Source organism: Salvia miltiorrhiza, chromosome 1 (genome assembly GCF_028751815.1).
Source record: "Salvia miltiorrhiza cultivar Shanhuang (shh) chromosome 1, IMPLAD_Smil_shh, whole genome shotgun sequence".
Lineage (NCBI taxonomy): Eukaryota > Viridiplantae > Streptophyta > Magnoliopsida > Lamiales > Lamiaceae > Salvia > Salvia miltiorrhiza.
In genome coordinates, this window is record NC_080387.1 from 3,338,419 (window position 1) to 3,410,507 (window position 72,089).

The 72,089-nt window shown below is 37.8% G+C and overlaps 4 protein-coding genes and 2 long non-coding RNA genes across 6 annotated transcripts; 4 read left to right on the plus strand and 2 right to left on the minus strand.

Annotated features, from left to right (window-relative positions):
- Positions 1-3,636: 3,636 nt before the first annotated feature.
- LOC131007296 (secreted RxLR effector protein 161-like) lies at positions 3,637-6,190 on the plus strand. Its single transcript, XM_057934439.1, has 2 exons — positions 3,637-5,789; positions 5,921-6,190. Exon 1 carries the CDS (start codon positions 3,661-3,663, stop codon positions 4,312-4,314), a length of 654 nt encoding a protein of 217 aa, XP_057790422.1. The 5' UTR covers positions 3,637-3,660; the 3' UTR covers positions 4,315-5,789; positions 5,921-6,190.
- A 6,905-nt stretch (positions 6,191-13,095) lies between these two features.
- LOC131007297 (protein SEED AND ROOT HAIR PROTECTIVE PROTEIN-like) lies at positions 13,096-15,196 on the minus strand. Its single transcript, XM_057934440.1, has 2 exons — positions 14,960-15,196; positions 13,096-13,575 (listed from the first exon to the last, which is right to left on the minus strand). Exons 1-2 carry the CDS (start codon positions 15,159-15,161, stop codon positions 13,235-13,237), a joined length of 543 nt encoding a protein of 180 aa, XP_057790423.1. The 5' UTR covers positions 15,162-15,196; the 3' UTR covers positions 13,096-13,234.
- A 19,109-nt stretch (positions 15,197-34,305) lies between these two features.
- On the plus strand, positions 34,306-35,241 carry LOC131007298 (uncharacterized). Its single transcript, XR_009096018.1, has 2 exons — positions 34,306-34,386; positions 34,975-35,241. It is a non-coding gene; the product is annotated as an uncharacterized LOC131007298 (long non-coding RNA).
- An 8,465-nt stretch (positions 35,242-43,706) lies between these two features.
- Positions 43,707-44,642, plus strand: LOC131007299 (uncharacterized). Its single transcript, XR_009096019.1, has 2 exons — positions 43,707-43,787; positions 44,376-44,642. It is a non-coding gene; the product is annotated as an uncharacterized LOC131007299 (long non-coding RNA).
- Positions 44,643-44,713: 71 nt separating this feature from the next.
- LOC130987201 (uncharacterized) lies at positions 44,714-46,009 on the minus strand. Its single transcript, XM_057911081.1, has one exon. The coding sequence runs from the start codon at positions 46,007-46,009 to the stop codon at positions 44,714-44,716; it is 1,296 nt and encodes a 431-aa protein (XP_057767064.1).
- Positions 46,010-54,376: 8,367 nt separating this feature from the next.
- LOC131007300 (ethylene-responsive transcription factor ERF071-like) lies at positions 54,377-55,738 on the plus strand. Its single transcript, XM_057934441.1, has 2 exons — positions 54,377-54,822; positions 54,923-55,738. Exons 1-2 carry the CDS (start codon positions 54,669-54,671, stop codon positions 55,546-55,548), a joined length of 780 nt encoding a protein of 259 aa, XP_057790424.1. The 5' UTR covers positions 54,377-54,668; the 3' UTR covers positions 55,549-55,738.
- Positions 55,739-72,089: the final 16,351 nt, after the last annotated feature.

Below are 72,089 nucleotides of genomic sequence, written 5' to 3' on the forward strand. Positions count from 1 at the left end.
GTGAAGCTTGCTTAAGTCCATAAATAGACTTCTTAAGCTTCCAAACTAGATGCTCTTCACCTTTCTTGATGAACCCTTCTGGTTGTAGCATATAGATATCTCTATCTTCTTCAAGATACCCATTCAAGAATGCGGTCTTGACATCCATTTGCCATACCTCAAGGTTCATATGGGCTGCCATGGACAAGAGAAATCGGATAGACTTAAGCATGGCTACTGGCGAAAAAGTTTCCTCAAAATCGATACCAGGTCGTTGAGTATAACCTTTCGCCACCAGTCTCGCTTTGAAGGCCGTAACCTTCCCATCCGGTCCTCTCTTGCGTTTGTATACCCATTTGCTACCAATGGCCTTTCGACCCTCAGGTAGCAAACATTTCTCGTATACATCCATGGCAGTTATGGATTCAAATTCTGAAACCATACATGCCTCCCACTCAAGAGCATCCGGATCTGCTAGTGCTTCGGAGTAAGTCCAGGGATCTTCTTCGATAAGCCCATCGTCAATTGAATCTTTAGATTTATTGACAAATGCATATCGACTGGGCAGTTTGCCCTTTGATTCCCTCTCACTTCGACGTGACACTATTTCAGATTCGGTCGTTGGAGACTGCGGCTGCAATTATAAGGAACCTCGAGGAGCTCTTTGGGGAATCAGACCGATCAGTCCGTTTTGAACTCATGAGGAAACTCATGTCTTCAAAGATGACGGAAGGTTCGTCTGTGCGCGAGCACGTGCTTGGAATGATTAATCATTTCAATGAGCTGGACGTGCTCGGTGGAGGAATCGAGGATGCTATTAAGGTAGACATGGTTCTCCACACTCTGCCCAAATCCTACGAAAACTTCCGACTCAATGCCGTAATGGGCAAGAAAAAGTTCACTCTAAATGAACTGCTTAATGAGTTGGTAGCGGCCGAGGGGGTCATGGGAAAGAGTCCACAGGCTTTGGCCACTGCCACAGGACCCAGTTTTCCACCGAAAGGTAGAAAGAAGAAAGGGCCCCATGGCAAGAAAGGCCAAGAAAAAGGTGGGAGCAAGAAGAAGCCAGGCCCTACCGGAGGCATTAAAAAGCCAAAAGGGAAAGGCAAGTGCTTCAAGTGTCAGAAAACTAGACATTGGAAATCCGACTGTCCCATGATGAAGAAAGCTCAAGGTATTTCTACTGCTCTTGTAACGGAAACATACTCAGTTTCGAGATCTTCCCATCAATGGGTTGTTGACTCGGGTGCAACTGACCATGTTTGTTACACCTTGCAGGGGTTCCTGCGGACAAGGGAGCTTAGTGGAGGCGAGCTGTCACTCTCCATGGGAAATGAAGCAAGCTTACCCGTTGTTTCAATTGGAGATGTGAATTTATTAATTGATAAACATGTTTTGTTTTTAAGAGATGTACTCTATGTTCCGGGTTTTCGGAAAAACTTGATTTCTACCATTCAATTACGAAAGTATGGATATTCTGTTCTTTTAGAAGACAGTGCAGTATTCATTAAAGATGGTCAAGTTTTATTTAGAAGTGCGGCTGATTCTCTTTATACTTTTACATGTCCATTTGATTATTCTTCATCTGCTTTTACTTTGACTACAAACCAAAAGAAGAGAAAAACTTCTTCTCTAGAGAACCAAACTCTTCTTTGGCACCTACGATTGGGTCACATCAATCTAAGGAGGATCCAAAGACTGGTTTACGATGGTATCTTGGAGTCTCTTCAAGTAGAACCAATCTCAGTCTGCGAATCCTGTCTAGAAGGAAAGATGACGACTCGGCCTTTCAAGGCCAAGGGGTATAGGGCCAAAGAAGTGTTGGAACTGGTTCATTCTGACTTGTGCGGACCTATGTCCACTCAAGCTCGTGGAGGGTACGAGTATTTTGTCACTTTCATTGACGATTACTCAAGGTACGGGTACATTTACTTGTTGCGCTACAAGTCTGAATGCTTTGACAAGTTTCAAATATTCAAGGCGGAAGTAGAAAAGCGACAAGGTAAAAGTATCAAGTCATTGCGATCTGACCGCGGTGGCGAATACCTCAGTAACGAGTTTAGAGCATACTTGTTAGAATCTGGGATTACATCTCAGTTGACTACACCGGGTACACCCCAACAAAATGGTGTGACAGAGAGAAGAAATAGAACTCTTCTTGAGATGGTTAGATCGATGATGAGTTTTGCTACTTTACCCATTTCATTTTGGGGATATGCCTTAGAAACAGCTGGTTACATTCTAAACTTAGTGTCTTCTAAGTCGGTTGCTAAGACCCCGTCCGAGCTGTGGTCAGGGCGCAAGCCTTCTCTTAACCACATCCGGGTTTGGGGCAGTCCAGCACACGTGCTGAACAAGGATGCCGATAAGTTGAGCTCTAGAACTGAAGTAAAGTTGTTTATAGGATATCCTAGAGGAATGAAAGGGGGTTATTTTTATTGTCCTAAAGATCAAAAAGTCGTTATTAGCACTAACGCAAGATTCTTGGAAGAGGACTACATAAATAACCATAAAAGTAAGAGTAAAATTATATTCGGAGAGGTCAAAGAAATTGGCACGACAAGTCAGCCAATTCAGCCAATTGTGCAAGATGTAGTACCGCAGGTCTCATCAGAAAATGCACAGAATGTCGATACCGAATCTGAAATAGTGCCACGTCGAAGTGAGAGGGAATCAAAGGGCAAACTGCCCAGTCGATATGCATTTGTCAATAAATCTAAAGATTCAATTGACGATGGGCTTATCGAAGAAGATCCCTGGACTTACTCCGAAGCACTAGCAGATCCGGATGCTCTTGAGTGGGAGACATGTATGGTTTCAGAATTTGAATCCATAACTGCCATGGATGTATACGAGAAATGTTTGCTACCTGAGGGTCGAAAGGCCATTGGTAGCAAATGGGTATACAAACGCAAGAGAGGACCGGATGGGAAGGTTACGGCCTTCAAAGCGAGACTGGTGGCGAAAGGTTATACTCAACGACCTGGTATCGATTTTGAGGAAACTTTTTCGCCAGTAGCCATGCTTAAGTCTATCCGATTTCTCTTGTCCATGGCAGCCCATATGAACCTTGAGGTATGGCAAATGGATGTCAAGACCGCATTCTTGAATGGGTATCTTGAAGAAGATAGAGATATCTATATGCTACAACCAGAAGGGTTCATCAAGAAAGGTGAAGAGCATCTAGTTTGGAAGCTTAAGAAGTCTATTTATGGACTTAAGCAAGCTTCACGATCTTGGAATAAACGTTTTGATGACGTGGTCAAAACTTATGGTTTTGAGCAGTGTGTCAACGATAGCTGCGTTTATAGGGTCTGTATCGATGAGAGTTTGGTTTTCCTTATACTCTATGTGGATGACATACTTCTCATTAGTGATAATGTGAATGTATTGTCTGGCATTAAGGATTGGTTATCCCAACAGTTTGAAATGAAGGATCTGGGAGAGGCAGCATATATTCTCGGAATAAAGATTGGTCGTGACCGATCTAAGAGAATGTTGAGTTTGTCTCAAGCATCCTACATTGACACTATTTTGGCACGGTTCAGCATGCAGAATGCTAAGAAAGGTCTTCTACCTTTCAGACATGGTGTTCCGCTATCTAAAGCTTTGTATCCCACAACACCTGAGCAAATAGCGAGCATGAAGACAGTTCCTTATGCTTCGGCTGTAGGAAGTCTCATGTATGCGATGCAGTGTACCAGGCCTGATATCTGTTTTGCCGTTGGCATTGTGGCTAGATATCAAGCGAATCCAGGTCAAGCTCATTGGACTGCTGTAAAGCACATACTCAAGTATCTTAAACGGACTAAGGAGTATGCGCTAGTTTACCAGTCTCATGATCTGACACCAGTAGGGTATGTAGACGCCGATTATCAAGGTGATAAGGACAAGAGGCGGTCTACTACTGGCTATGTGTTTATGTTTGGAGGTGGAGCCATTGTGTGGAGAAGTGTAAAGCAGAAATGCAATTCACTATCCACCATGGAAGCCGAGTATGTAGCTGCTTGTGAAGCTGCTAAAGAGGCTGTATGGCTCAGGAACTTTCTAGCTGAGATTGATGTGATTCCTAGCTTGCCTAAATGTATTACAATTTATTGTGATAATGAGGCTGCTATTATGAATACCAAGGATTCAAGATGTCATCAATCCATGAAACACATTGATGGCAAGTATCATTACATTCGGTCAGTGGTCAAGCATGGTGATGTTGCATTACTACATATTGCGGGAGTTGATAATCTTGCTGATCCTTTCACGAAGAGTCTTCCTGGTGCGGTGTTCAACAAGCATGTTGAAGACCTTGGAGTTCGTGACCTCCCGATACTAAACTAAACTTTAGTATAAGTGGGAGAATTTGTAATAGAGATTTACAAGTGAGTGGAGATTTACAAGTGAGTGGATAGCTAGGATATTATCAGTTTATTAGTCACGTTGTATACTAAAAGTTTGCTTTAGTATAAGTGGGAGAATTGAAGGGTTATATACTTAAAGCAACACTTTTATGCTTGTATATATTGATACCTTATTCACTACTATTTTCCTATCTGAATTATTGTTATTGCATAATCCTATTATAGTCCAATTTATCTCATACTATAGATTATATGGTGTGTTGTAGATCACAGAAGATCATATAATTGGAAAAAGTTGAGATATAAATTGAGTTCACAATCGAGGCAACTATGGACGAGTTGCTGGTTTAGATTGTAGCATAAATGGATAAATAGTTTGTCTTGGCTATTTATTTATGCTAGTACCTTCGTGTATTGAACAGGATCACAGTGAGATGAATTCTTATATTCTGACTAATTAAGAATCAAGATCTCGGTGACTTAAATAATTTAACCTTAATTGAATTAATCGGTGTAAATAATTAATTGATTATTACTTTGATTTATCATGGGTGAGAACTCTGTTGAAGTTCAAGATACTCGATACTTTGAGTGATAACAATTATTATTTGATATGCGATTATATTGCAATAAGGATCCGTGTCCTGCTGATAACAGGATGATAATATCATCTTGAGGAACTTAATAAGTTTATCGTATTAAACCCTGCAGGTGGAATTAGTTCCGATACGATAATAAGTTTAAGTGGTAGCACTCGAGATGTCGTTTATAATTAAACGACTAATTAATTAATTAATTGACCGTCAGAGGAATTAATTAATTAATGGATATTCGATATCTTAAACACGGAGATTAATTAAGTCTAATACTAGCCCCGACTCACCTAAAGAATAAAGAGGTAATTCAGTATTAATTTTCTAGTGGAATAAATTAATACTAGTGTCTCGATTTATATTCTGGGCTGAATAAGAAAATCGAGCACTGGGAGGCCAAACTTTATTCGAGCTAGTAGATCCCCGGTTGGCCCAAATATAGGCTTAAATCTCAAGAGAACAATGTACCAATTCTCTAAAGGATCTTTCTCTTAATTATAATGATGGGCATTATTATTTATTCTAAATAATAATTAAATGACCATGATTGTCCAACTTTCACTTTTGCTATTGTTTAAACTATCACTAGCCGAAAGTGATGGTAAAGGAATGAAAGTTGGTGCTTATTCATGCACATCATTATCTTTTCACTTTTGCTATGCTTTTGCTATATTTTTAGCATGAAAGTGTGCAGAGAACGGTAGGTGAAAGAGTGTGTGAGAAAGAGTTAGAGAGAGATAGGTGATTTGCAATTCTCTAGATTGAGATAAGGATTCGAAGATAGTTGTCATCCAACGTTGAATCTTGCCGTGGGAACAATTCGGAAGATCAACTCTGGAGTCGATCACTTCTCGTTTCGCAGGTATACTTCTTTTACTACCTTGTAGGATTATGGTTTTTGTATGTACTTGTTAGATATCCGAAATGGATCGTGGGCACACGAACCGTATATCAAAATATGATTCCTTCAGGCAGCTACCTCTCCTATGACAGGCATGGAGGAGGGGCAGCAGGTTTAGTGTAGGGTGGCTGAGTTGACAAGTATGGCCTTTTGAATTGAAAAGGAAAATGGGCTGGAGGTGAAGAGTTGCAGCGGGTAGTAGGAGGATTTGGGGTGTATCTATTGTACTTCACATATGCTTGTATATGTATGCATGAATAGATAGTTATGTGTTGCTTCCACTTTAGTGTAGGCTTTTTATGTAATAGATATGAATGTAATTAAATCCTTTGTGTATCTATAAAAGTGATTCTTTTCGGTTTTGCTCGTTTGTTAAGTTCATCGAATTTTTTTTCAAATACACAAAATAATATGCAATGAATTTAAATAAATCATTTTGTTGGAATTTAAAATAAATCTATTTTTTTTTATCCGGCGTGAATCATCCTGAGTTCTAAGTTCAAAATGAATCTAACTTTAATTATAGAAAACGCGGCATTACATCTTTTCTATTATTTCGTTTATCTATAGTTTATAATACGTTATCAGCACGATAGTTCTAGTTCTCCCATCTCCCTTCGATCATAGAAAGGTAATTATATTTTAATTTTTGTACCATCACTATATGTCGATTTTATGTGAATCATATAAAAGTGTAATTAATTAAATAACTTCGTCTCTTGATTTCACGAAATTATCACATTAATCTTCGATTTGATTGTTGTCTGCAAATTTCATCTTTGTTTCCTCTCGTATTAGCATGATTGTTGTCTGCAAGTTTCACTAAAATAGGTGTATTAATCGACCACAAATCTTAAAAAAAAAAAAAAAAAAAAAACTAAAGAAACAATTAAAAAAAACAAAAAAAAAAAAATTGGTTTTTTATTGTGGCCAAGTTCTCATTTGACAATAGTTTACCCATCGAGATCAAACCATTATGATTCATAAATGCTTAAATAGTTATCCCAAAACACCATTATAATTTATAGGTGGATCTCTGAATGGGATTGGTTTATTTCTTTAATATATATTAGTGGATCCATCATTCGTCGCTACTGTATTGATGTGTTATAGTTTGGGATATGTTCTAATTTGATTTAGACTAGTTTAGGATTCATGAATTGTCTGTAAATGGTGTTTTGTTGTGTTATAGTTTGGACCTGTTATAAATATGAATGGTCCTATGGAAAATATTTTTTTTTTTGGTTTTTCTGTATTCGTAACAAATTGTTTCTACCTATTTTTTGTGACTAGGATTTATGCCAATTTATATATTTGATTAGAGTTTAAATTTACCGATTTAGATCTGTGATTTGTGATGAATTATTTTATTCACGGCGGCTGCATATATATATCAAACATTCAATATTTTTTTTGTACAAATAGCGTCAAAATTTACGAACTTTTATCCGATTTTCGTTTTTCCCACGATTTTTAAAAGTTAGACAAAAATACACAACCTTTTGATAGATTCTGATTTTTCCCACGATGAATTTTTTCAGCAAAAATCAAAAAATCAAAGCTGAAGTGGTTTGATAATGCTGATGAGGATACGACGTCGTTACAATTTAAATTAAAATATCGTTCTATCATAAAATTTAAACATGCCCTAATTTTATATTCCAACAATTGTCTCTCTCTCTGATTTATCTTATTCGAAAAAAGCATTCATCATGTTGCTTTTCATCCACCAACCCTCTCCTTCTTAGATGCTCCAAAGCATTGTACCTTCCAAGTTTCAACTTCTGAAAATAGAGCTTGTAATACGATGTAAGCTCCGGATCGACCCATTTGCATAATTTATGAGTTGCAACCGATTTCTACATTTTTTTTAACACAAAACAACAATGTTTTTAACAGCGGGAAACAACGTCGTTTGATTCACCGGACGACGTTGACAAGTTGGCAAATCCGAGTGCCACCTAAGCTTTAAATTGAGCTAAATTAACAATCATGGGAAAAATCATAATAAATCAAAAGGTTGTGCATTTTTATCTAACTTTTAAAAATCGTGGGAAAACGAGAATCGAGTAAAAGTTCGTGAATTTTGACACTATTAAATTGTTTAATTGTTTTATTTATTAAAACTTTTGATTGTCTATTGTTCTACAAAGAAATGCGAATTTTCGAAATGATCTTAAAAATTAATTGATGTTATTTAAATAGCACAAGCAGTATTCTTGAAGAATATTATATTCAAGATCTTAAACTGATGCTATTAAATAGCACAAGTAATATTATTGAAGAATATTACATGTTTTAAGAGCAATTCAATTAAACATTTAGATACTATATCCTTGATTCTTTATCCATTTGATTCATATTGTTGCTCCTGAAGTAGCACAATTAATATTCATGGAGAATATTGCGTGCTCTTGAAGAGCAATTTATATTACATGTTCTCGAAAATTAGACCTTGAAGGTCAAATGGTCGTGAATGCCGAATGGTTGTACTCTTTTTCCCTTACTAAGTTTTTTTCCTACGAGATTTTCTTAGTTAAGGTTTTTAACGAGGCAACTAGTGTAATGTATGAGTAAATATATGTCTCTTTTCCTCTACCAATTTTTTCCCATAAGATTTTTACGAAGATGTTTTTAACAAAGCATGAACATCTAAACACTAACATCAAATGGTATTTTATGATATTTGTCTTGCTGATAGTGCCACTGCACACACTATTCTTCAAAAGAAGAAGTATTTCCTTAAGTTGACATTAGCTGAAGATAATGTTAATATAATATTAGGTGCATCAAACATCATTGAAGGCTTCGGAAGAGCTTGTATCATTTTGCCAAATGATACTAAATTAGATATTGAAAATGTCTTGTACTCTAGTAAGTCTAAAAGGAACTTACTAAGCTTCAAGGATATCTGCAATAATGGATACCACATCGAGACAATTGCGGAAGGTAGCAATGGATATCTTTACATAAATTCTTTTATTTCAGGCTATAAGCTGACAAAAGAAAAATTAGCAACACTACTTTCTGGAATGTATTACACATTCATAAAAGCAGTTGAGACAAACCATGTCATGAACGTGAAGTTAAATTAGGCTTTGGCATGATAGGTTTGGACATCCTGGAGCAACTATGATGCGCCGAATAATCAATAATTCACATGGGTACAACATAAAGAATCAAAAAATTCTTTCTACAAATGAATTCTCATGTAATGCTTGCGCGCAAGGCAAGTTAGTCATTAGACCTTCATATACAAAGGTTAATATTAAATCTCCATCTTTGTGGACCTATACATCCACCTTGTGGACCTTTTCGATATTTTATAGTATTGATAGATGCTTCTTCTAGATGGTCACATGTATGCTTTCTTTCTACTAGAAATGCAACATTTTCTAGACTACTTGCTCAAATCATAAAATTAAGAGCTCAATTCCGAGACAATTCAATTAAAAGAATTCATCTTGATAATGCTAGTGAGTTTACGTCTCAAGCATTTGAAAACTAATGTATGGCTATTGGAATTGAGATTGAACATCTAGTCGCTCATGTCCATACTCAAAATGGTTTAGCGGAATCGTTAATTAAACGCCTTCAAATTATTGCTTGACCATTACTTATGAAATCAAAACTCCCAACTACTGCTTGGGGTTATGCCATATTACATGCTGCAACATTAGATCGACTAAGGCCATCAGCCAATCATGAATACTCCCCAATGCAGATTATTTTGGCTGAGCACATAATGTTTCTCACTTACGAACTGTTGATTGCGCGGTACAAGTCCCAATTGCACCACCACAATGAACAAAAATGGGTCCCCAATGAAGACTTGGGATATATGTTGGATTTGATTCACCATCGATTATAAGGTATCTAGGATCTTTAATAGGTGATTTATTTACTGCACGTTTCACAGATTGTCATTTTGACGAAATGACATTTCCAACATTAGGAGGAACAAAACTTCATCCAGAAAAGCACAAGGAAATCTCTTGGAATGAGAAAAACTTACACATTTTGATTATAGAACAAATCAATATGAACAAGAAATTGAAAAGATCATTCATTTGGAAAAGATTGCAAATCAAATTCCTGATGCTTTTGTAGATACAAGAAAAGTGACACAATTTCATATACATGCTGCAAATAGTCCAGCTAAAATTGATGTCCCTGAAGGACAAATAACTTTAGCAGCTAATGAGTCTAAAATACGTCAAAAACGTGGTTGACCAACTGGTTCCAAAGATTCTATGCCTAGAAAAAGAAAGGGGCAAGATGGAAACCAAACAATAACGAAAATAACTAATCAACCAAATGAAAGTGATGTAATTCCTGAAGAATTACAAGTATCTGAAAATTATGAGATCTCAATAATTTATTTACATTCAAATCAGATACTAGAGAGAGAAAATATCATTGTTGATGATATATTTACCTTTCATATAGCTCTTCAAGTTTTAAATGAAGATCCTGAACCAAAATCTGTTGCATAATGCAAACAGAGACTTGATTGACAAAGTAGAAAGAAGTTATAGAAAGGGAATTAAATTCATGTGATAATCGGAAAGTATTTGGACCTATAGCCTTAACTCCGGTATCTAAAATCCCTGTTGGATATAGATGAAGCTTTGTTAGAAAGAGAAACGAGAAAAATGAAGTTACGAGACATAGAGCAAGACTCGTAGCACAAGGTTTCTCATAAAAATTAGGAATTGATTATGAGGAAACATACTCTCCAGTAATAGACGCTATTACTTTCAGGTTTTTGATTAGTCTAGCTATGTCACAAAGGCTTGATATGCGCCTTATGGATGTAATAACTGCTTATCTATATGGGTCATTAGTAATGACATATATATGAAAATTCCTAAAGAATTTAAAATGCCTGAAGGATTGCAATAAAAACCCAAAAGCATGTATTCAATGAAACTGCAAAAAACGTTGTATCGGTTGAAACAGTCTGGTCGTATATGGTACAATAGACTGAACGAGTATCTTTTGAAAGAACGATACAAGAATAAAGATATTTGCTCTTATGTTTTCATTAAGAAAACCAAAAGTGGATTTGCAATCATAGCAGTTTATGTTGATGATTTAAATTTAATTGGGACTCTTTAAAAGCTAAATAAAACTGCTGAATATTTGAAGAAAGTATTTGAGATGAATGATTTGGGAAAGACAAAGTTTTGTCTTGGTTTGCATGGATAATGCACATTCATTAGCGTCACCAATGGTCGTTAGATCTCTTGATACTAAGAAAGATCCATTTCAACCAATTGAAGAGGGTGAAACGATACTTGGTTCTGAAGTACCATATATAAGTGCAATTGGAGCATTGACTTATCTGACTAATAATACTAAATCGAATATTAGCTTTTTCTGTCAATGTTCTAGCAAGATTTAGCGTTACACCCACTTTGAGACATTGGAATGGTGTTAAACACATTCTATCTACGTTATCTAAATGTTACCATTGAACTTGGATTATATTATCAAGAAAATTCTGATAATACTCTAGTGGGGTATTCAGATGCAGGATTTTTATCCGATCCACATGAAGCTAAGTCACAAACTGGATACGTTTTCACATGTGGTAGAACTGCTATATCATGGAAGTCTGCGAAGTAAACCTTGACTGCAACATCATCTAATCATTCTGAAATCATTGCAATCCACGAAACAAATCGAGAATGTGTATGGTTGAGAAATGTGACGAGTCATATCCAAGACTCGTGCGAGTTAGCTTCATCAAAGGCCAAACCAATTGTTTTATATGAAGACAATGTTTCTTGCATCGCGCAACTCAAGGAAGGATACATCAAAGGCGATAGGACGAAACATATTTCTCTCAAGCTCTTCTACACATATGACCTTCAAAAGGATGGCGATATCAACATTCAACAAATTCGTTCAAGTGATAATCTGGCAGACTTATTCACCAAGGCATTACCAACATCGACATTTGAGAAGTTGGCACACGAGATCGGCATGCGTCGACTCACAGATCTTGAATGATCTCAAGTTCAGGGGAAGCAGTTGTACTCTTTTTCCTTCAACTAGTTTTTGTCCCATTGAGTTTATCTAGCAAGGTTTTAATGAAGTAATATTTTTGTTTTAGGGATTGGTCAATCAAGGGGAAGTGTTGTAAATATATCTTCTAGATATATCTTATGTGTGTTGACCAAGAAATCTCCCTAAAATCCTAGCTTCCTACTTGTATAAATAGAGGCCTTTGGCCCTCATATTGAATACACTGAATTTGTATTCTCTTCTCTATTCTCTCGTTTCTCTCTAGTTTATAACGTACATGTAAATATTTGAAATGGAACACTTATTTTTAATGAGGAAAAAAGGTAAACTTATTAATGTGAAATTTATACTTCGAATACAATTTGTAGATTGTCGAACAAAAATATTAACACTTTATCTCACACCATCAAATAGTGACTACGAGCTTCTCTAGTTGTCCAAAAGAAAAATAGGGTTCGTGTTCATCTCGCAACCGTACTGAGCTAAACTTTGATATCCTAAACGATTAAAACAAAAGACATCTAAATTAAGCTCGGAATATGTCGGGCCAGGCCCAGCAACTTTGGGCTTTACAATATTTGGATTTCTCGCGATGATATACAGAGAAATAAAATGGCCACCAAATAACCAGACACTTTAGATTTTCTTCATGAAAGTTAGCATCTTTTACGTTTATGTACGAGGGGAGTAATTAGTTGATTATAGCTTATAGCCTTGACTTTCAACAAATTTTAATTTATAGTTTTTAATTTTAATATATTTTTAGAGTTATGGCAAAAAATTATGAATTTTAAAAAAAATATAATTTCTACCTGAACTTTCAACTAAATTAAAAATATATATATAAATTTATATTTTAGTTGTAATTTTCACTTGAATTTGACTTCCAGTGAAATTAGAGCTTAGTTAGCAGTCGGAAGATCGCCTAATGGTGGTTTGACTTTTTATGATGATGAGTATTTAGAAGCTCAGAGGTCTAAAAAGACAAGAATGAATGTATTTGACTTAATTTTGACTGCCAACTAAGCTCTAAATTCGCCGAAAGTCAAACTCGGGTGAAAATTGCAACTAAAATATAAATTCATGTATTTTTTTTTTTTGGGCTTAATTGAAAGTTCAGGTGAAAATTATAATTTTTTTTCAAAGTTCATGTATGTTTTGGCCATAACTTCTTTATTTTATAAATAGCCGGATTTTAAGAGCTAAATCAACAAAAAATCTGACATCACATGTATTTTTAAACATCTCGTATTATCAAAATTATGAGCTAAATCAACGATTAAACAGAATGATAGTAAAATTTAAATAACAAGGTCTACGATAAATAAATAAAATTGTAAGGTACAAGACGATGAAACAGGCGTTGTCATTAATTAATAAGGCGAAGGTGTGGTTTGTTGAGGGGTAAAAGTGTAAACAAAAGGACCAACAGAGTACAACCTCATGTTGGCTGAGCCGAGCATCCGATAAGCCGAGAGTGGCGCGCCGCTCACTCCGCTGCTAATGTTGGTGGCGTAGGGGCAAGCCCTCATCTTGGAGCTATGGAGGAAGGTTTTGCACTGCACAATTTTAACGCCGTCGGCTTCTAGCAGCTCAGATGAAAGCTTCGCTAGAAAGTAACCGTTGGCGTCTGTCGGCCGGCTCAAGACGGAGAACGGTGCCGTTTCGTACCCGTATTTGTCGAGTCCTAAGCATGTAATTCTTACAACACTCCCTACATTTTACCAGAAATACAATATATTTTATAAATAGTTTTAGTTTCAATTTACATAAAAGAGAGAATAAAAATCACCAAACCAATTAAAATAGCTTTTAAAATTCAACCTCCAGCAACCTCCAAACCCTTATTTAACATTTCTAAAAGAAACACAAAAGCAAACTATAATTTTAACTTTTAAAATTGTTACATAAAAATAAGAGTTAATTGTCAAGTAAATATTTTTTTTTTGACTCATTATAGTGCAACCGATTGCACTATGCAACTGATTTTCGAGTGACACTACTTCAACATACAAATGACAAAGATCTTAAAATGTTATTTGTATGTTGACAAAGATCTTCAAATATTATTTGTATGTTGAAATAGTGTCATTCAGAAATATTCAAGTGTCATTTTTTGAATGAAATAATGTCATTTGGAAATCAATTACACGATGCAACCGATTGCACAAGAGTATTTGTGTTATAGTAGTTCAAAACCCTCTGTTTTCTTCAACCAAATTTATCTATAAAAAATCATCGCTTTGAATCAATTTAAAATGGGATCGTCTCCACTGACAACTACTTTATTTTAAATAATCTTATTTTCTTTGATTATTCCATCTATTTTTGTTTTCGATATCCGTCCATGATTGTTCGAATGCTAAAAATTTGGGATGTTGAAATTCTTGAAACATTTTCAAAGTGACGATGAAATTGTAGAATTGATCAAAATGTGATTTATTTAGCAACTAATCCTATTTCATCCTTGAAACATTTTTAAAGCGACGATGAAATTGTAGAATTGATAAAAATGTGATTTATTTGGGAACTAATCCTATTTCATTTCAAGGAAGACGTTTGATTTGAGTAATAAGATACGGTTTATAAACTAATTTAATTTAATTAATTATTTTATTTATATAAATCGGTCTGTGATGAATAATTAAGTTCGAACTCAAATAATTCAATTGAATGATTATTTATCAATTTAAAGTTGAGTAAATTATTTAATCACCTTATCACCAATCACACCCAAAGTTAGGTGGATTATTTAGAAGGTGTTTTGACTAATTAAACTTATTTTAAAAAATTTATAAGATCCATAAGATATTTTTAGAGTTTATATGATGTAATATTTCAAGAGTTAATAAATTTTTTGAGAAGCTTATTATAAGCTCTTTAAGTTCTTTTTAGAGCACATAAGTTCAGCCAAATATTTTCTTAACCACCTACCATTGCTATCAACGTTATCAATTTTATCTATTTCACCGCTAAATTACACCCCCATAATTATCTAAATAGGGTGCCAATAATTCAAGTAAATTTAGCGCAACAATAAATTATATAAAATATAAAATTCAAATATATCAACCCAAAAAACGACATAAAATTGTCACCTTTGAGCGGGAAAACTCCGGAGGTAGATTTGCAGTAAACGATTCCTTGCACACTAAAAACTTCAGGAAAATACTTATTCTTCAAATGATATGAATTCGGGTTCGGGCCATACCCGTAACCGCTTGCCGAAGCTCCGACGATCACAGTCAACGGAAACAGATACAACGTTAGCAACAGAGAACATCGTTTTCCCATAGCCATGTTTCTTCGACTGTTGTCTGCTTTTCTTGATTCAAATCCGCTGCTTTTTATAACCCATAAAAAATTATATAGTATATTTATTCTCTATTTCTATATTATTAACATATCTGATGTTTACGCACGATAATTGTAATTGCTTTACTTGCCAGCACGATCTTTCTTTTTAATTAATGTATTTTTTCGGACTATCTTTTTCATTATGAAATGATTTTGATATTGTGTTCTTTAATCAAATAAATATTACGTGGTGGCATTTATCCAAAAGCCCACCTAGAAGAGTAACAAGAAGCTTCACACGTTTTTCTAAAACAATTGAATGTTATTTGACACCAACAACAGAGCAGGTCAATGAATATAAAAATTTGACATAGTTCATATAGATTAGTACTCACACTGTCCCAATAAAAATAGCCACAATTTCATTTTGATTAGTTCATATAGATTAGTACTCACACTATCCCAATAAAAATAGCCACAATTTCATTTTGATTATCCCATTAATGGGACAGTGTGAGATTTTTGATTATCCCATTAAAAGTGAGTATTTTCATTTTGATTATTTCTTCGATGCATAGGGAGATTTGCATATTTGCAATGGGGGAAGTTGAAGAGCAGAGATATGTGTGCCTCTTCAATATTTGGGTTCATTTAGACCAAATCCCACTATAATTTCATAGTTTAATTTAAAATTCCGACTTTAATTTTACATTAATTTAAACTTCAGATTTTAAATATTGAAATAAATTATTAAAAAGTTGGTTGTAATTAACACATTAATTAAGTCTAAAAAAAGTCAAATTGTAGTGAACCGCTTTTCTTAATTCTTTAATCCCACTAAAGCATAACAATTCTTAATCCCACTAAAGCATAACAATTCTTTTATTAATTTCTATGCCCAAAAGAAAGCGACCGCTTTTAATGGGACGGATGAAGTACAAATTAAGGTGATGGCTAATATACACTAATAAAATTAGATGAAGATATAATAGATTTAAGAATGGGTTAAGTATCAAATAAGCCCCTAACGTGGAAGCCCTTATTACATCCAGCACCCTATGGCAAGGGGTGTGTCAACTAAATCCCTGAAGTACCTAATTTTCTCCAATTAAACCCTCTGCCCTAACGGATAGTTAACTCCGTCAATTTTTTTTTCTAATTCTTTCCCCTCTTTTGTTTTGTGTCTCCGCCACCACCAGTCTCCAGATCTTGGCCTCCCTCTCACGATTCCACAACCGACTCCTCTCTGTTCTCTCCTCTCACTCACCTCTCTCTGATCACCGGCACCTAAATAGTGGCCACCACCGCATCTCTCCAATTTTCGGCAACCATAGTGGGCACCATGGCCGCCGCTCGTGGTTCAAGCACCGCCGCCGCCTGTAAGCCCTAACCCCAAAACTAGGCACCGCCATCTGTCTCTCTTCCTCTCTCCTTGGGTCTGACCGACAGCAGCGAGGATCGTCGTCGACCGACTCACTCTCCCCTTGGCTCTGACTGGCAGCAGCACTTAGCCCACCGACGGTCGCTCTTGCTCTACTCCAGTGAGCAACAACAGACGGCCACCACCGCCATCCGCCGACTCCAAAATCTACACTATATATATATATATATATATATATGGTTGGGTTCCTGTAGTATCCAAGCTTATAATAGATCCGTAGGTCCAAATCTAGACCACACATTTATGACATGTGGCGCATCAAGATGGTGACACGTGGCAAGAAGCTTCCAAGCATTTCAAGGCAAAATCTGGAGAGAGGTAAAATTGGAATCTAATTTTCGAAAAAAAAAAATAGATTTTCTCAAAATAGGTATATTTTAGATGCATAAAGTTTCATACGAGAATGCATGAACTTTCATATAAAAATGCATAAAGTTTCATATAAAAATGCATAAGATTTCACCCCACCCCAACCACACCCCCGACACCCCTGAACCCCACCCCACCCCCACCCCACCCACCCCCCACCCCCTACCCCCCCTCCCCCAATTTTTTTTTTCAAAAACTGATTTTCTGATTGCTGACCCACCCCCACCCCCACCCCCCAATTTTTTTTTTCAAAAACTAATCAGAAAATCAGTTTTTGAAAAAAAAAATTGGGGGGTGGGTCAGCAATCAGAAAATCAGTTTTTGAAAAAAAAAATGGGGGGGGGGGTGGGGGTGGGGTGGCGAAACTACCAGATTTATTAAAATGAAATGCATTTTTTGTATAATTTAATGCATTTTTATGTGAAAACTTTATGCATTTTTGTTTGATTTTATATGCATGTGAAACATGCCTATTTTTGGGGGTGGTAATGGGGAGGGTTGGGGGTGGTGTGGGGTGGGTTGGGGGGTGGTATGGGGTGGGGTGGTGAAAATACCAAAACTGTAAAAATCAAATGCATTTTTTGTTCAAAGTCATGCATTTCATGTGAAAACTTAATGCATCATCGTGTGAAACTATATGCATCTAAATTCTAAAATATATCTATTTTGAGAAATTTTTAAAAAAAATATATCTTTTTTTAATTATTAAATCCAAAAATTACATTCCAATTTTACCGCACTCCAGATTTTGCCTTAAAATGCTTGGAAACTCCTTGCCACGTGTCACCATCTTGATGCGCCACATGTCATAAATGTGTGGTCAAGATTTGGACCTACGGATCTATTATAAGCATTGAAGCATTGGATACTACATGATCTCATTCCTATATATATATATATATATATAGGGAGAGGTTCAGGAAAGAACCATAAATAAAAAAAGAACGGAGAACCATTTTCAACCATTCATCATCAAGATCTACGGTGGATGCATCATCTTGTTGGATGAATGCAGATCCTGGGTTCGAATCCTGAAGAGAGCAATTTTTTATATTTTTTTAAGTGTATTAATTTTAACAGCGAATGTATTAATTTTTACAGTGAATGCATTAGTTTTGATGGTTCTCACATTCTCACAAATAATGTAGTTCTCTCTAGAACCACACCCTATATATATTTATAGGGTTGGGTTCCGGTAGTATCCAAGCTTATAATAGATCCGTAGATCCAAATCTAAACCACACATTTATGACATGTGGCGCATCAAGATGATGACACGTGGCAAGGCATTTCAAGGCAAAATCTGGAGAGGGGTAAAATTGGAATGTAATTTTCGAAATTAAAAAAAAAATAGATTTTCTCAATATAGGTATATTTTAGATGCATAAAGTTTTTATACGAGAATGCATGAACTTTCATATAAAAATGAATAAAGTTTCATATAAAAATGCATAAGATTTCACCCCACCCCAACTCCCACACCCCTGAACCCCACCCCACCCCCACCCAGTTCCTACCCCCCCACCCCCCAATTTTTTTTTTAAAAAAAAAAAAACTGATTTTCTAACCATTGACCCACCCCTACCCCCACCCCCCACCCACCCAATTTTTTTTTTTTTTGAAAAACTGATTTTTACATGCATAAAAAAATTACATGTTTTACATGCATATACTTTCGCACAAAAATGCATTACATTTTTTGAAAAAATATACTCCCTCCGTCCGCCAAGATTATGTAAAATTGCTTGGGCACGGGATTTAATAAAATTGGTGATGATTTTGATGTAGTGGAGAAAGGGTCCCACCACTTTATGAGATGTGTGGTTGAGATTGAATTTTGAGTGGGTTTTTTGTAAATAAAGAGTGTTAGTATGGATAAAATATTAAAGAGGATGGTGGGACCATTGCCATAAAAGGAAAGTGACATAATCTTGGCGGACGCCAAATATAGTAATTTTTACATAATCTTGGCGGACGGAGGGAGTAATTTTTTTGGGCTGGAGGGTGGGTGGGGGGTTAGCGGTCAGAAAATCAGTTTTTTTTTTAAAAAAAATTGGGGTGGGTGGCGGGTCAGTGGTCAGAAAATCAATTTAAAAAAAAAAAATTGGGTGGGGGGTGGGGTGGGGGTGGGGCAGAGGTGGGGTGGCGAAAATACCAGATTTATTAAAATGAAATGCATTTTTTGTATAATTTAATGCATTTTTATGTAAAATCTTTATGCACTTTTGTTTGATTTTATATGCATGTGAAACATGACTATTTTGGGGGGTGGTAAAGGGGAGAGTTGGGGGGTGGTGTGGGGTGGGTTGGGGGGTGGTGCAGGGTGGGGTGGTGAAAATACCAAAACTGTAAAAATCAAATGCATTTTTCTGTTCAAAGTCATGCATTTCATGTGAAAACTTTATGCATCTTCGTGTGAAACTATATGCATCTAAAATATATCTATTTTGTGAAAATCTAAAAAAAATTATATTTTTTTTAATTATTAAATCCGAAAATTACATTCCAATTTACCCCTCTCCAGATTTTGCCTTGAAATGCCTTTATGCATCTTGATGCGCCACATGTCATAAATGTGTGGTCTAGATTTGGATCTACAGATCTATTATAAGTATTGGATACTACATGATCTCATTCCTATATATATATATATATATATATGGTGCGGTTATAGTGAGAACCACAATTATCGTGAGAACACAAGAACCAATAAAATTACTGCATCTGCTATACAAATTAATGCATCCACTATTAAATTTAATGCATCCGAAAAAAATAATTTTTTTGCTCCCTTCAGGATTCGAACCCAGCACCTGCATCCATCCACCGTAGATCTTGATGATCGAATGGCTTAAAATGGTTCTCCGTTCTTATTTTATTAGTGGTTCTTATTTGAATCTCTCCCTATATATATATATATATATATATATATATATATATATATATATATATATATATATATATATATATATATATAGGGTGTGGTTCTAGAGAGAACTACATTATTTGTGAGAACGTGAGAACCATCAAATCTAATGCATTCACTGTAAAAATGAATGCATTCGCTGTTAAAATTAATGCACTCAAAAAAATAAAAAAAATTGCTCCCTTCAGGATTCGAACCCAGGATCTGCATTTATCCAACAAGATGATACATCCACCGTAGATCTTGATAATCGAATGGCTGAAAATGGTTCTCCGTTCTTTTTTTATTTATGGTTCTTTCTTGAACCTCTCCCTATATATATATATATATATATATATATATATATATATGTTCTATGAAAAAACACAAATATATTAAGAAGTGAGAAGCAATCCTATCCGCTTAAATAATCAAATATGACGGTTGGATTTTACACACGAAATCTGGCGTGCATATTACAGTACTAGGGGTAATTTAGTCTATTTATTTTATACGTTATATATAACTAGTACGACCATCCGTGCGATGCACGGCGAATATCAAAATTAAACGATATATTTAAATAAATAAATATAAATATTAAATAGAATTAAAATATAAATAAGTACTATAAAATATATTTTTTAAAATAAAATAATCCTTATCAGTTACTCAATGAAATTCTGAATTTAAAAACATAAATTTTCAACTCTGTACAAAGTGTAATAATAATTATAGTTATTAAATATTTTTAAATTATTTGATGAAAATTAACCGTACACATTATTATTATAGAGTATTACACATCATAATACAAAAAATTCATACACAAACATAAATAAAAAGTTGTAGTAAAATATTAACAAAGAGAGAGAAAATGAAATATTTTAAAGTTTTCATAACTTATTCATTCTAAATTCATTTTTGATGATTTTTATACCATATTAAATATTTTTCTCATGAACTTAAATTTAAGATGCATATTAAATATTTATTCATCAATTAAATTTGATGATTTAAAAAAAATAATTAAATTATACTCCCTCCGTCCCATGAAGCAAGACCAAGTTCTTTTCGGCACGAGAATTAAGAAATTGGTATTTTGTGTGTTAAGAGTGGTAGGTGAAAAAGTGAAAAGGTGAATAAAGAGTAAATTTATTGCTACTTTTAGAAATTGGTCTTGCTTCGTGGGACAGACCAAAAAAGAAACTTGGTCTTGCTTCATGGGACGGAGAGAGTATAAAAAATATAAATAAAAATTGATGGAAGAAGAGAGAGAAAAAAAAGAGGGGAAAAAAACTCCTCTTTTATAATATAGATATAGATAATTCTTTATTTTACAATATGCAGATTTTAATGAATTAGATTTTAAATAAGCGTAACAATTTTGGAATTTTGATTTTAATAGTGTAATATTATTTCATTTTTGATGTGCTTTATATTACTTATTTTTGTGTATGTTTTTGATAGATATTAAATATATCAAAATATATATGGCGGTGGGGTATATATCTTTGAAAATTTATATGCTAGTTTGTGTTTTCAAAAACGCAGGTTAGTGATGAAATATGCCAATTTGTAGTGAATCGTGATACATGCAGGATTCTATTTTTTATAATATAAATTGATTGCTTTATTTATTTAGCTGTCAATTTTGGGGTAGTGGAATACGTGTCTAACTAACATTTAGATAGGTGAATACATGTTTAATTTTTATATTTATCTTTTAAGTTGGTAAACATTGTGGGTTAGTGCAATTCATATATTCATATGTGAGTTAAAACTACAATTAAATAATATGAGTAAAATGCGATAAATAAATGAAACTGCCGTTACATAGTTATTGAGATTCTGTTAAAAATTTAACACTAAATATTTTTCCGTTAAACTGCTTGTTTATATAATATATAGATATAACTGTTATATGTTGGTGTAATTTCCACGTTTGCATAAAGGAGTTATGAGCAATTAACTATTGTTTAGGGACTATTCTGCAAAGCTGTGTAAAGAGTTTGTTAAAATCGATTCTAGAAGAACTTATGCAGCTGAAGGTTTTTTCTTCTACTGTTTTTCAGTATATATACATGTATTCTAGACTTGTATAGGCTGCTGAGAGTTTTGATTGGCATATACACTAGAGAGAAGAGTTTCATTGCGAGAGGGAAGATCTGGAGAGGATTTCTTGTAGTGTTTCATTTTCGTGGTGTATTGTTTAGCTTGATAGGATTTATTTCTCGTTTGTTCGTTGATTACTTGAGCCAAGAATCGGCATCTGTTCTCAACAGATTGGCGCCGTCTGCCGGAAACGAAGCCGCGACGATGAGTTCACTGAAGTTCGACGCCGAGAAATTTAATGGCAAAAACGATTTTGCCTTATGGAAGATCAAAATGCGGGCGATGCTAGTTCAACAAGGATTAGCTGGAGCGCTTGAAGGAGAAAATGGTTTTCCAGAGGATATCAAGAAAGCTGAGAGAGACGACAAGATGCAAAAGGCGCATAGCGCTATAATTCTCTGCCTTGCTGACAAAGTGCTTCGTGAAGTGGCGAGGGAAGAAACTGCTGCCGCGGTTTGGAAGAAATTGGACTCGCTGTATATGGTAAAATCTTTGGCCAATCGATTATACATGAAACAAAGATTATACTCGTATAAGTTACTTGAGGAAAAGGGGATCGAAGATCAACTCGATGAATTCAACAAATCAATCGATGATTTGGAGAATATCGATGTGAAGATCGATGATGAAGATAAGGTGATTCTCCTATTGAATGCTTTACCGAAGAATTTTGAGCATCTTAAAGATGCTATGCTATTCGGTAGAGAAAATTCCATCACCTTAGAGGAAGTTCAAAATGCTCTAAAGGCAAAAGAATTGCAGAAAGTCAATGAAGGCAAGCAAGAAACTGGAAATGAAGCACTGAATGTTAAAAAGTTCAAAAAGGGAAAAAGGGAAGAAAGGCTCTGCAGATTGGAAGAAGAATGGAAAGGAAAAGGATAAAGAAGAAGAGAACAATGAGACAAGGAAATGTCATTTCTGCAAGAAGCCGGGGCATCTAAAGAAAGACTGTTATTCATTCAAAAGGAAACAGCAAAATGAAAAGAATCCAACCACAAATGCCACAAATGCTGCTGAAGAATATGATACAGCAGAAGCTCTGAATGTTGTTGACAGCAACATTGATCAACATTGGATTTTGGATTCTGGATGTAGCTTCCACATGTGCCCTAACAAGGAGTGGTTCTCAGAGCTAAAACTTCACGATGCAGGCTCAGTAATGTTGGGAAATAATGAGGTATGTTCTGTTAAAGGAATAGGAATCATTAAGCTTAGGTTGCATGATGGAAATGTAAAAATCCTGTCTAATGTGAGATATATTCCTAAACTCAAAAGGAATTTAATATCTTTGGGAACATTAGAGTCAAAGGGTTTCAGTTGGAAATCTGAAAATGGTACCTTATATGTCATGAATAGGGAAAAGGTAATCATGAAAGGCATAAGAAGATCCAGCCTATACTACCTTGAAGCTGATACACTAATTGGTGAATGTGAAGCTGTTGTAAAGGCAGATTATGCAACGTGGCACAGGAGATTGGGTCATGTTGGTGAGAGGGCCCTAAATGAGCTAGCTAAGCAACATGTGATAGGGTGCACAGGGAAGTTTACAAAGGGGTTTTGTGAGCAGTGCATTTTAGGGAAAAGTAAGAGACAACCTCTTGGAGTTGGGCAACATCTATCAAAGGCTCCACTTGACTATGCCTATGCTGATTTGTGGGGACCAGCAAGGATGGAAAGTTTGGGTGGAGGCAGATACTTTCTATCCATAATGGATGATTACTCAAGGAAAGTATGGGTGTATATCATAAAGAACAAAAGTGATGCTCTGTCAAAGTTCAAGGAATGGTGTAAAATGGTGGAAGTTCAGAAAGGTACTACTCTTAAATGCCTTAGAACAGACAATGGTTTAGAATTTCTTTCAAAAGACTTCAATGACTTTTGCAAAGAAAGAGGGATTGAAAGGCATAAGACAGTACCGGGGACACCACAGCAAAATGGTGTCATTGAACGCATGAACAGAACATTGCTTGAGAGGGTGAGATGTATGCTTCTAAGCTCAGGGGGGCTCCTAAGAAGTTCTGGGGTGAAGCAGTGACCACTGCTGCAAAGCTCATCAATAAAAGTCCCAGCTCAGCTATAGATTTCAAGATTCCAGAACAGATGTGGAGCAATAACATACCAAGTTATTCCAGATTAAAGGTATTTGGATGTCTAGCTTACATGCACCTCAAACAGGATAAACTTGAAGCAAGAGCATTGAGATGCATTCTGTTGGGATATGAGGATGGAACAAAAGGTTATAGGCTGTGGTGTGATGAAGATGGCATGAAAAAGGTCTTGATAAGCAGAAACAAGCATAATTTTAAACACAAAAATGCATTTTTATTGCCCCCACCCCCACCTACCCCCCAAGGCCCAAACCCCATCAACCACCCCCCACCACCCCCATTTTTTTAAAAATTTTTTTATTTAATGTTATCAAAAAATTAAAATTTTTTTTTGCATGCTTCATTAACACCATGGTTCGGTTTTACAAAATGAATTTTTCAATTTTGCAATACGTAGGGTTTACTGATACAATATGCATGGTATTTCTCGCTAGGGATGTCAATCGGGCCAGCCCACCGGGTTTTCGGGCTAGCCCTATCGGGTTCCGGGTTAGTCGGGTGCGGGCTAATCGGGTTGGAGATTTTTTCGGGTTGTAAATCTTCAACCCTAACCCTAAACTTTCGGGTTTCGGGCTAGCCCATCGGGCTAATCAGGTTAAAGGCGTAAAAATAAAATTATCATTTGTATTTTATTATTTCTAATGATCTAATGTATAAAGTATAAAATATACATAGATATTAAAGATATAAATTATATAGCAAAGCATGAAATGCAAAAATATAAGATATTCAAGATTACATAAACAAAATTATATTAAAATGAGATAGTAAAATTTAACATGTATCAATGCACTAGAATCAATTTGGATTATTACTGAATAATTAGTGGATTTGCCATACACGTCTCATTGACAGACAAAAAAAAAATTGGTAATACTTTAAAATGAGATACTAATAATTAATTTCTAACTAATGAGATACTAATAATCAATTTCTACAAAAAATCCAAATTAATTTCACTTTTTTTAATGAGATTGCACACACACACACATATATATATTCTAACTAATTAATTTCACTTTTTTAATGGATGCATCAGTCACAATTCCGTCAGCCCACCGGGCCAGCCCATCGAGTTTTCGGGCTAGCCCTATCGGGTTCCGGGTTAGTCGGGTGCGGGCTAATCGGGCTGGAGGTTTTTTCGGGTTGCGATTTTTCAACCCTAACCCTCTAATTTTGTCGGGTTATTCGGGTCGGCCCACGAGTTTCGGGCTGCATTGACATCCCTATTTCTCGCCCCCAACCCCCCACCACCCCTCCCCACCAATTTGTTTTTTGCTGGCTTCATTAACGCGAGATGCATGGTTCAATTTTATGATTTGCATTTTCCTATTTTGCAATATGCATGGTTCGTTGATAAAATATGCATGGTATTTTTCACCACCCCACCCCCACCACACACCACCCCACACCGCAAACAAAAAAATTGAATCACGCATAGTGTAAATCAGAACAAGGCGTATTATAAAACTCAACCATGCATCTCAACCATGTATCTCGTGTCAATGAATCCTGCAAAAAATGAATTTTCGATAAAAAAAAAAATGATTGGGGGGGGTGACGAGAAATACCATGCATATTGTATTTGTAAACCATGCACATTGCAAAACAGAACACTGCATTATGTAAAACTGAACCATGCATCTCGTGTCAATGTAGCCTAAAAAAAAATGAATTTTTGACAAAAAAAATTAAAAAATTAATTTTTTTTGGGAGGGGGTGGTGGGAAGGGTGGGGGAGGGGGTGTGAAGGAATATTAAATTGAATTAACGTTCCGCTTTGCCCGATGATCGTTTCTTGGTTATTATTAATTTATCATACAACGATTAATCTTAAACATGCTCCTATGAATTTAACAGTTGCACATAGGTGTTAGGAATTACTTACTTGTGAAGCGGATGCAGAGGTCGTTGATGATCGTGTCGAAAGACTCCAGTTCTGATCTTCTCGACTGTATCCCGCTCAGCTTTCACCATTGGATGGACAACGAGCTATGAAAGTCCCAAGCTAGAAATCACCCTACGTTTCCTGCACCTCCTTTGCTCTCAAAAACCCTAATAATTATCAGTGTGTGTTTCCTGAGAGCTGACAACTGTATTTATAATACAGAACAAAGAGAGGGGGCGCCAGTTATAGGGCAGGGACGATTTCTAGCCTTCTTGGGCTAGGAGCCATTGGGCCAGCCCAAGGACCAAATACAAGGAATAAAGATGGGCCTCAAATAAATTAATTTATCTATGGTCAGCCCAGACCATAATTAATTTATAAATATCAGTTCATTCCACTAGAGAACCGATACTGACTTACCCCTTTATTGCCGGTGATGAGTCGGGGCTTGTATTTAGACTTATTAAATCCTCGTATTTAAAATGTCCGACATCCATTAATTAATTATAGCTCTGACAGCCTTAATTAATTAATCTCTTTGTAATCTTTAAGCAGTACCACTCAAAACTTATTATTGCGCCTGAACTTAATCAACCTGCAGGGTTTAACGCAATAAACATTATTGAGCTCCTTAAGGGGATGTCATTATCCTATACGGATACGAGTACTAATACAGATAATCAAATATCATATATTAACCGCTATCACCCAAGATACCGAGTACTCAAGTTACTATATAACTCTCGCTCATAGTAAATCAAAGTGATAAACGAATCAACATATATATCTGAAATCTTATTAGTATTAAGATCATATAAGTTACCGAGATCTTGATTCTTCACTTAAGTCAGATAGAAGAATACATCTCACTGTGGTCCTATCAATACGTTATGACGTGACGTACCAGTATAGATAAGTAATAAAGACAAACTACTTCCATCTATACCGCAGCCTAAACCAATAACTTGTCCTAGAGTTATTTCGGCTGTGATTATGTTATATCTCTTAAGGTTATTCCAATTATACGGTCTTATGTGATCTACAACACACCATATAATCTACTTATATAGAGATAAAGAACATACATATGCAATCATGAACCCAATCAGATAGGAGATTAAATAGTGAACACAAGAATCATTGTATACAAGCATAAAACGTTCTTGCTTTCAGTATACAAATCCAACAATCTCCCACTTATACTAAAGCAAAACTTTTAGTATACAATGTGTCTAAATACTAGCTATTACAACAAACACTTCACTTCTTCTCCCACTTATACTGAAAGTTTTTCTCTAAGTGGGTGGCATCAACCGCAATCCCATCCCTCGAGCATGCTTCTCGTAGGCCTTTTGCGGCAAGCTCTTCGTGAAAGGGTCAGCTAAGTTCTCCAATGTATCAATCTTCTCAACTAGCACATCTCATCTGCTTACGATTTCTCGTATGATGTGGTACTTTCTCTCTATGTGTTTGGTCGCCTTGTGGCTCCTGGGTTCCTTAGAATTTGCCACTGCACCCGAGTTATCACAATAAATTATGATACTCTTAGGCAAATTAGGCATCACTCCTAGATCCAAGAGGTAGTTCCGGAACCATACAGCCTCCTTAGCAGCTTCAGAAGCAGCTACATATTCGGCTTCCGTGGTGGAGTCTGCAATACATTTCTGCTTTGCACTCCGCCATGATACGGCTCCACCTCCCAAGGTAAACACATAGCCAAAGGTAGATCTCTTCTCATCCCGGTCAGCCTGGAAATCCGAATCGGTGTAACCCAAAGGAGATAGACTGTCTGAGTGGTAAACTAGCCTATAATCTCGAGTCCTCTTCAGGTACTTGAGAATATGCTTTACAGCAGTCCAGTGTCCTGGTCCAGGGTTCGACTGATATCTTGCAACCATGCCAACGACATAGCAAATACCAGGTCTCGTGCAAAGCATTGCATACATGAGGCTACCTACGGCGGAAGCATAAGGTACCTTCCTCATTTCCTCAACCTCACTAGGTATCTTAGGACACATGTCCTTAGACAGAGGAATGCCATGTCTGAAAGGTAGCAAGCCTTTCTTGGCAGCTTGCATGCTAAAACGAGCAATCACAGTATCAATGTAGGACGCTTGAGATAAGCTCAACATCCTTTTCTGACGATCACGGACAACCTTGATCCCCAGGATGTACGCTGCATCTCCTAAGTCCTTCATTTGAAACTGTTCGGATAACCACTTCTTTATGTCCGATAATAGCTCAACATTGTTGCCAATGAGGAGGATATCATCTACATAAAGTGCAAGGAAAACCACATCGCCATTGGCATCTAAACGGTACACGTAACTTTCGTTTTCACAACGAGTAAATCCATAGGATTTAATAACCTCGTCAAAACGTTTGTTCCATGACCTCGAAGCTTGCTTAAGTCCATAAATGGACTTTTTCAGCTTCCATACAAGATGCTCTTCGCCCTTTTTCACAAATCCTTCGGGTTGCTGCATATAGATGTCTCTTCCTTCTTCAAGGAAACCGTTTAGAAAAGCGGTTTTGACATCCATTTGCCAAACTTCAAGGTTCATGTGGGCTGCTATGGCAAGGAGTATTCGGATAGACTTAAGCATGGCAACCGGCGAAAAGGTTTCATCGTAATCTATACCCTGTTCCTGGGTATAACCTTTCGCCACCAGTCTAGCTTTAAAAGCTGTGACTTCGCCATCCGAATCTCGCTTTCTCTTGTATACCCACCTACTACCTATAGCCTCGAAGCCATCAGGTAGTTCAGTTTTCTCGTATACATCCATAGCAGTCATGAATTCTATTTCAGAAACCATGGCGTCGTACCAAGAATTTGCATCCAGATCTTTCATCGCTTGTCTATAGTTATCAGGGTCGACATCCTTTTGTTCATCAACAGGAAAAAGATCCGAAGACTCTCCTAAGAACATAAATCGATCGGGTTGAATTATAACCCTCCCACTACGACGAAGCTGTTTTGATTTTCTGTGTTGATTTGACGGAGGAGTCTTAGGCAGCCAATCTGTAAAGACTTAGTTTGTATTGACGGGAGGTCAAGGGTATGGGTTGAAGATCGAGGGCATTGGAGCGTAGCAGACTGCTTTGTTCGAGTAACATTTGTTATTCGACTGTTTTGATTTTCTGTGTTGATTTAACACTTTAGTGCAGATTCTAGATAGGTAGATTTATCTTAGGTAGTTAATCTGTAAAGATAGATTACCAGAGTGATCTGAATTTGAACTTTGTATAGTTGATGGTCATAGTGAATTTAGCCATGAGGCACTCACGGGTTGTATTTATATAACCCGTGAAAAAATATTCCTGTGTGTTCTTTAATTTCCGCTGCATGCTAGCTTGAATGTTATTAACATTCGGTTATCAACATTCCTGCTAAATTACTCTTATGAATTCACAATTTTACTTGTAGTGATTTGGGACACTAAATTCTTTTAATTCGGTTCAATTATATTTTTTAATTAAACATAAATTTTATTTGATTTCAAAAAAAAAAAAATCGAATCGAAAATCAAATGTACCCCTAGAAAGAGCTGCTTAGATCATCCACAAAATATAACCCTTCTGGGCTCTCTAGAAATCCATCCCTCCCAAGGTGGCCCTATAGATTTTTCATCCAATGTTTAAAATTCGAATTCTATATAAAATTTAAAATTAAATATTTTATTAAATTTAAATTTTAAAATTACAATAATCTTAAAAAATACATTAAATAGTTATATAAATTTAAAACATATCTTAAAAATTAAGAAAAAAGAACTAAACTTAAAATGAGAGAGAAAAAAGGTAGAAGAAGAGATTTTGGTTTGGTGTAAAAAATGAGTAAAAGTATAATGTATTTATAGAAAAAATTTCACAATAAAAAATAAAACAGTTTAGTGCCCCAAATTACCAATAAAGTAAAACTGTGTAAAGAAAAGAGTAATGTTGGATGCAATGTTATCAACAGAATGTTAATAACATTATAACCAACATGCAGCGGAAAGTAATAACACACAGGAATACTTTTTTCACGGATTATAAATAACCCGTGAGTGCCTCAAGGCTAAATTCACTATGTTGAATCAACAATACAGAGTACAGATTTGGATCTTCTTGGAGATCTATCTTTACAGAATGGCTGCCTAAGATAAACCAACCTATTTACTTTCAGTACTACAATGTTGATACAACACAGAACCCAAAACAGCCGAATAACAAAAGTTAATCGGACAAAGCAAACAACCTGCTACGCTCCAATGGCCTTGGACTTCAACTCTTGCCCTCGACGTCCCGTCGATACAAAGATAGACTTTACAGAATGGCTGCCTAAGTCTACTTCGTCAAAGCAATCCTTGAAGAACCGGTGACACGTTTGCAGCAGGAAAATGACGAATTGGCTGTGAGTGAATGTTAAGTCGCAGATAATGCACTTCCAAGACGTAAGGATGAATGAGGCTTCTTGCTACTTTTATAGACCTTCATGTCGTGGTTAGTTTCCTCCACTTCCCACTTCCAGAAGCTTCCTATAACCGCCGCAATCCACCTCCGAAAACTGCCAGTCGACCAGTCTGGAATGTTGGTTGAGAGATCATGGGTCCTGAAAAATAGGAACTAACAACCCACTACTTTGGACCATGATAAACCACCTTTCCACTTATTAAAAACGTGGTCAACAAGCATAAAACCTTTATTCCACAACCAAAGAATAATAAAACGTGAAAGGAAGGTAAAGATTAAATATATACAATTACCAATGGAGAGTCAAAGTATGGAGTCAAGGCAGACTCCGGAATGTTGGTTGCAACCCAGAAATGTTGACACCATGAATGTTATCAACATTCCACCCAACATTGAAAACACGAATGTTATCAACATTCAATCCAACATTGTCGGAGTCAACATTGACTCTAACAATCTCCCCCTTAATCTTTTCCTTCCTGCAACAAAAACACAAACAAAGAAAAAACTATATACAGAAAAGAATTCTAAATTACAGGATCTCAGATCAAGGAAGAGTAAGAAAAACTCCCCCTTAATCTAACAAGAGGTGAACCTCAAAATCAGACCAGAGGAGATGTCGTAAAAACACTCCCCCTGAAACAAACAAGAGGTACAACCTTAAGTAAGCACTTGAGGTACAACCTTAAGAAACACAAACTGAATGTTGACCCAACAATCGGTTTGGAACAACCAAGAGAAAGTTAAGAACTCCCCACAAACAAGTTGATCAAATGAAGCTTTGCTTTATTTGATCAAAATGAAGGTCGGCCGAAGGCCAAGACCTTCATTTGACCTGCCCAACACAAAAAAACGAAGGAAAATCAAAAACATGATAAATGTTGAACCAACAGATAATCAAAAACCAAGATAACATAAACAATGTTACCAAAAACAGGTGCTCATGCACCACAAAGATTCACGATGTCCATGCATCAAACACATCACCAAAGAAACAATAACATTGTTTTGGAACAAACACTGCCAACAAATTCATAAAACACTACTCCCCCTTTTTTGTTGAAGAAGAAAAAGGTAGAAGTTTGGCGAAGACTTGTTCACAACAGTCGACCCGAGCAAGCATGTCCTGTCCCATCTTGATCGTCCGATCCACCATCAACTGCACTTGTCTTTTGAGCTTGAGAAGATCCTCTCTGGCCTTGATGAGCTCTGCAACGTCAAGATCAATCTCAACTTCAGAATCTCCAGCTGGTTCCTTGCCTTTACGAGATGTGGATGTTTCTTTAGTGAGATGGGCTTTGACAGAAATGATGTTGGAAACATCAAGTGCAACATCAGGAGCAGTCGCACGATCAACATCTTCGTCTTCATCATACTTGTCGATCTCAGCTTCAGCAGAGTCAGCTTCATCATCAGGCTGAGGAGACAAAGGAGGACCAGCACGTGGAGGTTCGTAGGGAAGATCTTTGACACGATCAGGAGTGAGGAGGGTTTTGGAAAACTCAAGCAGATTCTTCTCTTCAACAAGCACAACTTCCTCTCTCTCCTGGAGTTTTTGCTTAACCAAGAGATTGTAGATGAGGCTTGGAAAGGGAAGCATACTTCCACCTGTGGACTTAAAGGCTGCACGAGAGATGTTAGCAAACACTTGCTCACCAAAGTTGAAAGCCAAAGGCTTACCAACTTTAAAGATAAATTCAGCTTGTTCCTTGGTGTAATACCCCGTTTCCCCGAGCTAAATTTAGAATTTATTTTGAACTTAGAAGTCAGGATGATTCACGCCGGATATAAAGAAAATAAATTTATTTTTAATTCCAACAAAAATAATTTACAAAAACATTTGTAAATTTAGTTATTAAATTTATGTGCGTCGCATATTTATTTAATTTAGCATTCAAAGCATTTTTGCGAGCATTTAGTCAGCAAACCCTGAAGAATTATTACAGTTTTCATAGTATAACCCGGAAGACTTTATTTTATTATATTTAATTTCTCCACCAAATTTCCCACATCTACCTACTCTTCCACCTCCTCCATGACAGCCATGCCACCTTCCTTTACACCTCCTTTCCACCTCCATGACAGCCCTTTACACTTAACATCCACTTTCAAATTCCACTTAACATCACTGCAGCCAAGTCATTCCTCCTCCTACGCCATATCCCCTTCTCCTACAAATCCGACGGCAAATTCATTCTCCCAATCTCCAAAATCTTTCAACATTCATTATATATTTATTTTCCACTCCAGAGAAGCTCAAAAGAAATCCAGACAACAACGACTCAACTCCATCCAAAATTCCTTAAGGTTTCATTTATAAATTTCCTTGATTATTTCAGTTTGCTCACAATCACAGCATCTAAATTTCAGTTCAGCAAACCATTTTCATACTTAAAAGAAAATCATTTTAAGCAGGCAACTCATTCATTGATAAACATGCGTAGCATATATTTGTGTTTTCTAACAAGCAAGAAACTGAGTAAAGAAATGAACTTTACATATGTATATACTTTTCTTTACATACATGAATGAACATGATTAAATGAAAATAGAATAAAATGAGTTTTGAAGCCTTAGATTTATCTTAAATTTTGGAGTGGGTTGTGTGCGATTGGAGTCGGGGGTCGTCAGTTGATGCTGGGGTCGAGAGATCGGCGAGAGTGGAAGAGGGAGGCCAGGGCGCGGCAGCCTTGCTGTTGCTGTCGTCCGGCCACGGACGAGGGGGAGTTCAGGTGACTGGTCGGAGCTGGCTTGGGTGGAGGTTAGGGCTCCGGCGGGTGGCTCCGGCTGCTGCTCGTCGGCGGGAGTCAAAGAGAGAATTCTGAGGGAGATATGAGGGCGGCGATGGTGGCAGCATGAAGTTGCTGCCGTCGGCCAAAGTTCAGCGGAGGGAGGCAGAGCTCGGCGGCCTTGGCTGCTGTCGCTCGGCCACTGTCAGAGAGAGAGAGCTGGTGGCGGCAGCTCGTCGCTGCTGCGTCTCCGGCGAGTCTCCACGGCGGCGGGTCAGTTTGGCGTGAAGTGAGGATGAGGGAGAAGGGGGTCTGGCGGAACCGAAGTAAAGGAGAGAGGAAGATGATGTGGTGAGTCGACGGGCGGCGGCCAGTCGCCGGAGGAGGAGCCGCGGCGGCGGAAATTCGAGGGAGCCGAGAGAGGGAGAGGAGAGTGTTGCTGCGCATCTGCTATGTGTGTGTGAGTGTTGTGCGATTTATGGGGGAGAAGAAGAGGGGAGGAAGACTTAGGGCTTGGTTGGGGAGTGGGCTTGGGTGTTGGGCTAGTGTTGGGCTAATGTTGGGCTTTAGGTTTGGGCTTGAGGGTGAGTTTGACTTGGGCCATGTCTATTTATTTAGTTGGGCTTTTATTTTATTTAAGGATTTTGGGGTGCAGTTTTAATTCAAAAGAGTTGGGCCCGATTTATTTATAATAAACTTGGGCTGCCCTTGTATTTTGGGCTACGAAATTTTATAAAAATGGGAGGGTGTCTTTGATTTAATTTTTAAATGGGCTACCCAATATTTATTAATTAGTCTTATAATAAAGTTTGATTAATTATTTTAAAGATAATTAGCATAATAATATTATTATTATGAAGTGCATATTTTAAGTAATTACTTATATGCTAAGCATGTCATGAAATTGCATTATATTTTGCAATAAAAGTATTTATTATTTAATTGGTTTTATTTATAATTCCAATTATTAAAGAAAGATGAGTAAGAATATTGTTGGTGTTCTTAACTCAAGAGAAATATTTTCAAGTATTTATTCATTAAATTTTGAAACCCGGCGTGACGAATTATAGAATGTTAAGTATTTTCCCTAAGATATTAAGTTAGCTTCACGAGACCTATTAAGAATAGAATTTCTTGTAGGCTTTGTGGACCAAGGGGATTAGCACTGCTTTCCCAAGACAGGTTATGTGATTATGATCTTCAGGCTTTGCCTATCCAGGTGGGCATTATTTTATTATTACGTATATAGAGATCCCCTGCGTGACGTAGGCCTCATATGCGAATATATATGCATGATATGTTTTGACTATTTATTCAGTTCTTATAAAATGCTTATATGTTCAATGCCCTTTATGAAAATGAAAATGTTATGAAAATGAAATGTTTATGAAATGATTGACTGCCAAAATGTTTATGTTTTTATATGTATCCTATCTGTGTTGGTTCGCCAACTTTAAAGGAAATCCAATTGGGATCCTACGCTAGACAAAGGTCGCTAGCTAGGGTTAACGTGTACACTCATGGAGACCGCGAGTCGCTTGCGACCGGTCTTGGCGTCCGTGGTAAGGAGGCCTCCTTCCCGGCGCGTGACAGAAAGGAACAGATATGGATCATATGAAGGAAAATGATCGGCCGATCGACTTTATGAAAATGAAAGAAATATTTTAGTAAGCGCAGGTCTTTCAAGAAAACCCATGTGTGTTACTGTTATGGCAGTTCAATTTATATATGTATGCATGAATGTATTTTCGGCTATGCCCACTGAGTATTTTTATACTCAGCCCTGCATGTATTTCTAAATGTGCAGGTTGAGCAGTTGATGGAATGGAATGATGTTGAGCGGGTGTTCCTTTGACATTTCAAGAAATGTAACCTTGAGTATACATCTTCATATGTATATCTCACACGTTTTCCGCTGCAAAACACTTTGATTAGGATAACTTTATGTTATGAAATTGCGACACGTGTTATTGGGTAACCCACCTTAATCAGTTCTCATTTATGTATATGTTTTATAAGTATCCAAATAATCATATATGATCCTAGCATTTTATCTATGAGTGACATTTCTATATTCTTTAATGTTAAGTAATTGTCCATTTCCATTTCTTATTGTTCACCCCAAGTCATAACCCCTGTTAACCGTCATTGGGATAGTGGGCTGTGACAGAGTGGTATCAGAGCGGTTCGTTCGCTCTGGCCCTAGAAACCTTATTCTAAAGAGTCGAGTCTAGTTTGATTCTTTAGACTTACACGGGTTCATATGGCACCGTTCAACACTCCATTGCATCGTGCTCAATCAAGGAAAGAAGGTAACTGCAGTTTCAACGTTTTAAAGATGTTAATGTTCTAAAATGCTTCATGAATATGTTTATGTGAAGAGTAGGTTATGATGAAATGTTGAATGTTTTGCCTTTCATGGCATATTTTCGCAATCTATGATGTTATGATCAGACGAATGATAGAAAAATTGACATATGTTTTCCCGGAGAACATAGATTGTTATAAGTTGCATGATCACAATTTTAAAAGAACATAGACTACTAGATTAGTAGGATATCTCTACAATCTAGATTCTTAAGGTGATGATGTAGAAGAATGAAAGAGAACTTAGAGCATTTCAGCTCCCTCAAGAAAACAATGATTCTTTTGAACTACAAAGATGAATGGAAAGATATGTACGAGGTAAAGGAAAAACACAGAATGACGATACGCGACGAATTCAAGGTAAACGTTGCATCAAAGGTTGAACCATAGTCTCTACGTTCAAATGTTCAAGTACGACGGAATATCAAATCGACTTTTGCTACAGGATAGATTTTATGAATAGAGTATTTTGCCTGTGTACGTATGTCTGTGTGTATATGTCTTAAGAGAGGTTTGGGGTTTTAGATCAATAGGATAGGGAACCTTAAGATAAGTTTAATTGTCATAATGAACTTATGTTTTGTTATGTATAGTATGTTCATGGCTCTTCAAGTTCGGGACGATGTTTCCCGTGTGACTGGGAGGTGATGATGTTGGACCTGGCCAGTCCACATGATCCAAATCTCAGTAGACGTCTTTGGGGTTGAAAACCCATGTGTTTCAACTTTCGATTGAAAATCCAGATGGGCTCTTACTCGAGGTCATTTTGTTCGACCTTGTAGTTAATCATTTCATACCCTCTGGTCAATCTTTTGATTCTCTTGAACAATTTCTACAACACCTTGTCTTGATGTTGTGTTGAGTTTGAGCCTTGCAACTCGTGAGTTGTCATAATAGATCCCCTTGTTTGATAAGACCAAGAAGTGTTAGTCTACCGATGTAGTATACTACCCAAATTATGGCTTCGTATAATTGTGTCTCATTGTAATTAGTTGAGATTATTAGTCTTTGTCCTATAAATGATATCGACCACTCATTATGATAGAAATTCAGAGTTCAAGCTAAGACCGTAATATAGTGTTCGAGTACGAGGACTTAAGTTAATTGGTCTATGATAGTTTTAAGATAAATTCATAGGAAAGTGTTATTCATGTGATAGGTAACAAGAAATGGGTTGATGACTATTTTAGTCTTTGGAAAAAAGAATACCCCGTAGATGAGCCCTAGGAATGAGGTAGGAGCAAAATGAACCGCCGAAAAAGGACGAGGGAACTTATTCTCAAGTAAATCTCGTGTATATAAATTGGAATTAGGAATCCAATTGATATGAGGAGAGACCCGAATCTATTCTAGATCGGAAAGTTAAAGTACTAAGGAATAAGTCGATACCCTTAGTAATAGTTCTTTGGAAGCACTATGATCAAGAAAAGGCGATGTGGGAACTCGATTCTAGCATGAATGAGAAGTACCCAGAATTATTTTCTGTGGTACAAATTTCGTGACGAAATTTCTTTTAAAGTGGATAGTATGTCATACCCCGACTTTTAATCCCTGATTAAGGGCTTAATTATTAATAATTAGGATTCGGCATCCATTTATAATAAAAAACTGGTTTGATTTATCTGATGTGATTTAATCATTATATATGTGTTTTAATGTGCTTAGTTAAAGGAAAATTTTTATAAATGTGGTGCATAAGTTTTAATTGGTGAGTTAAGTGTATTTATATGAGCCACATGAATTTTAAATTATGCATGAAGTCATGAATTTTATCTAAATTTGATAGTACATGTAACACCCCGTACCTTTCCCTATGTTGTGAGATAGTGTCTTAACACTATTGAGAATACTGAGATGTCAGAGAGATTGACTGTCCTATTAAGAAAATAGGAATAATGAGTTGGAAATAGAGTCGAGAAAGAAAGAGTGAAAAACCTTGATAAAAAAAAAAAAAAAATCGGTCGGAGAGACGTCTAGTTTGTCTGTGTTTGCCGACTGCTTTGACGTGATATTATGTGAAATTACGTGACTGATTGATTATGTGAGTTTTGTTACGTATGTCATTGTGAGCAAGTTATTATGATTTTTATTTGAGGATATTAGCACTTGAAATTTTAATTAAGTTTCTAAAGCAAGTGCAGTTTATTTTTACCGAGAAATCAAAGAATGCCGGTTAATGAAAATATTTCCAAGCATATATTTTGTTTTAAAATTATTTTTCCTATGAGAGGAATATTATAATTTAGTGAGTGCACTAATATTAGTGCTATAATTATTTTATGTGGTCACATGAATAATTATGTATTGGTATTTTATTAATTAGTACATTTCCATAGTATTTGTGATTTATTTTTTATCACCCTTCTCACACTATTACTTTAATTTCCCTACCATGTGACTAAATACCACAATTTGCCAAGTGTAGAGATTATTGAGAGAGTGTAGAGATTAGAGAGATAGTGTAGAGATTAGAGAGAGAGAGATCAAGGCATTAATTGCCAATATTTCCTTAAGATTACAAAATCATCTTTAAAGATCACAAGATCATTTACAATCTTGCAAAATCCTCTCTCACTACTCACTCATCATTTTCGACCAACACCTCTCTCCCTCTTTCTCTCACTTTCCTCCATTTTCATCCATTGTAGAGACCTTCGGAGCTTTCAAAAACAAAAATTATACCAAACACCTCAATTTCACTCTTAAATCTTACATAAAAACATCCTAGCTACTTGAATTCAAGAGGATCATTGAAGAAAGGTTTCCAAGCTAGAGTGAGAAAGTGTGAGTTTTGGTGAGAAATTTGGGTAAGTGGTCATGTATTCCATAAATCTTGCTTGAATGATGTTGTATGAAGAAAGAAAATCACCTCTCCCTTGTTCTTAAAATTTTCAAAAAAAAAATGGGTCTTTACCCTTCAAAAATTTTCTTTTTCTTTCCTTGATTTGGGAAAAAAAAAATGAGATCTATGTGGTGTTTGTTGATGATTGATGTGTGTTGTGAAAGTATGTGCTTTGAGATGTGAAAGTCGATTGAGTTTAGTTTACAAAAAAAAAAATTGGGAAATTGTGAGTCGATGATTTATATGATGATTGATGATTATTGAGTTAATATATATGAATATCTTGATGATTAGCCATGAGATATAGATTTTTCTATTAGGTTAGTTTACCTAAAATTGGGATGTTGAGATCCTATGAATCAATTGATGTATTGATGATGGATTTGAGTTTATGAGATGATCTAGATGATTAATGATGGTTGAGATTGAAGTTTGAGGTTGAGAAATGAAAAATGAAAAGTGTTAGTTTGAGGAAGAAGATGACATACATATGTATCTATATGTGATCTTGTTTTATGATATTGATTTGTGCTAATTGGTAACCTAGGATGTTAGAACTATGATTTGATCAATAGGTTATACATGATTAGTGATATTTTCAAAAGAGTTTAGTTTAATAAAAATTAGGACTTTTTGCCTATGTGTTATTTAAGTTATTTTGGCTTAAGATATATGTATTTGAGCATGATATTAGTGTATAATTATGTTTGAGTAAGTCTTTTGTTGGCTAAGAAATTTTTTTGACTTAGTTTAGTTTGTATGAGTTTTTGAGTTTTCATATTTTGAGAAGTCGATGATTGATAAAATGAGGTCTAATTGCTTTATGACCATTATGTGAAAGTTTGTCATGTTTTATTAAGAGTTTTATGATGATACATGAAGTTTCATTAGAGTTTAGTACATGATAAAAGGGAATCTATATGTGTATAATGAGTTATATGATGAATGAGATCATGTTTGAATAATTGAGTAATTTTGTGCATAAAAATGAAAAGAGAATTTTAATGATGCGTTTATTGAAACGTTTTACTAGAGATTTGAGGTTATGATGTAAGAAGAGAGTCAAGATTTGAGTATGATGAGCATTATAATGTGCTTGAATGTTTGTGAGTGTTATATGTGTTTAAAATGAGCTTTGATGAGTTTCCTTTAAGGAATGTTGGGTTGAGTATTTTAAGAGTTTGAGATGAGATTTTGGTGAATTTCGTAGGCTTACTGACCTACTGTGATCGATGGTTTTTCAATGTTAAAAAGCTTTGAAAATTTTATACCAAGTCTCTACATGAGTATTGAGAACACCGGTAAAATTTCAAATGATTTGGACTTCGTTTACTATTTTTATAAAATACAAAACCGAAACTGTACATTACTACCGAGAGTTTCAGAGAGCAGGGGAAAGAGTCATTCATTTCAGTAGCTTCCTGTGTGATCTAGCTTTCCAAAATTTTATGGTATTAACCTTATTGTGTTAGCTAGATATCCACAAAATTTGAGCTCAGTTTGACAACATTTACTATTTTTCAAAAAAATCCAAGTTTTCGATTGCTCAAAACTGCCGAATATGATAGACTGTAGTAAAACAGTCATATCTCCTACAATACTTGGAGTTTTTGACTCTATTTTTTTTTTATGAAAATAGACTCGAAGACCTTTCTTTTGGTATGAGTCTCGAGTCCAGGAGGTGTCGGAGTAAGAACAGGTTAGATTTGAAAGTTGAGTCAGTGTAAAAACAGTGCATGTTTTGATAATGTTTGATTGTGTTTTCTTATGTGCCTTATGTGATTGTGCTGTCTATGTGTTGAATGAGATTAGACGAGCCTTATATGAGAGATAAATCGAGACTTAGTATCATGATTTTCTTGAAACCTATCCTTGAACTTAAGGATTTGAGATGAGTGGAGAGTTTATATAGAGTTGAGTAAAGAGACAGAATATGAGATAGAGCATGAGTTAAGGCTTTATGAGTATGGATTTTTAAAAGGATTAAAATGTTTTAAATCAATTCCTTTTTAATGGAGTTTAAAATGCTTATTTAAGTCATTTATAAATGAATAATGAGAAATGCGTAAAGGAGTTCGTAAATGAATCGCGGCATGAGATTTTCAATTTCCCTAGTAAACTAGGGAGATATTATGAAGGAACAAGCAATGAACGAGATTCTCACCACCGAGTCACTACAACAATTGGAGAAGGAAAAAGTTCACGCACAAACAAGATATGTACACCACCTCAAGATGGAAGTAAAGAAAAAGGAAATGGAAGGAAAGCACTAGAACTAAACTTAAGGTATAACCCAACCCCAAGGCTAGTAGGCTCAAGCTAAGAGAGTGAATGCTTTGACTAAAGTGCCAGAAGCTACAGCAAGAATAAAGTTGGAACGCCACCACAATGGAAACTTAGAAACCCCATTAAATAATCATTTGGAAATGAGAAAATGAGTTTACATGGCAGAAGGAGTGCCATTAATATTTAAGTGAAAGTTACCAAGATGATGAGAAAAGTTTGATGTTAGAATTTCCTAGTCAAATCTGAGAAGGTGACTTAGGACGAAGGAAACAATTAAGGTAGTTCACCACTTTACTAAGATGAAGTGGGTGAAAGAATGTTGTTAGGTCCTGAACTGGTCCAACAGATGATTGAGAAAGTCGACCACATCAAGCAAAGAATCAAAGAAACTCAAGATAGACAAAAGTCTTACGCCGATAAACGTCGATCGGAATCAGAATTTAATGTTGGGGATCGAGTTTTCCTCAAAGTCTCCCTCAAAGGGAGTTATACGTTTCGGAAAGAGGGGCAAGTTACGACCCCGTTATATAGGACCTTTTGAGATCCTAGATAAGTTAGGCCTTTGTAGCCTATAAGTTGGCTCTGCCACCAAGCATTGTGGATGTATACAATACGTATAACACCTCGCAATTAAGAAAGCATGTGATTAAGCAAGATAAAGTAGTCCTAGCCAGGACCTAAGTTGTGATGAGAAATCAGTCCAGATACTTGATCGCAAGATTCAAGTTTTACGAGGCAATAATATTGTTCTCGTCATGTAGTGGAACCATCACAGGATGGAAAATGCCAAAAAAAAAAAAAAAAGATGAATGAAACGAATGACTAGTATCACAAGCTAGAATACCAGATATGCAATTCCGAGGACGGAATTTTTTTTAAGGAGGGAGGGATGTAATACCCCGTTTCCCCGAGCTAAATTTAGAATTTATTTTGAACTTAGAAGTCAGGATGATTCACGCCGGATATAAAGAAAATAAATTTATTTTTAATTCCAACAAAAATAATTTACAAAAACATTTGTAAATTTAGTTATTAAATTTATGTGCGTCGCATATTTATTTAATTTAGCATTCAAAGCATTTTTGCGAGCATTTAGTCAGCAAACCCTGAAGAATTATTACAGTTTTCATAGTATAACCCGGAAGACTTTATTTTATTATATTTAATTTCTCCACCAAATTTCCCACATCTACCTACTCTTCCACCTCCTCCATGACAGCCATGCCACCTTCCTTTACACCTCCTTTCCACCTCCATGACAGCCCTTTACACTTAACATCCACTTTCAAATTCCACTTAACATCACTGCAGCCAAGTCATTCCTCCTCCTACGCCATATCCCCTTCTCCTACAAATCCGACGGCAAATTCATTCTCCCAATCTCCAAAATCTTTCAACATTCATTATATATTTATTTTCCACTCCAGAGAAGCTCAAAAGAAATCCAGACAACAACGACTCAACTCCATCCAAAATTCCTTAAGGTTTCATTTATAAATTTCCTTGATTATTTCAGTTTGCTCACAATCACAGCATCTAAATTTCAGTTCAGCAAACCATTTTCATACTTAAAAGAAAATCATTTTAAGCAGGCAACTCATTCATTGATAAACATGCGTAGCATATATTTGTGTTTTCTAACAAGCAAGAAACTGAGTAAAGAAATGAACTTTACATATGTATATACTTTTCTTTACATACATGAATGAACATGATTAAATGAAAATAGAATAAAATGAGTTTTGAAGCCTTAGATTTATCTTAAATTTTGGAGTGGGTTGTGTGCGATTGGAGTCGGGGGTCGTCAGTTGATGCTGGGGTCGAGAGATCGGCGAGAGTGGAAGAGGGAGGCCAGGGCGCGGCAGCCTTGCTGTTGCTGTCGTCCGGCCACGGACGAGGGGGAGTTCAGGTGACTGGTCGGAGCTGGCTTGGGTGGAGGTTAGGGCTCCGGCGGGTGGCTCCGGCTGCTGCTCGTCGGCGGGAGTCAAAGAGAGAATTCTGAGGGAGATATGAGGGCGGCGATGGTGGCAGCATGAAGTTGCTGCCGTCGGCCAAAGTTCAGCGGAGGGAGGCAGAGCTCGGCGGCCTTGGCTGCTGTCGCTCGGCCACTGTCAGAGAGAGAGAGCTGGTGGCGGCAGCTCGTCGCTGCTGCGTCTCCGGCGAGTCTCCACGGCGGCGGGTCAGTTTGGCGTGAAGTGAGGATGAGGGAGAAGGGGGTCTGGCGGAACCGAAGTAAAGGAGAGAGGAAGATGATGTGGTGAGTCGACGGGCGGCGGCCAGTCGCCGGAGGAGGAGCCGCGGCGGCGGAAATTCGAGGGAGCCGAGAGAGGGAGAGGAGAGTGTTGCTGCGCATCTGCTATGTGTGTGTGAGTGTTGTGCGATTTATGGGGGAGAAGAAGAGGGGAGGAAGACTTAGGGCTTGGTTGGGGAGTGGGCTTGGGTGTTGGGCTAGTGTTGGGCTAATGTTGGGCTTTAGGTTTGGGCTTGAGGGTGAGTTTGACTTGGGCCATGTCTATTTATTTAGTTGGGCTTTTATTTTATTTAAGGATTTTGGGGTGCAGTTTTAATTCAAAAGAGTTGGGCCCGATTTATTTATAATAAACTTGGGCTGCCCTTGTATTTTGGGCTACGAAATTTTATAAAAATGGGAGGGTGTCTTTGATTTAATTTTTAAATGGGCTACCCAATATTTATTAATTAGTCTTATAATAAAGTTTGATTAATTATTTTAAAGATAATTAGCATAATAATATTATTATTATGAAGTGCATATTTTAAGTAATTACTTATATGCTAAGCATGTCATGAAATTGCATTATATTTTGCAATAAAAGTATTTATTATTTAATTGGTTTTATTTATAATTCCAATTATTAAAGAAAGATGAGTAAGAATATTGTTGGTGTTCTTAACTCAAGAGAAATGTTTTCAAGTATTTATTCATTAAATTTTGAAACCCGGCGTGACAAATTATAGAATGTTAAGTATTTTCCCTAAGATATTAAGTTAGCTTCACGAGACCTATTAAGAATAGAATTTCTTGTAGGCTTTGTGGACCAAGGGGATTAACACTGCTTTCCCAAGACAGGTTATGTGATTATGATCTTCAGGCTTTGCCTATCCAGGTGGGCATTATTTTATTATTACGTATATAGAGATCCCCTGCGTGACGTAGGCCTCATATGCGAATATATATGCATGATATGTTTTGACTATTTATTCAGTTCTTATAAAATGCTTATATGTTCAATGCCCTTTATGAAAATGAAAATGTTATGAAAATGAAATGTTTATGAAATGATTGACTGCCAAAATGTTTATGTTTTTATATGTATCCTATCTGTGTTGGTTCGCCAACTTTAAAGGAAATCCAATTGGGATCCTACGCTAGACAAAGGTCGCTAGCTAGGGTTAACGTGTACACTCATGGAGACCGCGAGTCGCTTGCGACCGGTCTTGGCGTCCGTGGTAAGGAGGCCTCCTTCCCGGCGCGTGACAGAAAGGAACAGATATGGATCATATGAAGGAAAATGATCGGCCGATCGACTTTATGAAAATGAAAGAAATATTTTAGTAAGCGCAGGTCTTTCAAGAAAACCCCTGTGTGTTACTGTTATGGCAGTTCAATTTATATATGTATGCATGAATGTATTTTCGGCTATGCCCACTGAGTATTTTTATACTCAGCCCTGCATGTATTTCTAAATGTGCAGGTTGAGCAGTTGATGGAATGGAATGATGTTGAGCGGGTGTTCCTTTGACATTTCAAGAAATGTAACCTTGAGTATACATCTTCATATGTATATCTCACACGTTTTCCGCTGCAAAACACTTTGATTAGGATAACTTTATGTTATGAAATTGCGACACGTGTTATTGGGTAACCCACCTTAATCAGTTCTCATTTATGTATATGTTTTATAAGTATCCAAATAATCATATATGATCCTAGCATTTTATCTATGAGTGACATTTCCATATTCTTTAATGTTAAGTAAATGTCCATTTCCATTTCTTATTGTTCACCCCAAGTCATAACCCCTGTTAACCGTCATTGGGATAGTGGGCTGTGACACTTGGTTAGAGCAGTAGTGTTTTTGCTTGGAAGCCAGTTGTAAACTGCAATCTTGTGTAGTACAGAATATTTCCAAGACAAAGAGGATGCAGCAAACTTCGAGGTCCACGCCTTAAGTTTCCCTCCAGTCAACTCTCTAGTCATCTCATCATCATCAACCTCAACATCATTAGTGTTAGTATTTGCAGTGTAGCATGCTTTGTTAATGGCAGATGGGGAGAAATCAAAGACCTTACCCCTAACAAACACTTTCCCAAACTTAACAGATTCTGGGTCAAAAGCCTCTGTCATCAGATTAACATAGAATTCTCTAACAATCTCAGCATCATAGGGAAAAACATTGACAACCGTACCCCACATAGTCCTATCTTGCAAAAGGATATCAAGCTTATACTTTGAAAAGAAATCCTCATCCGCACGTCTATCATTATGAAACTTCCTAGCAGCCAACACTTTGAGAGCATTCTTTGCTTCACGAGTGTAAAAACGAGTGGAGTACGACTTACTAACCTCAACCTCTGATTCAGAGGAGCTTCCAGAGCAGCTGATGCGAGGGGAGGTAGTGTGAGAGGCAGAAGATACCTTTCCGCTCTTTGAGGTGGGAGAATGTTCAACCTTTGGCTTGAGAACAGGAGGCTGTGATGTTGGACCAACATCACTGTCTTCTCGGCTAGGAAGATTGAGAGTAGAAGGGATCACCCGTGTGGATTTTGACCTTGAGGAGCGCCTGAGAGAGGCCATTCTAGCTTTACGTTTCCGGCTTTTCTTGTCAGGGACAAAGGTGTCAACATCAATAACATCTGTGCTTTCTTCTGGATCAACATCCTGATCAACATCAGGAATCTTTTCAGGGTCATCAACATCCATGGATGTGGGTATATCACTAGCAGCACAATCTTCTTCAGCAACAACAGAAGCTTTATCAACATCTGATCCCGGTTGTGAGGCAAGATCAAGCAGGGCCTCTTTGGCAATTTCCCCAATTCTCTCCAAAGAGGTATCTTGAAAAGCATGCGCTGATTCCTCTTTTGAAGACGAAATTGACTCTTCGCTTGGAGTGGGAAGATGAGTTTGATGTTGAGTAACACCAAAAGCTGGATGTCCTGTGGATTTTTCCGAGGTCGCATGAACAGTGAGGTTTGGTAGAGAAGTTTTTCCCTTCGTGAGATCTTCGTCAACTTTCACAGAGGAACCAGGCGCCATTTTTGAATGGACACTCTCAAGAGGAGGAACAGTGGAGATCGGCTCAGGATTGATGGAAGTTTCTACCATTTGTAAAGAGACAGGATCAACATCAGCCCCAACAGACGATTCAGTGGTGCTCCTCTTCGGAGAGCCTCTTGGAGAAGGAGCTTGAGGAAAAGTTTCTCCTGGGACTTCCACCGGAGTTTGAGAAGACGGGGTTTGTCGGTTGATTCGGCCATCTGAGGGAGAGCGGAGAGATGTTTGGCTGCACTTTTCGGTGATCCGAAGTGTTGGATCAGACTCTTGATGAGAGAAGAAAGATCAGGATTTTTGTCCATGACTTTTGAGCTTCAAAGGGAGACACTGCACAAATCTCGATAGAAGGGTTTGTGAAGTGAAAGGAAATAAAGAAAAATCAGAACAACCCCCTTAAATACAAACGAAAAGATCCCAGCCAACATCAACCACTAAGCCACGAGATAAAATCAAATCCCATAAAAATCTTCCTCACAAAACAAATCAAAATTCGAAAATCATATCACAAGAGACAAGGAGAGGCGGATCAAGCATCAGAAGAACAAACCCTAGAAACACAATAAACAGATAAGATCACAAAGGAAAAAGATAAAGAGAGAGAACCAGAAAAGAGAAGATATATGCCTATTGAAACAAAACAGTAAAGCCAATATTACTTCAAATGTTAGTCCAACATTAGAAGTCAATGTTATCCAACATCCGGAACAACAGACTATGATTCTTTCAGCAGAGGAAGAAACTTTTAACCAAAACACTTTGAGATCTTAAAGCTCAACATCCATTTTCCCTGAGTGCATCGTCGCAACGAACGCCGTGCCCCGAGTACTTAGATGAGAGAGAGGATGATCTCATTTATTTTCAGATGTTTAATGACCATTAAGCCTCACGCTTGTGCTACCGGTCTTATAACATCAATTTTTTTTTAAATCAACATCTGCTAAAAGAACACAGCATAGACCGGTTAGACCGAACAACATCAGAACAACCAACATGGACATTTCACTATCAGTAACATAGGCTCCAACATGCATATGCCTAAACAAAATAAAAAACAAACACAAGAAACAAAAACAGATGTTAGGAACCAACAAAAACAACCTAAGTCCTAACACCTCACATGCAAGAACACTTAAATGCAGCACAAACCGAGAGACTTCCTAAGATGGGAGAATCTCTCAAAATCTAAAGCCTTGGTAAAAATATCAGCAAGTTGTTTTTCAGTAGAAATGTATTCCAACACAATGAGTTTTCTCAACAAGATCTCTTATAAAATGATGACGAATATCAATGTGCTTTGTGCGAGAGTGTTGAATAGGATTCTTAGAAATCTCTATAGCACTAGTGTTGTCACACATAACAGTCAAGATGTTACTTTCCATACCATAGTCGTCCAACATCTGTCTGAGCCAAAGAAGCTGAGCACAACAACTGCCAGCAGCAATGTATTCGGCTTCAGCAGTAGAGAGAGATACACAATTTTGTTTCTTGCTTGACCAGGACACAACATTGTTTCCCAAAAGATAACATCCTCCACTTGTACTTTTTCTGTCATCAGCATCACCTGCCCAATCAGCATCACTAAATCCGACAATGTTAGAGTTAGTATCTTTGGAATACCACATTCCAAGTTCAGATGTTCCAGCAACATAGCGTATGATGCGTTTAACAGCCTTCAAATGTGACTCCTTTGGCTGAGCTTGGTACCTAGCACACACTCCTACACTGTACAGAATATCAGGTCTACTTGCAGTTAGATAAAGCAAACTGCCAATCATCCCTCTGTATAATGTTGGATCAACATCACGTCCAACATCGTCCTTGCATAATCTGTCAGTGGAACCCATGGGAGTTCTCATGTGTTTAGCAGACTCGAGGCCAAATCTTTGAACAAGACTTTTTGAGTACTTGCTTTGAAAGAATAAAATGCCTTCAGGAGTTTGTGTTACCTGTAAACCTAGGAAAAAATTCAATTGCCCCACCATACTCATTTCGAATGTGGTAGACATGGCCTGAACAAAATCCTTCACAAGCTTATCATTAGTAGCACCAAACACAATGTCATCAACGTAGATCTGTGCAATGATAGTGTTACCAGCATGCCTTTTGATGAACAAAATTTTATCAACTTGACCACGAGAAAAACCATAATCAAGGAGAAACACAGTCAACCTTTCATACCATGCACGTGGTGCTTGTTTTAAGCCATACAAAGCCTTTTTAAGTTTAAACACATGATCAGGCTTACTAGTGTTTTCAAACCCTTTAGGCTGTTCAACATAGGCTTCCTCAGATAAGACACCATTTAGAAAGGCACTCTTAACATCCATTTGTAACAAGGAGATCCCAAACTGACAAGCAATGGCAAACAACAGCCTAATTGACTCAATTCTAGGAACAGGAGCAAAAGTTTCATCAAAATCGATCCCTTCCACTTGAGTGTACCCCTGTGCTACCAATCTAGCTTTGTTTCTAACAATGTTACCAGACTCATCAGTTTTATTCTTGAAGATCCACTTAGTACCAATAACGTTCTTGTTATGTGGTCTAGGGATAAGATCCCACACATCATTTCTAATAAACTGATTAAGTTCTTCATGCATAGCATTGACCTACACAACATCTTTAAGAGCATCAGCAACATTCTTAGGTTCAACAAGCGACAGATAACATTCAAACTCTGCAAGCTCACACACAGAAGTCATACATGCAATTCTTACCAGCTCTTTGTATTTGACTTCCTTCTTCTGTCGAGTGACAACTTTCTCACCCACATCTCCGATGATTTGAGAACTTGGATGATCTCTTCTCACATGACTTGGGGGATCTCGTCTGATGGAATCATAAAGAAATTGAGCTTCCAACTCTTCTTCAGAGTCCGACACGTTGTTACCAGCTTCTCCTTCTGATGTTGACCCGGACGAAGTAACATCAGATGTTGGTACAGATGTTCTACCATCATTGCCACTTCTGTGGTGGTCAGAAGCATGACTTATGTTGGGCTCCTCGAGTAGCTCAGTAACATCTTCATCCTCTGTTCTATCAATGAGACTAAGAGAATCATCAAACACAACATTAACAGTCTCTTGAATAGTCTTTGTTCTCAGGTTATATACACGAAAAACATGACTATTCACAGAATATCCAAGGAAGAGACCTTTGTCACTTTTGGAATCAAACTTGTTGAGGTAATCACGGTCATTCAAGATGTAACAGACACATCCAAAAACATGAAAGTACTTGAGATTGGGCTTCTTACCTTTAAGGATCTCATACGGAGTTAACATAGTACCTAGTCTCATGTACACCCTATTGATGATGTGACATGCAGTACTCACAGCCTCAGCCCATAGTCGTTTGGAAAGACCTTTTGCTTGCAACATAGCTCTCACCATTTCCTGAATGGTTCTATTCTTTCTTTCGGCAACACCATTTTGCTGAGGAGTTTTGGGTGCAGAGAACTCATGGAAAATTCCATTGTTAGTGCAGAAATCATCAAAGAGAGAGTTCTCAAATTCTTTGCCATGGTCAGTCCTAATTCTCCCAACATACTGGCCATATTGAACTCTAAACCTTTTATACAGTTTCTTGAAATGAGCAAATGTTTCAAATTTTGTTTTCAAGAATTCAACCCAAGTGTATCTTGAAAAATCATCAGCACACACAAGTACATACCATTTACCTCCTAAGCTTTCGACTTCAATGGGTCCCATTAGGTCCATATGCAGGAGTTCGAAACATTTTGAGGTACAGCATGTTGACAACATTGGATGAGTTGTCTTGTGTTGCTTCCCCTTCTGGCAAGGTTGACACACAACATCTTTCTTGAAATTCAGATGAGGAATGCCTCGAACTGCATCATGTGTGATCAACTTTTGAAGATTCTTGAAGTTGACATGTCCCAGTCGTTGATGCCAAAGCTCAACATCATCAAGTTTGATTGCATTGCAGAACGTTTCTTCTTGGGACTTGTAGCAATTGTCAGACGACCTTTTTCCCATCATCACACACTGATTTGTGTCATCAAAAACTTCACAAAGATGTTTGTCGAACTTTACAGTCATACCTGCATCACACAACTGACTGATGCTAAACAGGTTAGCCTTAAGCCCTTCAACAAGATACACATCTTTTAATTTAGGAAAATCAGTAACATTGAGAACTCCTTTCCCCAGAATTGTTCCTTTCGCACCTCCTCCAAAAGTAACTTTTCCTCCAGATGTTGGAACAAAATCAGAGAGTAAAACCTTTGTTCCTGTCATATGTCTAGAACACCCACTGTCAAAGTACCAATTCTCAGAAATATTAGCATTCAAGGAGGTGTAGACAACAGTATTACAGGTTTCATTTTGTTCTCTCTTATCCAACAATCTGCTAAAGTCAAACCTGCCAATGTTACTAACATTCTTCTGATAACAGTCAAACATCTGTGTCGCAGATTTTACAGCACAATCACTTATGTATTTGACACAATGAGGTTTGATATGTCCAGGAGCAGAACAATAATGACAAACATAGGATTTTTTCTTTTTGCTTTTCTTATGAGAATCCTTAATGTTGTCAACATTCACATTGACATTTCTTTCTTTAACAAAAACAGTAGTATTATGATGTTGCTTTCTTTGCTCCTCAGCACAAAAACCAATACCAAAATTAATATGCTGACCTTGAGACAAAACTTCATTTAAACATGAGGTGCCTTTGTTAAACCGTTTAAACACCCTTTCAGAATCACAAACTTTACCTCGGAGTAAATCAAGTTCAACATCACGTTGAGAGAGCATCATTTCAAGCCTTGTAATTTGCCCTTTGAGATTTTGGTTTTCATCAACCAACATACATATGTCATTTCTCATCTCCCGACATTGAGAATCAACAATCTCATAGAGATCTTTAAAATTCTCCATCTCTTTCAGTGGAACACTCTCCTGTTCTTCCAAGGCTGCAACACAATAAAAATTCGGTATACTAGAGTTGAAATCATCAAGAATAGTCATTTCATACCAGTTCGTTGTGTTAGTGGGGATCTTCATCCCATCAATCTCCTGAACATCAGTATCCATGTCAAAAACATCATTGTTAAAAATCACATCAAACTGATCATTTTCAGAAGAGATGTTCACATCAGTGTTGGCAACATCAACATCAACATTCATATTGTCAGACACATCAATCAGATCAACATCACAGTCAGATCTGGAAATAATGTCATCAACACTCAGAGTTTCAGATTCAGAAAAGCTATCTGAATAAATTATTTCATCATCAAGATCTTCAAGAGCTCCAATCATGTCTTCTTCCTGCAAATCCTCTTCATCAACTGTAGCCACAAGGAGAACTTTTTCTTCCTCAGAATCTGAGTCATCACTAAGAGTTGCAGTAAGACCAGAATGCCTTTTTCTTGCAACTGTGGGACACTCATTTGCATAGTGACCCATCCCTTGACAGCCCCTGCATTGAATGTGATCAAAACTTCTTACCTCGGATGTTGTTCCAACATTCTTCTTAACATTGGTGATGTTGGATGAAGATCCAGCAGACATCCCAGAAGGATTCCTAAAACCACTTTTGGATTTTCCTTTCTTAAAAGATTTCAGCATGTTGTTAAAATTTTTAACCAACATAGCAAGATTAACATCATCTTCCTCCTCGGGATCAACATCTGTACACTCAGACAAGTTAGTAATTTCAGAGTTTTCAGGAATCTTTTCAACTCGAAAAGCCACACTTTTGGACACATTATCAGCTTTCTGCTGTTCAAGATTCATCTCAAAAGTTAACAACTTATTGACCAGATCACCAACACGCATAGTAGCAACATCAGCAGTTTCTTCAATTGAAGAAATTTTCATGTTATACCTTTCAGGCAGAGATCTCAGTATCTTACTGACCAATCTTTCGTTGCTAATAGGTTCTCCAAGTCCAACAGCTTCATTTGAGATTTCACAAAGCTTTTCATAGTATGCAGAGAGAGTCTCATCATCGCGCATTCTCAAAATCTCAAATTTGGTGGTCAACATTCGCATTTTTGTTGCTCTAACACTGGTTGAACCTTCACATTGTTCCTACAAAATGAGCCAAGCATCTCGAGCTTCCGTGCAATTAGAAATCATGCGAAATGCAGGAACATCAACAGAGATAAAGATAGCATTCAAGGCTCTGGAGTTATGGTTAGAAATGAGTCTTTCATCAGCAGACCATTTACTCTCGGGTGTGAGAGAAGTAACTCCATTTTCATCAGTGGTACGCGGTGGAGTCCACCATCCAACACAGCCACCCAGGCACGTTCATCAATGGATTTGATATAGATTTTCATCCTAGTTTTCCACAAGTTGTAGTTCTTCCCACCACTATCAAGAGTAGGAGGTCGAGCCGACACACTTGACAAATCCATTGGTGGTAATTTTGCACACAGGAATCGATTCTTAGTACGTCAAGAACCTGCTCTGATACCAATTGAAACAGTTTAGTGCCCCAAATTACCAATAAAGTAAAACTGTGTAAAGAAAAGAGTAATGTTGGATGCAATGTTATCAACAGAATGTTAATAACATTATAACCAACATGCAGCGGAAAGTAATAACACACAGGAATACTTTTTTCACGGATTATAAATAACCCGTGAGTGCCTCAAGGCTAAATTCACTATGTTGAATCAACAATACAGAGTACAGATTTGGATCTTCTTGGAGATCTATCTTTACAGAATGGCTGCCTAAGATAAATCAACCTATCTACTTTCAGTACTACAATGTTGATACAACATAGAACCCAAAACAGCCGAATAACAAAAGTTAATCGGACAAAGCAAACAACCTGCTACGCTCCAATGGCCTTGCACTTCAACTCTTGCCCTCGACGTCCCGTCGATACAAAGATAGACTTTACAGATTGGCTGCCTAAGTCTACTTCGTCAAAGCAATCCTTGAAGAACCGGTGACACGTTTGCAGCAGGAAAATGACGAATTGGCTGTGAGTGAATGTTAAGTCGCAGATAATGCACTTCCAAGACGTAAGGATGAATGAGGCTTCTTGCTGCTTTTATAGACCTTCATGTCGTGGTTAGTTTCCTCCACTTCCCACTTCTAGAAGCTTCCTATAACCGCCGCAATCCACCTCCGAAAACTGCCAGTCGACCAGTCTGGAATGTTGGTTGAGTGATCATGGGTCCTGAAAAATAGGAACTAACAACCCACTACTTTGGACCATGATAAACCACCTTTCCACTTATTAAAAACGTGGTCAACAAGCATAAAACCTTTATTCGACAACCAAAGAATAATAAAACGTGAAAGGAAGGTAAAGATTAAATATATACAATTACCAATGGAGAGTCAAAGTATGGAGTCAAGGCAGACTCCGAAATGTTGGTTGCAACCCAGAAATGTTGACACCATGAATGTTATCAACATTCCACCCAACATTGAAAACACGAATGTTATCAACATTCAATCCAACATTGTCGGAGTCAACATTGACTCTAACAAAAAATAAATAAAATAAAAGTATCGCTCAAAAACTAATTTGAAAAATAAAATAAAAAATGGCAACGATCGATTTTAGAGTTCAATTTCAAATTTTTTTAGCCGTGGGACTCGAATAAAAAATAAAAAATTACAACAATCTATTTATGGAGCTGTGCATCATGCTAGGATGCTCGGGGCTCATTCGTGTGGGGCTTAAATATGCCCTATCGAGCCTCATTGTGGATGCTTTTTAGTAGGGGGTGTGCATTCGGTCCAGACCGGACCGATCTGATGGAATCAAAAATCGAATAAATTATTTTTCTCGGACAGACTCGTACTGACGAAATTATAAAAACCAACCGAAATCAATCCTCGATTTCGGTTATATTTTGGGTCAAATCGTGAAAGAGAGAAAGAGCTCTAATCTGCTCAGGCCTGACTTGAACACGACGTTTCTGAGGATTATCACACTCCCAAATTCATCGAGTATTTTTGTGAATTTGTGCCCTAATTTCAGATACAAGCACTCCTTGGTACAAATCTCCCAAAATTTCGGACACGTGACACAATCCTTATCTAATTGTCTCAATTTCGACTTCACGATTTCAAGTTGCGACAACGACAGTCTAAGAATCTTCCTCGCGTCACCAGACTATGAGAGCCGAGATAGAGAGATAGAGATAACAGCTAAACGGTAGATTGTGAGAGTCGAGAAAGAGAACAGTCGGACGGCAGAGATGATATAATAGAGAAGACTGGAGTCTAAATAGCGGCACACCTGTGTTACTAATTTTCCCTCTTAATTTCTTAGGGTTTTAGTAAACAAATATAAATTATAAATTAAATTAATAAAATGTATATATTTATTAAATATATTCAGATCGGTTCGATTTTCTAGACACCCGAAACTAAAATCTAACCGATAATATACTAGTTTGGAATTTAACCGACCCGAACCAACATTCAATGCAGAATTGCCCCGAACCGACCGATTCGGTCCAATTCGGCGGTTTTAGTCCGGTTCTGCACACCCCCATCTTTTAGCTAAACTGTAGTAGCTTCATTTATATATAAAGCTAAAGCTTCGTCTCTTTCTCTCGTAACTTCAAAGCGTAAGCTATCACAAAGATTTGTAACCCTCATTTCCAATCCAAAAATTATCTCTGTTTTTCCGGTTGCATCAATCTTCTTCTTAATTTTCTCTTCATATAATATAAAGTACAGATTTGGAAGACATTTCACCAAAAATGTGTGGCGGTGCAATCCTCGCCGGACTTATTCCCAGCCGCCACGTCTCATCCACCGACATCCTTCCCACCGCCGCAGACTTCTGGCCGGCCGCTTTCAGCTATTCTGACCAGAACGACGCTCCTCCTCTCAAACGATCAAGATCCTCTGCAGGTAATCGGATACTGTCAATTTAACCCAATTTCAATCGGTTCATCTTCTAATTTTCAGAGATTTGTTGTTTAAATTCATCCAATTACCGGAATCCACACAGGCGATGAGCATGTGTCGAAGAACAATGGTCCGAAGAGTAAGAAGCAGAGGAAAAATCTGTACAGGGGGATACGGCAGCGGCCGTGGGGGAAATGGGCGGCAGAGATTCGCGATCCACGGAAAGGCGTCCGTGTTTGGCTGGGCACGTACAACACTGCTGAAGAAGCCGCCCACGCTTACGACAGAGAGGCGCGCAAAATCAGAGGGAAAAAAGCCAAAGTCAATTTCCCAAACGAGGATGATGATTACAGCTGCAATTACAATCCTAGCCCTAATTTCGAGTATTACAGTGAATTCAACCAGGCTGGATTGGGAATTTGCGATTATGTAGAAACATTCTACGCCGTGAATGATGCCGCTGATGCGAAGCCTGAGGCTAACGAGAGCGGCGGTAAAGATGCGGTGATTGGACCTGCGGCGGAGGCGGCGAAGGAGGAGAAGCACGCGGCGGCGGAGAATGATGAAGTGCAGAAGCTGTCGGAGGAGCTGATGGCGTATGAGAACTACATGAAGTTCTATCAGATTCCGTATTACGACGGGCAGTCGCAGTCGCCGCCGCCGCCTAGTAATCCGCCGCCAGATACGGTGGAGCTGTGGAGCTTCGATGAAGTTTCCGGTGAACACTAGCGTGGAGTGTTGGTAGTTTGTGTTGATTGTTTTTGCTTCGTTTCTTCCTGTTATTAATCATGGATTAATTTAGCGTTCCGTGTCGTAATTGTAAGTTTAGGATCGTGATGAAAATATTTGTCATATTTCTAATATTTGTCGAATGTGTAGTAAAATTGCATTTTAAATGCAAATTATGTTGCTTTTCTAATTTCTGTGCAATTCAATTATTCCAGGTTCCCCCTTTCATTTGAATTAGATTTCCACATGAGATACCTCCAAAATCACACGATATATTAAATATTTTTGAAGGGTTATGGGAGTTGATAATTTAACTTGTTGATGAAATCTCTTAATTAATCATTTATGGATAATTTGTTTAGAAATTTATACATAAATTTTAAAAGAAACGTCGAATACACCAATTCCTTTGTGATGCGTTTACTTTAATGGATAAATTTAACATTGTACGACGAGAGATAACAAAAATTTATGCATTTAAATATTTTTTTCTCTTTTCCAACATTTGAGATAAAATAGAAATTTATCATTTATCCTTCCTTATTTTCACTCTATTTTTGGAGGAATAATATCATCTATTTTTGAAGTGAAAATGAGAAAGAAAAAATTGTAAACTTTTTTTTTTGTGTCAAATATTAAAAAATAAATGAAATATTCAAAGTCATAATTTTTTTTTAATGATAAATTTATCCATCAGGCGTTCTAATGATAAATTTATCCATAATTTGTAGTGAAAAAGAAGAATGTGTAAGGGTCAAATTTTATTTTGTAAGAAATGAGGAAAAGAGAAAAATAATTTAAAGAGTTAAATTTAATTTATCACTTATTTTTTTATGATAAATTTTTAATCAAAGTAAACGCGCCTTTAAAGTAAACCAGTTTTATCTTTTCACTTATTATTGCGCAGTATATGTGATATTATAGACGGTTTGGACTAATGTTTATCCAACTAAACTAGACAATATTGTTGGTTTGAAAAGTAAATAAAAGATGGTACAGTTAAAAAGATCTGCGGCACGACCGTAAAAACACAAGTAAGACTTGGAATTGACCTTCTCCTTTTTTTTTCTTTTTTTTTGTAATCTTTTCGTTTTCTAGATGTGGATGAGGCAAAATAAACACTGTTTTGACTTCTGCCACAATCCGATGAAGATTTTCAGATATTATTTATGAGTATATTGATTAATATTATGTGCTAATATATCAAAGTACCCATTTTCTTATAACAAAAATAAATTTTATCCACTCAAATTAAAACTTAAAATTTTACCCACTTTTTTGTTGAATGGACTAAATTGCCCCTAAGATAAAAGTTAAAAAAATACCCACATTTCACTCTCTCCTCTCCGTCCCTCTCTCTCGGTCGCTCTGTTCTCTCTCTCTCGCCAGTAGCTGCGCGGCGGTGGTGGCGTCGAAGCTGACGGCGACTCGCAGTCCCAAGCTTCGGCGGGAGATGAGTGGAGGAAGACGGCGACGGCGTCGGCGACGCTGACCTTGGCGGTGGCGAAGGACGCCGCCATGCGCACCATCGACTTATAATCAGATCTAGTTCTGAATACAATCAGATCTCCGCCGCCCCTCGACTTCTCGGAGCACTCTCCGGCGCTCAGGAGATCGGCGCAGCAGATGAGAAAATTTATTTCGAATTTGTATTTTTCAATTTTGTATAAAAATTGGGGAAATTAGTTAGAATGAATGGTTGTTAATTGGGGAAATTGGAGTGGACGGTTGATTTCTGGAGCCGGCTTGATTCGCCCTTTCTCAGTCACCGATTTTCAGATCGGAGCGGGAAAGAGACGAGCGAGGGGAAGGGACATGTGTGGGGGTGGCCGTTGTCTCTTTTTCTTTTTTTTCCCTCCGGGTAACTTGCTAGTTTTTGCGTCAGATTGAAGAGGCTGTGATGATTATTTTTCTCCTCCTTTTTTGTTTGTATGAGCTATTGGGTCGGGTAATCGGATTGTCCAACCGTATCTTGGCGGGGCGACCCGAACGGCGCGTGAATTCACGTGCAATCGGTGTCGCAGCCATGGCGTGTTTGGCCTCTGTTTGCCTGATGATAACAGATCTGAGCCTCACGATGGAGTATAATTTAGAGACTGTTCTGTCGCCTTGGACCGGCGAAGGTCCGATGCCTCCGCCGCTGGTTTCGCTGGGGTACCGCTGCCCTATTCCCACTCTTCCCTCTCTGAAAATCGACACCACCTCCGCGTCCGGATCTGGCGTCCCCGCCGGCCGCCGCTTCCGCTTGCTCGCCGCGTACTCGGCGGAGGGATCAATGTTGCTCAACATTAATTTTATTTTTAATGGAATATCAAAAACTGTATAAGCTTTGTTTTGATTGAATATTAAGTATATTGGATCACAGATTGAATAAATTGATGAAAATCGCTCAATTTTGTGCAAATGTTCTTGAATTCACAACTGAATTATCGGCGTTAGTTGTGAATTCACAATTGAAATAATGTTGATTGTGAATTAAAGTTTAATTGGTTGTGAATTCACAACTTGAAAAAATGTTGGTTGTGAATTCAAGTTTTATCAGTTGTGAATTCACAACTTGAAATAGTGTGAGTTGTGAATTCACGCGAATTCACAACTAACACTATTTATAGTTGTGAATTCAAACTTTAAAACTTGAATTCACAACCAATACTTGTTATTCAGTTGTGAATTCGAATTTTAAAGCTTGAATTCACAACCAAAATTTATTTTGGTTGTGAATTCACTGGTTGTGAATTCGTGGGTATTTGTAAAAATTTTATATGTAAGGATAAAATGGTAACTGTGGGTATTTTTTTAAGTTTTTATATTAGTGGGTAAAATTTATTTTTACTATATAAAAGTGGCTATTAATATATACCAACAATTCTTAATTAATAGAACGACTAACGAGTGACTTTATTACCGAAAATTACGAATTCAAATCTTCTTAATATATGGGATGGTCTGATCCTAATTGAGAATTTATAAATCGATCAAGTTGCAACGCAATAGCAAGTTAGAAAGTGGGAGTAACATTTATGAATAATTAATTGGATGCAGAAAAGTCGTGAAGAAGCGTAGGCCAATACCAGTGGCGCTGCAGGTATTTTACTGCCTTAATCGCAATTCGTCAAGGCGGCGGGCGCCCACTGCTTTTCCCAAACCCGCAAAATGGAAAGACAAAGAAAAGAACAATTGTTATCACTATTCAAAATTTTTAAAGTTTATTCAATAAATTTATGCTGCCAGCCACCCATAAATTAATTTAATAGGTATTTTTATTTATTTATTTAATTTATTTTTAAATAAAAATAAATTTTAATTATTTTATTGTATTCTCTAAATTATACTTTCCTAAAAATTAAGACCCAAAAAAAACGGCACGAGTTTTAAGAAAAAATGTGATATTTGTATTTAAGTGGAGATTGAGTCCCACACCTTTATGTAAATAGCAAAAGAAAAAGTTTGTGGGTCATTTCCAAATAAGTAGATGTCACAATTTTCAGGGACATGCCGATATAGTAATAAAGTCATAATTTTCAGGGACGGAGAAAGTACTTACTTTTTAATTTATTTTTTTGCATTTTTTTAATAAAAATAAAAAAGTTACAAAAAATAACTAATAGAAAATACAATAAAATAAAAAAAAATTATTTTTATTGAAAAAAATTTAAAAAATTAAACTTTTTTCTATTTAAATAATTTGAAAGTGGGCACAATATGACTATTTAGCATCACTCTAGCTTATTTTGAGACTTTTTCGCCGAGTACATATTTTTAGGTTTTTCTTTTGATCACACTTACAAAATATATACTTATGCAACAATTTTACTTTATTTTCACGTGTGAAATTCTATATTTCACTATTTGTTGAGAACTTAATGAAATATCATATCCCTAGTTTTGATGATACCAAAACTCTTTGTTCGTATTGTAATAGACTAGAACTTTTTCGAACTCAAGTGTTAGAGTTCATGTTTTTAGTTAGTCTGAAGACTGAAGATTGAAGACTGAAGACCACAACTGAAGAAAGCTGCAAAAGACAAGTCAAAATACATCAGTTTTGACTGAACGAGAGTTTCACTGAACTATCAATGATGACTAATGCTTTAATGCGGAGCAAATGGAATTAGCAGACTGATACTCCTGATAAGTATCAGTTGATATTCTTCATCGGACTGATGCTCTGAAACCAACATTAAATGCAGAGATTTTGGAGATCGTCTTTTCTCTGCAGAGAGTTCCTATTTGGTGCAACCTTTTTCAGAGGCATCCTACCGGATGTACTTTGAGACGCCATTCTTCACCAAAATAGAAACCTCGAAGATTGTAGCCTCAGCTAGATTCAAATCTACTCTCACAACGGAAGAAATTCTAAAGACCATCTCTCCAACGGATCTATTCAAGACTTCGCCTATAAATAGAGGTCGAGGAACACTGCAATCTTCACCGATTCAAACGCATAAGTTGAAACTCTGCTAAAATTGCAACCCAGCCTTCAACTTCTGTCAAAAGTTTGAATCGAAGAAGAGAATCATCAAAGCATAAATCAGATCACTGATTACAAATATTCTCTTAGTTTCTTAGGCAAATCATTGTATTACCCAAAGCCTAAGAGTTTGATTACTTGAGAGCCTGCTCTTAGTAATCCTAGTTGGAAGAGTCCAAACCCCTTTTCAACCGAGCGAAAAGAGTGTTTGTGTCGGTTTCCTTAGCACCAACAAGCCAAGCGGGAGTTCAGACCAGGGTTCTGACTCCAGAGATCTTAGCAAAAACGCTGATAGGACACGAGCGTGTCAAAGCGTGCTAAGAGTGAGCGAGAAATCCAACCCAGAGTGGTGTTGGTAGGTTTGCTACACCTCAACGCATTAGCCCAGAGTGATTGTCAGATTGATCATCTGACCGTGGATTAGGAACATTGTTTCTAAACCGCGTAAAAATTCTTGTGTTATTTTCTGCTTTCAGTTATTTCCAATTTGCGCATTTGTTAATTTCAACTGAAACTGACTATCTGAAAAGTGCAACCAAGAGTTTTATAAGTGTCATTCTTTTCTAAGGCTTATTGAACTAAGTTTATTTTCCACTGCCAATGTTATCAGTCTAACTGATAAATCTACAGATAATCAGTAAGATTCATAACACTTCTCTATTTTCGTTCTAACTTTATTGAAGCCTTATTTGGACTTAAGTTATCTGACTGATTCGGATAACTAAAGTCATCCACTGATAATCTTATCAGTATCAGTCGCTAGCCTCGTTTCTTGTAAAAACTGTTAAGTTCATATCTCTTTTCTTACTTCATTTTTTGCGAAGAATTACCCTACAGGTGTATCCCCCCTCCCATACACCTGCTCAGAGACCCTCCGGGACCCAACAATTGGTATCAGAGCAGGTTGTTCGCAAGAACAAGCTGCTTTGACCCGGTTCTACTAAACTAAATCCTTTTAAAGAGGGGCATATTCAAAGTTTTTCTTTTCTCCAACGTGCTAAGTGCTTCTTATCTATTTTTCTTTTGTTTCTGTCATGGCTACTAACCCTGGCAATGCATCATCTCTTCCTATATTCTCTGTTGAGAATTACAATAGATGGAAGTTTCGAGTCAAGAGCTACCTTAAAGCCCACCACTACAGAATGTGGGAAGTCATCACCGATGGTCCAATTATCATCTGGACAACGGAAAAGATTGTACCAGTGGATGTCACCAAGGACCCATATGACGAAGTAAGGATCAAGTCAAAATCAGATTTCACCACAGAAGAAAGGAAGCTGGATGAGCTGGACAACCACGCCAAAAACATCATCTCTTGTACCGTACCAGACAAACACATTGCCAAACTAATGAAATGCGATACTGCAAAGGAGATGTGGGAAAAGCTTGAGAAAATGTGCGTCGGATCAGAAGAAATTTTAGAGAATAAGCTATCAATCCCTTGTAAAAATTCAATTCATTCAAAATGCTAAAGAATGAATCAGTCGAAGAAATAGAGTACATATTCACTCAACTACTGAACCAGATTCAGTCAATGTCAAAGGACACGTACAATCAACGAGACATCAATCTCAATGTCATTCGTGCTCTTCCATCAGGAGATTGGTAGATATATGCAGTCACTCACCAACACAAACCTGGATTCAACCATTTGCCAACTGAAAAATTGATCTCCGACCTCAAAGCTAACGAGTTCGACATCAACAAGAACAAGCCAGGCAGATCAGATGAAGACATCCTTGCATCTTCGAAGGGTGTCGCACTGAAGGCTTTAACAAAGGAAAGCAAGAGACAGTCGAAAGAGCCGACTGAACTAAAGCCAGAGGATTTCCTCAGTCAATATGCATTATTGACTGAAAGATTCAATAGAATAGAATCCAAATTCCGCAGATACAAAAACAAGTTCCGCAAAGGTAACTACAAAGGAAAGAAAAGAGAGCATAAATCCAGACACTCCACTGAAAGGAGCGAAGAGAAGAGGCCATCCAATATCAACATGAGAGATGTAGAACGTTTTGAATGCTTGAAGAAAGAGCTCTTCAGAACAGACTGCCCTGATCTCTCACCCGAAGAACGCAAAATGCTTCAAGACAAAAGGAATCGCAAGTTTGCGAGGAGAAAAACGATGTTGGCTGGAGAGGCTAAAAACTCTGGATCAATATCTATGTCATCCATCAGCAACTCCTCCAGCTCAGACGACGAGAAACAAGCACTCATGGCCAAAGACGCCGAAAGCGTGGCTGATAATTCAGGCAACAGTTACGACAACGAATTGAATGGGCCTGAGGTAAACTATCAATCCAGAACTCTTGATACTGATAACTCCTTTAAGATTCATGGGACGGAGGGAGTACTTTTTTCCAATTTAATTAATACTCCAAATCCTCAAATCCACAAATGCACACACTTAATTTTGCTTTCAATTTACACCTTAATTTTGCTTTCAATTTACACTAAGAATAAAACCACTCCATTATTAATGGTTGAAAGCAAAAAGAAAAAACAAATATAATGAATTAGTGAGGCTTCGTTGTCTGCACTCAATGAATTAATTTTGAATAGAATAAATAAGGTGAAAACGAGCTGAACAAATTCACTCCCTTGAATTCAGCCTATTGCCCACATCTAATTGCTTTGAGTGATTCTTTTAGCTCCTAGTCCATTCAACTCTAGGTTCTTCCATCAACAACTACCCAAAGCGACGCCCTTCCTCAAGGAGTACAACACCATTGAAGAGAAAGGCATTTATCATCAGATTGAAGGCCGGATCTGATTACCGATATCATTTTCAGAAGAGAAAGCACCAGAGCCAGACGACGTCGCTGCCGGTGTCGAGCACCATGTACACGTGTCTCGCAGGCGTTCCAATGCCGATGCGTGTGAAGTACTCCGATCACCAAGCTTCTAAAGTCGTGTCTCTATTCCTAATAGAGATGTTAGTCTATGTAGCCAACGATGCTAGTTTAGAGAGCAATTTCACCCTCACTGCGTCGGGGCGGAGACGTAGTTTGAAGCGAGATTATGTTGTCGAGTCCTGCACGGGGGAGAGATTGTCTACATGCATGGTGTAGATATCGAGTGCAATATCGGCTTCATAAACTGGTAGGGTCTGTAGTTGGTCGGATTGGTAGAGAACTTGTACGTCTCCGGTTAGGGGTGGCAGCCGACTAGGGGAAGCTCTCTGGCGGCACCGTCAACTGGATCCGTGCTGTAGAGAGAGGCGAGAGAGATAGAGAAGAGTGATAGAAAGAATGAATAGAGTGACAAGAGAGAAAAATTAATGTTAAGGGCAAATTTGTATTTTTGCATAAAAAATGGTTAATTTTTAAATTTTTTATGTGAGTGAATGATTTTTATTTTTACTATAGAAAAATGGTCATTTTCATATATTGACTCAAATGATCATATATGTTAAATAAATTTATATGAAATATTCAATAAATATACCTAAAATTATTTAAATATTAAAACTGATAAGATTTATGATTATACATGGACTTTTAACACATTTATTCATTTATCTTTCATGAACATTTAGTTAATTAACATGTGTAAAAGTGATGAGTTCAAAAATAATTCTAATAATTGGAAATAGATAAAAACAAATAAAACAACACAAAGATATATGTGGTTCGATCATAAATGATCTACGTCCATGGGGTTGCTCGAGTTTCACTATCTTTCGTGTGGGATTACATTGTACATTGAGAGAGTTTTTAGAAGACAGAGTATCCTTAACCCAATAATGGAAGTCATATTTATAAGCATCTAAGTAGCCTTGGCACGCTTAAGGCCCATTAGCCCATATAACTAAACCTAGGTCATTATTACAGAGCTGATGTACAGCCGAGTTTGGCCAGGGCGAGAGCCTTGAGTGGTCAGAGCTGGTGTGTATCATGGCTGGAAAGTGGGGCCAAGCAATGCCAAGTCAGCCCTGTCAAGTTCAGAGCTGCACCAAATTCTTAAAATAAACATATTAGCAGTATTAATAATAAGAAGAATAAATAGAGATATTCTGGTCTTGTTGCGCATAATGATGGTGCATATATATTTTACTCCTCATCAGCTACTCCTGCCCCAGTCTGGTTGAACCGTGTCCTTTTCATGTTCAACCAATGAAGTTATTGCTAAAGCCAACGTTATGCTGCTCTCCCAAGTGAGGTCAAAGTATTTCTACCTTGCAGCCTTGTAACTTATCAAAGATTAAATATTAGTGGTTTCCAAAATAATCAGAGATGAAATATTATAGCTCTGCCAATTACCAACACATAAAAATATTCCAACCGTGTTCAAATATTTAGAATATTTAAAATAACAATAATAATAATAAAAGGAATAAAGAGACTCCCTTTCTAACGTACTCATTGAGCTCATTTGATGTTACAACTCTGCCGGGATCTATGTCTTAGCATTGACTGCACTTAGTATTACAGCCATGTCAACGGACACGAACTCTTTTAGTGTTACCGATGTGTCTACGGACGCGCTCTACTCTGAATTTTGTAGCCGTATGTACATGAAGGATTTAGCCCCACGTGGATCGTTTCTCGGATATCTTAATTCACCATACAACGATTAATTCCTACATGCTCCTATGAATTTAAGTGCTGCACATTGGAGTTAGAATCACTTACTTGAGAATTGGATGCAAAGGCTGTCGATGGCTGAATCGAATGACTCTAGTTCTAATCTTCTAAACTGTATCCCGCTCAATTCCCAACGTTGGATGGACAACAAACTACGAGAACTCCCAAGGAGAATTCGGCCACCTCAAAGTTGGCGCCCCCTACTGCTCTCTAAAACCCTGATTTTTGTGTGTCTTATTCTGAGAGCAGATAGCTGTATTTATAGACAAAACACAGTCCTAGGGCTCCCATAACTATAAGGGGCGAATTTTACTCCTACTGGGCTCTAGAGACTTTGGGCCAGTCCAGGGATCAGATACAAGGAATAAAAATGGGCCTCTAATGAATTAATTCTTATGATCAGCCCAGATCACAATTAATTCATAAGTATTAATTCATTCCACTAGAGAATCAATACTGACTTACCCCTTTATTACCGATGATGAGTCTGGCTTGTATTTAGACTTATTAAATCTCCGTATTTAAAATATCCGACATCCATTAATTAATTAGAGCTCTGACAGCTTAAATTAATTAATCTTTTTGTAATTCTTAAGCAGTACCACTCAAACCTCATTATTGCGCCTGAACTTAATCAACCTGCAGAGTTTAACGCAATAAACCTTATTGAGCTTCTTAAGGGGATGTCATTATCCTATACCGGATACGGGTACTAATACAGATAACCAAATACTCCCTCCGTCCACCAAAAAGCTTTAAAACCTGTAGACGCGAGCTTCGAAATTTGAACAGAAGCTTCTGTTGTTCCTTTTCCCTGAACCCTAGCAACGGCCCTGCTTTCAACTGGATTCCGTGTTGGTTGTGATTTATGCATAGGTGGCTTGGGTTTTTTTTGAAGGAAGCGATTAAGACCAAGTCTGATCGAAGACGACATTGTCAAAAGGAAAGAAGTGGAGTCCAACCTTTTTTTCTCCCATCAAGAATCATCAAAGTTAGAAGGTACGTCCTGAGCTAGCAGTTTACATAGGGGTTAACTAATTTTAAAGAAATATTTTATGAAACGCCGGTAAAAACCTGCGTGACCTAAGAAACTCCTAATTCCTTTCACATCAATAGGTGGTGGCAACTTTTGAATTACCTCCACCTTGGCTCGGTCAACCTCTAACCCATGCTTAGACACCACATGACCTAAGACAATACCTCGTGTAACCATAAAATGACTCTTTTCCCAACTCAGGGTTAGGCCACTTTCAATGCACCTTTGTAAAACTACATCAATCTTATTCAAACAATCATGGAAGGACTGCCCAAAAACTGAAAAATCATCCATAAATGCCTCCACAAATTTACCAATCATTTCAGAAAATATGGACATCATGCATCGTTGAAACGTCTCGGGTGCATTGCACAACCCGAATGGCATCCTCTTCCATGCAAACGTCCCAAAAGACGTGGTGAAGGTAGTTTTGATTTGATCTTCCAGTGCGATCGCGATTTGGTAGTATCCTGACAAGCCATCAAGAAAATAATAAAAAATCATGCCCTGCTAAACAATCTAACTTTTGATAAACAAAAGGGAGGGAGAAGTGATCCTTTTTGGTGACGGCATTGAGTTTCCTATAGTCAACGCACATCCGCAACCCCATGGTAGGACGAGTCGGTACCAACTCCATTTTGTCATTGCGCACAACCGTCATCCCTCCTTTCTTTGGCACGACATGCACTGGGCTCACCCACTCACTATCGGCGACAGAGTAAATGATCCCTTCAGCCAGCAGCTTAAGGATCTCCTTGCGCATGACCTCCATCAGAATAGGGTTCAATCGCCGCTGAGCGTCTCGCTTGGGTGCAGCACCCTCCTCAAGGTTGATTCTGTGCATGCATGTAGCTGGACTAATGCCATGTATATCCGCCAGGCTCCATCCCAACGCTGCTTTGTTTCTCTTCAACACCTCGAGCAGAGCTTCTTCTTGCTCTAGAGATAGAGTAGACGATATGATCACTGGCTTCTCCTCTCATTCTTCTAAGAATACGTATTTGAGATTGGCAGGGAGTTCCTTCAGTTCAAGCGCTGGCATCCTGGCTCCCATCGGTTCATCTAACGGCAGCTCTGAATGACACGCCTTTTCTGAGCTGGGCAGCGTAGAGCTGGCGAGTGCAGAGCTGGCGAGTGCAGAGCTGGCAAGTGTAGAGCTGAAGGGTGCAGAGCTGAAAGGTGCAGAGCTGGCAGGTGCAGAGCTGAAAGGTGCAGAGCTGGCGAGTACAGAGCTGAACTCTTCAGCTTCCCGAGCTAGCTCTTCCATGTCTGCCGATCCAGCACAGACTTCCATACATTCCTGCTCCTGTACAAATTCCTTCTCAACCTAGCCATTAATAGCATCTATATATGAGCATTCATTCATAAAGTTTGCAGAGGGCATTGCACGATTTTCATGCACCGAGAAAGACACCGATTTCCCTAACACTGTCATTTTAATAGTTCCATGTTTAACATCAATCAACGTGTTAGTGGTCTCCATAAAAGGTCTTCCTAATAGTAGAGTGTGGTCTCTACCATTCTCATGCACATCTCCAATCTCAAGCACTACAAAATCGACGGGCACAATCAAACCCCCGACTCTGACCAGAATGTCCTCTACTATCCCACGGGGATACCTAACGGACCTATCAGCGAGTTGTAGACACATGCGAGTGGATTTTAAATTACCTAACTCTAATTGTTGAAAAATAGAGTAAGGCATCAAGTTAATTACCCGTGGCTTCCTTACCATTTCCCAAAGCAATATTAATCACAAAACTACCTAGATCGCGCTGCTTTGGTGGTAAGGATTGTTGCATGCTTGAGTTCGCTACTTCAGAGACCAACACTTTCTCATTGTGGCCGAACCTTCTTTTGTTGGATGCCAACTCCTTGAAGAACTTCACATATGCAGGCACATTTCTGATCACATCAAGAATAGGCAAATTCATGTTCACCTTGGCCAACATGTTGTAAAACTCCTCAAAATGTCGATCCTGCTTCTCATTCCTCAATCTGCTCGGAAAAGGAATCGGTGGTCGATAGGGTGTGGTAGATTTGTGTAGTTTGACCTCCTTCTCCTTCTCTCCTTCCTTTTGCTGTTGCTCTGATCTTTCTTCTTCACGAGGGTTCATCAGAGCTAAGCTTGGCAGAGCTGACCCTTGCGTGGCTAGATTTTGCAGAGCTGACTTCTGCAGAGCTGAATTCGGCATAGCTGACTTCGGCAGCTCTGAAGTCTGCAGAGCTGACATCGGCAGCTCTGAAGTTCTGGTCTGCTCTGGCACATCCACTTTATTATCCACCACCTTACCACTGTGAAGAACAGTGACAGCTAGAGCTTGATGAGTCTGCGCAGGTTGGCCATGAAACTTTTCGGGCTACTGTTGTTGTTGAATTTGATTCAAAGTGCCGGAAAGTTGGCCAACGATTGTTTTAAGCCTTTTTATGGTAGATGCTTGAGACTCCATATTCTGTTTGGTAATCTCCATATTTTGTTTGCTGATCTCCATAAAGGCTTGTAGCGTTTCTTCCAGCGACGTTTTCTGTGGTGGCATCGGCTGTGCACTCTGTTGCCGGATTGATTGTTGTTGCTGGTATTGTGGTCTGTACGGTTGAGAAGAGCTCTGCTGTGGTGGAAAATATTGTGGTTGTTGTTGATAGCCCCTTTGGGGTGGTCGACGGAATTGATTCCCCCCAAAATTTTGATTTCCCCATCCAGCGTTCGGCTGACCTCTCCAACCACCAATGACATTTTGTTGACCTTGATTCAAATTCTGCTCGTACGGTCTGCTCTGCCCTTGATTGTAGCTCTGAAATCCTTGTGCCGCATAGACCTCAGCTTGACCCTCCGGAGTAAACTCGCCCATTCTGTGGCACTCATTAGCTCCATGGTTGAAATCTCCACATATACCACAAGGTTATACATTCGGTAGAGCTGAATTCGGCAGCGTTGCTTTCTGCAGAGCTGGGTTCTGCAGAGCTGCATTCTGCAGAGCTGGCATCGGCAGAGCTGCATTCTACATAGCTGGCATCGGCAGAGCTGAATTCTGCACCGGAATGGAAGGAGATTCCATCTTGCCCATCTTAAGCTGTTGGACTTCCCGCATGATCGAGGCCAATTGTTGCTGCATCTCGAACTGGTTCGTCATAGCACTGGCCTCTACTCTTCGTCCACGGACTGACTTTTGTTGGGAGCTCTCGGCTAAGGTCTTGAAAATCCCTTTTAACTCTGTGGCCGTCTTCCGAGCTATGTTACCTCCTGCCGTGCTATCCACCATAAATTGGGCAGTTTGCGCTAACCCATCATAGAAGAATTGCATCAACATCACATTAGTGAATTGATGTTGAGGGCATTGACGGAGGAGTTCTTCATATCTTTCCCAAGCTTCATGTAAGGGCTCGTCCGATCCTTGGGTGAACTCCATTATTTTCGTTCTAAGCTCATGTGTCTTGTGGCTTGGGTAGTATTTCAGCATAAATTTTTCACAACCATCTCCCCAAGTAGTGATAGAGTTGGGCGTCAGAGATAGCATCCACGTCCTCGCCCGATCTTTAAGTGCATAGGGGAAGCACTTGAGTTTGAGTTGGTCCTCCGTGAGATTAAGCAAAGGAATTGTTTGCACTTGTGTGCAAAAATCCCGGATGAATTGCAGAGCATCCTCGCTTGGCATCCCGTGGAACAACGGTAGCAGACTTGAGTCATTTGGTTTGAGATTGTAGTTTCTCACGGCGGTGGGGAGCACGATCGCCGACGTGTTGGTATTTCCGATTACCGGCCTGGTGAAGTCTCCCATATACTCCATGTTCAGTGTCATAACCTCTTTCTCCTCGTTGGTATTCTGCTCTGCTTGGTCAGATTCAGAGCTGGCTTCTTCCTCCTTCTTTTCAACTGTGTGCTCTGCCGTTTCTGTAGTCGGTTCTGTATGGGCAGAGCTGGCTTCCTCCTTCATGGACTGCTCTGAAGATTCAGAGTCAGAGCTGGCTGGTAGCTCTGTAGGCTTGTTCTCTGCTGTTTCTACGCTCTACTCTGGAAAGTCAGGGTCAGAGTCAGAGCCAGAGTAGAAACCGTCTCCTTTGGCAGAGTCAGACTCAGCGTCGTCTGCTCTATCGTCTGCAAATACACCTTTGCAGCTATTCTTCCTGAAAATTCCTTCACTTGTGCTATGTAGCGGAGAAACGAGTTTGCCTTTAAGACTACGTCGTCCCTGCATGCACAACACTAAATGAACGGATCAAACGCACCGGCGGGAAGAAAGGTAAACAAAACGAGAAAAACTAAAAATTAAATAAAGCAAATAAAAACGATACAACTAAAATGCCTAAAACCTTCCCCGACAACGGCGCCAAAATTTGACTCAACCTAAACACTACTCTAGATTGACTCGCAATAGTACGAGATCTATTGTAACGTGTAAGTTAACCCAAGTCGTCTCTCCAGGAAAGTCTTAAAGGGCTTCTAATTGTATCGTGGGAAAAACGATAAAAAGAAGATTTAAAACTAAGAACTTGAATTTAAATTCGAAAATAAACTAAGCATGCAAAGACGGAAGCAATAGAGAACTAATAAACCCTAGACAAGAATTTAAACAACTTAAATTAAATCTTACTTAAGAGATTAAATACTTGTAAATTAAATAACTTCTAATCTAGGCGTGAAACTAAAGTGCATAATTTAAATTGCATAATTGAAAAGGAAACATAAACACAAAGGCAAAACGTAAACATGATTAAACAAAATAAATTGAATTGAATTACAAAATACCAAAAGGTCACGAGGATGAAATCTGCCACGTGATTACACAAAAACTAAAGAAACAAACTTGAAAGGAAACTAGAACTAAAAACTCGAAACTTGAAGAAACTATGAAAGCTATAAATTCCTAAGTCTCGGCTGCCAAAGGAAGAAAGATTCTCAAAGGCGACAAAAACTAGGGCAAATGATGATTTTACAATGAAAACTAAACCCTATTTATAGACCTCAAATTCCTCTTGATCACCATGAAAGTTGCCATGCAAAGTAGAACTCTAAAGGCAATAAAATTGTGTAAGATAAGGCAACTCTAGCTGGCAACGCACTCTGCAAAACACTTCTACTCTGGCGAAAAATCGCAGCTCTGCATCGTGTAGCGAACTCTGGAAACTCGGCTCTGCAAAGGCGTGGCAGAGCTGAAAGTCAGCTCTGCAAAGTTCAGCTCTATCGACAAATGCAGCTCTGTAAAGTTGACTCTGCACATGTTGACTCTGTCAATTTAGCTCTGTTCTTCCGGGTTTACTCTGGCGCGTAAGTTAGCTCTGCTCTGTAACGTTTGTTCTGCTCTGGAGATGTCGGCTCTATAGAGAAGTTCAGCTATGGAGATTTTGGCTCTGCTCTGCTACAGAGCTATCCTCGCAGCTCTGCTCTGTCGAGTGTCTCTGCTCTGCTCTGCAGCACGGGCCTTTCTACTCTGGCGCGGGCTTTTCAGCTCTGCACACCAGAGTACGCCTAAAAACACCATTCTTAACCCAAAATCTCCAAAATTGCACTCCTTCATCTATAAAACCTAAATCTCCTGAAAAGCATAAAATAACACATAAAACACACCAAATTCCAGGAGATTTATCTTAAAATAAGCTCATGCAAACCCCAAAATTTAGAACAATTAAGCATAAATCAAAACCTTCTACCAGTTGATGTTTAGAAAGTTTGTTGATCGTTTTGAAGTTGAGGTGGTTGAGTCTCCTGTGCCACAGCCAGTTGAGCTCCGAGCTGCTTTTGCTGATGAGACATGTTTCTGGAGGGCTGTCTTCCCATGAGACGACGTAGAGACTTCCTTGTCTGATCCCTCTCAGCACCACCTTCTTCTGGTTGTTTCTCACAGTGAATTCATCCTTCTTGATCTTCACTGCGAATTCGCTTTCACAAAATTGACTCACAGAAAACAAATTATGTTTTAGTCCAGAAACATAGCTAACATTACTGATACTGGCATTACACATGTTGAGCACACCATAGCCTTTTGTTTCTCTTATTGAGTTGTCTCTGAATACAACTTTTGATCCAACTTTCTCAACGTATTGCGTGAGATATTCTTTGTAGCCCGTCATGTGCTTTGAGCATCCACTATCCAAGTACCATATTTTGATTAACGCCTTATCTTCTTCCTTCTTCATATGTTTCCTGATTTTGCCCTGCAAGGAAGAATTATTTTAGGTACCCAATCAATGTTTGGGTCCTTTCACGTCAGTTCGTGTTCCTTTTGGAACCCAGATCTGCTTCAGTACTGGTCGTGGTATTGATCATTTGCGGTTGATTGGTCGTCTGACTAAAGTGGTTGGTGCTTCAGTTGGCACATGAGCTTTCATCGGTTGAGCTTTCTTCTTTGAGACCTCTTTCTTGTAGAATCCTTGACTGGTGTAGTGTTGAGGTCTTCTTTGCTTCATTGTGTATCTCCCTTGAGATACATGAGTTGTCCTAGACTGATGAGGT

Coding starts and splice junctions, on each gene's coding strand:
- LOC131007296 (XM_057934439.1), top strand. CDS start 3,661: ATGTATGCGATGCAGTGTACCAGGCCTGATATCTGTTTTGCCGTTGGC.
- LOC131007297 (XM_057934440.1), bottom strand. CDS start 15,161: ATGGCTATGGGAAAACGATGTTCTCTGTTGCTAACGTTGTATCTGTTT. Junction 13,576..14,959: donor CGGAGTTTTCCCGCTCAAAG/GTGACAATTTTA, acceptor GGTAAAATGTAG/GGAGTGTTGTAAGAATTACA.
- LOC130987201 (XM_057911081.1), bottom strand. CDS start 46,009: ATGGTAGAAACTTCCATCAATCCTGAGCCGATCTCCACTGTTCCTCCT.
- LOC131007300 (XM_057934441.1), top strand. CDS start 54,669: ATGTGTGGCGGTGCAATCCTCGCCGGACTTATTCCCAGCCGCCACGTC. Junction 54,823..54,922: donor ACGATCAAGATCCTCTGCAG/GTAATCGGATAC, acceptor GAATCCACACAG/GCGATGAGCATGTGTCGAAG.